This window comes from Cetorhinus maximus, chromosome 28 (genome assembly GCF_964194155.1).
Source record: "Cetorhinus maximus chromosome 28, sCetMax3.hap1.1, whole genome shotgun sequence".
Taxonomy (NCBI): Eukaryota; Metazoa; Chordata; class Chondrichthyes; order Lamniformes; family Cetorhinidae; genus Cetorhinus; species Cetorhinus maximus.
Genome location: NC_135906.1, coordinates 7,074,773 through 7,146,861, shown reverse-complemented (window position 1 = coordinate 7,146,861; position 72,089 = coordinate 7,074,773). Strand labels below are relative to the sequence as shown.

Sequence of the window (72,089 nt, the reverse complement as noted above, 5' to 3'; positions counted from 1 at the left end):
TTTTCTTTATTCTTTCATGGGATGTCAGCCCCACTGGCAAGGCCAGCATTTGTTACCCATCTCTAATTGCCCTTTGAATTGATTGGCTTGCCAGGCCATTTCAGAGGGCAGCTAAGAGTCATGGATCATGTAGGCCAGGCCAAAGATGGCAGGTTACCTTCCCTAAAGGGCATTAGTGAACCAGGTGGGTTGTACGATGATCAATGATAGTTTTATGGCCACCATTACTGAGACTAGCTTTATATTCTAGTTTTATTAATTACATTTGAGTTCCATCAGCTGCTACGTCAGGATTTGAACCCATGTTGCCAGAGCATTAGCCTGCACGTCTCTGGATTACTAGCCCAGTGACATTACCACTACACCACCAATTTGGTACACATACCCCTGAGACAGACAGCATTGATTTTCCATGGTTAATTGCCCTTGGGAAGGTGGAGATTGCCCTCCTCCTAGGCCCACACCAGTCTGTGTGGTGTCGATACTCCCAGTTGTTAGGGAGGGAGATTTGGACACAGCAACAGTGGAGGAATGGTGATAACTTTCCAGATCTGGATGGCATGTGAATTGGAGGGAAGCTCAAAGGGTGGTGGAAGGTAGGTCCTAGTGTTGACAAGGTGGTGTAAATGGCCAACTTTGGCCGCTTCTCCAAGCGTCCGAAGCATCTCTTACCGGAGAATAACCGTGAAATTTTAAACTCACTGGGGGAGTTTTCACACCCGAAAAACATGTAGGTTTAGACAGGGCGAGAGGATTAAAGAATCTGAAACTCAAAACCAACATAAACTGAACCTGCCCAATCCTGCTTTAATTGGAGGCAGGGTGAGAGGTGGGTGACCAATCTGCCCCCGGGGGGAAGGATGCTTATTTAAATATTATAATGAGGTTGCATGTACTCTGATTTAAACTCCATTTTAAATTTAACTCAACAACTAGGCCCATCGGGTAAGTGCCTTACAAATTTTCTTTAACTTGCTAGTGGGATCCAGCGTACATACTTTCCCACCACCCTCCCCCTCCCCACAACTGAGTTCTCCAATAGCCACTATCTCCCGCTGATCTGACATCTGATTGATTTGCCCTCACATCCTCCGACATCTTTCCCCCAGTGATACCTCTAATCTAATTCCCTACACACCTTATCCCTCTGATCTCTATCTCCCCCCTCTGGCCTCATACTTCCCGCCCCCTCACACCCACCCCTAATGCCTTTGATTTCCCCCCCCCACCACTTGGCCGCCCTGATGTGTCTCTGTCATCCATTGTGTCTGGATTTAACAAAGGCTTTTGACATAAAACACTACTACACAAGGTCCAAGCCCATGGCATGAATGGGAATATATTTAAATTGATTGCCTACCAACCATTTACTGATGATGAGTAGCAGTGGATGGACAGGTACCTGGTTGACAGCCAGTTACAGGTCGGGTGCCACCAGGCTCAGTGTTGGGGCCACTAGTGTTTATAATTTTTGTAGCTGATGGCGAGGAAGGAATTGGGTCCAAAGTATCCAAATTTGAAATAATTCCAAATGAAGAGAAGGAAAACGGTGACTATCAATGCACATGAGTTCAGAGACCTTCTGACATGGTTGATCGGTGGGCAGGGAAATGGCAAATGCAGTTTAATAGAGAGAAATATAATACTACAAGATGCAGCTGAGTGAGATAGATTGTGTGCTAAATGGGAATATTCTTGAAATATTGGTTCAGAACAGAGGTCCAGGCATAAACCCAACAAATTTGTCGCCATTGTCTTCAACAGTGACATGAGCAAACCTTTAAAGGCTAGGGTGAATCTGTCAATGGAGTAACACAAATCACCCTCAAGTTATGGAGAATTGCAGCCAATGGCATATTTCTGCTGCTCTGCTACTGACTGAACGCTCTACATTGAAATAATGAGTGTAACATTAATATTAGTATGCAAGTTCCCAGCAGTTTCAGCCCTTTACTTGGAGTAACGTCTCAACAAATGAGACTGACAATTGATAGCCCCATGAAGATAATGAACAGATAGTTCATACCTGCTCTTCAGCACTGTTAATGACAGCAAGATTGGCATCCATTAATTCACAGAACCTCTGGGCTTCTCCCCAAGTTGCTTGATGTGATGAAAAGTAGTAAAGTTTTTGCTTGAATGGGGTCCATTGCATGGGACACTGCAAATGAGGCAGATCTGTGAAGATATTTCAATAAGCGTTATGAACAGCTGGACTACAGCATCTCACACATCTCCTTATTCACCAAGCTTTTGCATGCTGGGACGTATTTATAGGTATTCTTTTACAGGTACAACCTGGAGCATTAAGAATCCTCCAAGTGTTGGAAGTCACATCTGTTGAAGGGCTCACATCTACTAAAAGGTGACAACCTCTCAAAAATACCACACCCATTAAAGGAGTCACACACCTTAATGGGGTCGCACTGCTCAGCTGTTAGCCCTGGCTCAGGGGGCAGTTCCTTCGACTGAGTCAGAAGATTTTCGGCTCAAGTCCCACTCCAGAGACTTGTGCGCAAAATCTAGGCTGGAATTTAAGTGCAAAACGGAGGGAGTTATAGGTGCTGATTTCAGGGTGAATTGTCAAACTGAGACCCTGGGCAGAATTTCACGGCCCTGTTTCAGCGGGAACGGGGCTGTAAAATGCGGCGGGGCCGTTATAAACCCCATTGACGACAGCGGGAACGTAAAATCCCACTGTGGTAAAATTCTGCCCCCTGTATGCACTGTGAGCAGAATATGGCACTATTTTGAAGAAGAGTACGGATGTTATCCTCTATGTCCTGGCCAAAATTTATCACTCAACTAACACCATAAAAAAGACAGGTGATCTATTCAACATCACATTGCTCTTTATGGAATCTTGCTGTGCGCAATTTGGCTGCTGAAATTTCTTACATTATAACAATGACTACACTTCAAAAGTACTTCACTGGCTGTAAAGCACCTTGAGGTGCCCTGAGGTTGTGAAAGGTGCTATGTAAATACAAATTGTTGCTTCTCTCAGAATGATTACATCTGTTAAGAGGTGCAACAGAACTTAAAGGGACTGCACTTGTTAAAGGGGTTTACACCTCTGAATGGAACCCCACTACTTATAGGAGCCACATCTGTTACTGTCGCCTCACCTCTTACATGGAGCACACTTATTAAAGGGGCCATTTCTCCTAAAGTACCAGTAAAAAAGTTCTTAAATGGTCATTTAATAAATGGTTCTGGCAGAGTAGATAAGGAGAAACTATGCACTGTAGGAAGGGGGTCACTAACCAGAGGATGCAGATTTAAGAGATTTGGCAAAAGAATCAGAAAAAGATGGGATTTTTTTTTAAAATTCAGTCAGTTGTTGTGATCTAGAATGCACTGCCTGAAAGGATGGTGGAAGCATATTCAATAAAAGCTTTCAAGTGAGAATTGGTTAAACACTTGAGAAGGAAACAATTACAGGGCTGTCAGGAAAGATCAGGGGAGTGGGCACAAGTATTCCTAAGCACTCAGAGGGTCAGCAGGAAAGCAGAGTGGTCAATCAGGGTACGAGAGTATTGAGTACTCCAGGAATGGGGTTAATGATCATTGGATTGACAAAAGTGTCAGCTGTGGTTCAGTAGGTAGCACACTTTCCTCTGACTCAGGAAGCTGAGAGTTTAAGTCCCACTCCAAGGTGTGGGGTAAAGTGAGGCTTCAGATCAACCATGGTCTCTCTGAATGGTGGTGACAGCATAGAGCGCATCGATCATTGACATGCTGTCACCCACAATCTGAAAATCTTCCTGTTCAAAGTAAGATTGTGCATGCACATAGCACGTCTCACAATCCAAAGTGATTCACAGCCTATGAAGTGCTTGTGAAGTGTATTTGATGGGATCCCTGTGGGAGCTGGCAAATTGCACCCTGGACCTTGGGGAAGACAGCAACCTTGCAAAATTGGGTGGCCCTATCTCGCTGCTGGCTTGCTGTGATACCAATGGTGGCGAATTCACCAACTGCCTGCTGCCTATCTATTCCATGGGATAATCTGTGGTGCTGCCTGACTCTCCTTTATTCCTGTGCTCATTCTCCCTCCATGACAATGGGAGATAAGGGAGATGTTATACCTGCTCCTGAGAAGCATCCCAGCGAGTGGGGCATGGGGAGAAACGGGAGCTAAGGGAAATCTGTTACTCCTCTGACCCTGTCATCCTTTGATATGCAGCGAGAATACCCGAGTGTGGGAGCTGACTTTTGTGGTTGTGTTCCGAAATCGGGTGGAATTGTCAATTATAACAGCTACTGGCCACAAAGCTGAGATATTGATATTGATCACAGTCCAGTCATCAGTAAATAAAGTAATGAAATGAAATTAAAGAAATTGAAGAAGCAGGAGCAAGCTACAGTTTTTTCAACAGCGGCTATGAGGGTTTAGAGAGATACATTGGTGATCCAAAATTAGATTGACCACAAGTGGAAGGGTCAAAGAACGTGCTAACTTAGCAGTCGAGCTTCAAATGGAGGCTGCCCAGCAGCAGAGGCAATGCAAAACTGTTGAGGGACGTTACTCTTAGACTTTCCACATCAAATAAACTGCATATGGTCAAAGACGAAGATTGATATTCATGTCAACAAACATTGCAGGGTCACTAGCTGCCTCAGGAGCTAGTGTTGAACCTGAAAGATTCCATAAAGACTTATTGTTTTACAGCCTTACAGAAATGTATCCACAGTAATTGTCAGCCCTGATGCCTATCCTAATTGATCAACTCCCTACTACAGTGCTCCTCCAAAGTGCTCCTCCAGTTGCTCTAGCATAGAATATGTATCTCAGGAGAAAACCTTTCAGACCCTCAAAATGATCATGGCTGACCATATCTCAACTCCTTTGACCCACTTTTGCTCCATATCCTTAGTGTACTTGCTTAGGAAAAATACATTGATTTCAGTCTTAAAAGGACCAATTTACATAGCACCCACTGCCTTTGGGGGACAGAGTTCCAGATCTTCACTACCCCTTGTGCAAAGAAGTACTTCCTGTTTCCACCTGGAATGGGCTAGCTAGAAGTTTAAGATTATATCTCCTTGTGCTGGGTGCACGCAACAGCATAAATAGATTATTTGCATTTACCCTATCAAATGCTTTTAACAACATAAACGGTCAGGTCACCTCTTAATTATGAGTACTCAATGGAATACATGCCAAGTTTATGCAACCAATGTAAATCAGGGACATTTGAGGTGCTCTCGGTTAGAGACCTCTAGGATCTCAGCCTGAAGAGAGCCTGGTTGCAGACTGTAGTGACTTGGTGCGACATGTTTACAAAGCCAGGCCTTGGCTCCCAGTATATTGTGAAAAACTGTTGCGAGGCATGAACTGAAACTGATACTATTGACAGCCAGCTCTCTCTCTTTTTAAAATGTCCAACCCAACCTTGAAGAAGCAGAAGCTACAGTTTTTTTTAACAATGGCTATGATGGTTTAGAGAGATACATTGGTGATCCAAAATTAGATTGACCACAAGTGGAAGGGTCAAGGAACGTGCTAACTTAGCAGTCGAGCTTCAAATGGAGGCTGCCCAGCAGCAGAGGCAATGCAAAACTGTTGAGGGACGTTACTCTTAGACTTTCCACAGTCAAATAAATGGCATATGGTCAAAGACCAAGATTGATATTCCCGTTGAGTTGAGTTGAGTCGCTGACCCCCGTGCCCTCTCCATTACAAAGACTACTTAGTGCAGAAATGTTACCTCCATCCCCAGCTCAGCCCATCTACTACTGAACCCCTCATCCAGGCCTTTGCCATCCCCACCAACAATTACTTTAATAGGCTCCTGGCTGGCCTCCCATCTTCACCCTCCCTATCCGTCAACTCACTTTAAACCTCTGCTGTTTATGTCCTATCCAATAGGCAGCTGCAGCTGATCGCTCCACTACTCCAGCTAAACAATGTCAAGGCCCACATGTGAATAAGCCACAAGAGTCACAGGAATAAGCTGGGGCAAGGTCATGTCACTTCTAGCTAGGGCTTGCACACAGCTAGACCATTGCCTGTACATTCTGTCAGTCAGAAACTGGTGCTGCAATGGATAGCTGTAGCCTTGCAATACTGAAAAGTACAGACAATCCGACAGACCCCACTTCCCCAGTGTCAAGCCCTCTAAAACCTTGTGAACATAAAGTGCAGCAACTGTACCTATATTTAAAAGTCTGAGGTTTACTAGAGGTTAGTAGCCACACTTCCCTTTTCACTGTCCAGCCTCATTTCCTGATTGCACCTGGTACAAATGCATTTAATAATCAGAGCCAGTGTTTAGTAGCCATAGTGTCACCATTCTGATAGTTTCCTGTAGGAGTATTCGGAGGTTAAAGGTCTCTCTGGTGGTTATTAAACTTACTCTTCTTCAGCTCTGGAATTGTAGTCCTAAGTTCAGGCAGTAATCTTCTTATCTGCTCAGGCATTCCTGCAACTGAAAAAGGAACAACACTTTAGATCATGTGACACTGTTTGGAGAACAAAGTCAATTTTGCTTTTGAATTATGAGAGATTTTCACAAGACGAATCAGGAAAATCTACTTCCACTCGTTGGCGAGTTGCTAACTAGAGGACATCGGTTAATGGAGATCACCGAATAAATGAATGGACAGGTTAGGAATTCTTTAATGCAAATGGATTTAAGACAGGGAATCTGCTACCAGAAATGCTGATGGAAGCGAAATCCAGAGCAGCTTTTAAAAGACACTTGGTGAGGTATTTAAAAAAAAATGTAGAAAGATGCCAACAAAGGACAAAGGAAAGGGGCAATGTGGACAGCACTTTGACAGAGCCAGCACATGTGAGGGGCTGAATGGCCTCATGTGCTGTAACATTCTTTTGATTTTAATTATACAGTAAAAGGGCACTTGTTTACCATAAGACCATAAGATGTAGCAGCAGAAGTAGGCCATTCAGCCCATCGAGTCTGCTCTGCCGTTCAATGAGATCACAGCTCATTCTCAACTCCACTTTCCTGCCATTTTCCCATTCCCCTACTGATTAAAAACCCATTTATCTCAGCCTTGAATATACCTAACGACCCAGCCTCTACAGCCCTCTGCGGTAAAGAATTCCACTGATTCACTACCCTCAGAAGAAATTCCTCCTCATCGCTATTTTTAAATGGGCGACCCCTTACTCTGATATTGTGCACTCTGGTTCTGGACTCTCCCACAAGGGGAAACAGCCTCTCAGTATCTACCCTGTCAAGCCCCCTAAGAATCTTACATGTTTCAATAAGGTCACCTCTCATTCTTCTAAACTCCAATGAGTACAGGCCCAACCTACTTAACCTCTCCTCAAAAGAAAATCCCTCCATACCAGGGATCAATCTAATAAACCATCTCTGGGCTGCCTCCGATGCCAGTATATTTTTCCTTAGATAAGGGGACAAAACAGTTCACAGCATTCTAGCTGTGGTCTAACTAGTGCATGTATAGTTTTTCCCTATTTTCATACTCCATTCCCTTTGAAACTAAGGGATCTATTATTAAATTGTTTTATTATCATCTATTTAACATTTTCTTGTCTGAAATTCCCCCAACGTATTCCTACATTTGAAGAGGAAAAGCTTGCAGGGTGAGGGGAAAAGGGCAGGGGAGTGGGACTTGCTGAGTTCCTCTCTCAGAGAGCTGACCTGGCACAATGGGCTGGAAGGCCTCCTTCTGTGATGTAACCATTCTACGATTCTATTATTCTTCGGCTTCTTTATATTAAATATCTCACACAAATTGTGCCCTGAGAACAAACATGTGGTTGGCTCTCGCTTCCAATGTGCACTTCAATGTCTCATAACGTCTCAGTCCCAGGACGGTGTTGCAGGAGTCCCTCACCAGCACATCCTGGGCCTATCCGCCCTCAGTGGTCTCATCAAACTAACCTGACTTGGATATACATCAGGGTCCAAGTGGGGAGGGGTAGTAACAGAGAGGGTAAGATGATGCAGGAGACATGCAATGTGTGGAATCTTTCCAGCCCCATGGAGGCGGGTTTGAGGGCGGGACAGGGAACAAATTCTGAGCCCTTCGTATTGGGTCAGCTCCCTGATGCATTCTGGCCTCGGAGCATTCAGGCCACAGGCAGTTGCACTGCGACAGTGGTCACCCACCCAGGGGTGGTGGGGAGTCAGTTAGGGCCACTTGAAGGACTAATTGGGGGACAGGATGCAGAGAGAAAATGACAATTGTTTGCTGAAGAGTCCACATAAGATATTTGGTATCTTGAGACAGTGATAAGTTGCTGTACAGTATTATCAATACACTCACAGTGTCACCATTCATATAGTTTCCAGAATGAAAAGTCAAAGTTATAGGTTTCTCAGATGTTTAGTAACTTACGCTCTTTCAGCAGTGAAATTTCGGTGCTAATTTTAGCGAGTGTTCTATTTGTCTCCTCAGATATTCCTGTAACTGAAAGAGGAACAAGCCTTTAGATCATGTGGCACTGTTTCTCCAAGAGATCGTTATCGCCTTCACTCCAGATTTATTTTGAAAATGAAATGATACACCTGAATACACAAAAGAAAGATTTGTATTTACTTAGCACTGCTTATGACACCAGGCATCTTTGAACACTTTATAACCAATTTAGTACGTTTTTTTAGAACTTTTGAAGTGTATTCATTATTATTTCATTGTAGGAAATGCAGCAACTAATATACACACATCAAACTCCCACAAACAGCAGTTTGATGAGGAGCTTTTAATTTGTTAATTTGAAATGTTGATTGATATTGACTAGGACACTGGGGATAACTCCCCTTCAAGGTCATGCTGTGGGATCTTTCACATCCACTCAAACAGACACTTATGACAGTGCAACACTCCCTCTGTACTGCACCACAGTGACAGGTTTTTGAGCTCAAACCCTGGAGTAGATTTTTTTCTTTGTTCCTCCATGGGGTGTGGGTGTCCCTGGCTAGGCCAGAGGGCATTTAAGAGTCAACCACATTGCTGCGGGTCTGGAGTCACATGCTGGCCAGACCAGGAAAGGACAGCAGATTTCCTTCCCTAAAGGACATATGAAATAGGAGCAGGAGTAGGCCATTCAGCCCCTCAAGCCTGCCCCGCCATTCAAAAAGGGCATTAGGTGAACCAGATGTGTTTTCACGACAATCGTTTCATGGATATCATCAGAATTTTAATTTGAGATTTTGTTATTGAATTCAAATGTCACCATCTGCCGTGGTCCCCAGAGTACTACCCTGGGTCTCTGGAATACTAGCCCTCCGAAATGAATTGAACCCGGAATCTTATGACTCAGAGACAACAGTGCTAACAACTGGACCACGGCTGACACATCACTAATCTTGAGATATAAAAGTGTAAAAACCCTACATTACACACATCCTTCAAAAAATCAGAACAGGAAAAGGAGAGAAAGACAGACACTTAATGCTGATCTTTTCTGAACTGGAAACAGGAATTTACAGGCATCTGCCGAACTACATGCTTTCCTCAAGAATTTCCTCTACGAATGGCCCTCAGCGCCTTCCACATGGTTCGATGAAGAGTGCAGGAGGACATGCCAGGAGCAGCACCAGGTATACCTAAACATGAGGTGTCAACCTGGTGAAGTTACAACACAGGACTACTCGCATGTCAGACAGCATAGGCAGCAAACGATAGACAGTGTTATGCAATTCCACAGCCAACAGATCAGATCTAAGCTCTGCAGTCCTGCCACATCCAGTCATGAATGGTGGTGGACAATTAAACAACTCACTGGAGGAGGAGGCTCCATAAATATCCCCATCCTCAATGGGGAGCACAGCACATCAGTGCAAAAAGTAAGGCTGAAGCATCTGCAACAATCTTAAGCCAGAAGTGCCAAGTGGGTGATCCATCTCGGCCTCCTCCGGAGGTCCCCAGCATCTCAGATGCCAGTCTCCAGCCAATTCGATTTACTCCACGTGATATCAATAAATAACTGAAGGCACTGGATACTGCAAAAGCTATGGGCCCTAACAATATTCCGATGCTACTTGTGCTCCAGACCCTGCCGCACCCCTAGCCAAGCTGTTCCAGTGCAGCGACAACATTGGCGTCTACCCGGCTATGTGGAAAATTGCCCAGGTATGTCCTGTACACAAAAAGCAGGACAAATCCAGCCAATTACCACCCCATTAGTCTACTCGCCATCATCAGTAAATTGATGGAAGGGGTCACCAACAGTGCCATCAAGCAGCACTTGCTTAGCAATAACCTGCTCATTGATGCCCAGTTTGGGTTCCTCCAGGGCCACTCAGCTCTGACCTCATTACAGCCTTGGTTCAAACATGGGCAAAAAAACTGAACACCCGAGGTGAGGTGAGAGTGACTGCCCTTGACATCAAGGCAGCATTTGACTGAGTGTAGCATCAAGGAGCCCGAGCAAAACTGGAGTCAATGGGAATCAGGGGGAAAGCTCTCCACTGGCTGGAGTCATACCGAGCACAAAGGAAGATGGTTGTGGTTGTTGGGGGTCAATCATCTTAGTTACGGGAAATGACTGCAGGAGTTTCTCAGGGTCATGTCCTCGGCCCAACCATCTTCAATTGCTTCTTCAATGGCCTTCCTTCCATCATAAGGTCAGAAGTGGATATACAAATACTTATGGATACCAAGAGCAGGTCAGGGGCTGGGAATCTTGCGTTGAGTAACTCAATTCCTGATTCCCCAATGACTGTCCACCATCTACAAGGCACAAGTCAGGATTGTGATAAATACTCTCCACTTGCCTGGATGAGTGCAGCTCCAACAACACTTAAGAAACTCAACACCATCCAGGACAAAGTAGACCACTTAACAGCCACTCGAGCCACCACCTTCAACACAATCTCCCTCCACCATTGTTGAGTAATGGCAGCAGTATGTACCATCTACAAGATGCACAGCAGCAACTCACCAAGGCTCCTTCAAAAGCACCTTCCAAACTGTGACCTCTACCACCTAGAAGGACAAGGGCAACAGATGCATGGGAACACCACCACCTGCAAGTTCCCCTCCAAGCCACTCACCATCCTGCCTCGGAAGTTGAGAAGGTGGTGGTGAGCTGCCTTCTTGAACTGCTGCAGTCCATGTGGTGAGTTCCTGTAGATGGTACACACTGCTGCCACAGTGCATTACTGGTGAAGGGATTGAATGTTTGTGCATGGGCTGCCAATCACGCGGGCTGCTTTGTCCTGGATGGCCACACAGCAGTAGGGGCGATGTCACACAGTGTGGATTGATGTCACATAGTGGGGAGTGATGTCACAGTGGGGGTATGATGTCAAACAACGATGGGAAGAGGTCACACAGCAGTGAGGGTGAAGTCACACAATGGGGGCGATGTCATACAGCAGGAGAGGTGAGGTCGCACAGCGGTGGGGGTGAGGTCGCACAGTGGGAGGGGTGAGGTCACACAGCGGTGGGTGTGAGGTCTCACAGCAGTTGGGGTGAGGTCTCACAGCGGTTGGGGTGAGGTCGCACAGCGGGAGGGGTGATGTCACACACTGAGAATGATGTCACACTGTGAATGATGTCACACTGGGAATGATGTCACACACTGGGAATGATGTCACACACTGGGAATGATGTCACACACTGGGAATGATGCCACACACTGGGAATGATGCCACACATTGGGAATGATGTCACACACTGGGAATGATGTCACACAGCTTTTCCAACAAGATTTTAGCTTCAAACGTAAAACAAATCCTCATCAAAAGGAGTTTTCTTTCAGCATCTTTCACACAAACAGGACCATCCTCCTTTATTGTATCTTCCTCAGGAAGAGTTCAAAAACTCTAGACTCAAAAGTCAGTATCAGGATGATTGGAAAATGCTCAGTCTCTGAAAAACTGAAGGACTCTGAATTGAAGAGATTGGGATTTCACACTCACCAGTACTCTTCAACTGGGAAAGCTTCATCTCAAAACTGGCATCTGACGTCTTCATTTCACTGGACAGCTGTGATACTGAAATGGAAACAAGGTATTGACTCTCACAAATCAGCATATACCAGACCTGCTCAACTGGTCTTCATGGAGACAAATCACACTGAGGCCAAGATTTGTGTTCCTCACCCAAAATCAATATTCCTTCTCCTCACTTGCAGTCAGCCACCCTCCCGGAAACCTGCCCCGTTTTCGAAACCTCCATGATAGCAGAACAAATAGAAAATCAGTTCTTGAGTTGGGTTTGGTTTAATGGGTGTTACTCAGGTTGGAGGAGTTATGGAAGTGGTGGCCCAGGGGCTAAAGCTGGGTTCACATTTATTCCTGGTTTCGATGATTTGTAATCGGCAGAGAGCACAATCGCAAAATGGCTGAAGAGTGCAAAGAGCGAATTAGAATGTAAAAGACCTCAGGAAGGCACAGTCAGGTTAGTGAAAGGGTGGGGGCGATACGATTTCATCTGGAGAATTGTGAGATGAGAGAAGCCAGGGAATTATAAAGCTGTTAGTTTAACATGTTGTGGGGAGGGTATTGGAAACAGTATGCAAGGACAGTATGGCTGATCAGTTGTAGAAATTGGATCTGATTGGGTGAGCAAGCATCACTTTGTAAAGGGTAGGTCATGTCTCACAAAACAAATAGAAATTTTTGAGAAAGTAACGAAAGAAGCAGACAGGGTAATGTACATGGATGTTGTTTATATGGACTTCCAGAGGCATTTGACAAAGTTCCACATAAAAGACTATTCACCAAAGTTAAAGCTCATGCAATTGAAGGCAAATTATTGACCTGGTTAAGAGATTGGTTAGGCAGTAAAAGACAGAGAATAGGGATAATAGATTTGGACTCAAATTGGATAGAGATGATTTGTGGTAACTCACAAGAACCTGTGCAGGGGCCTCAATTATTCAATTATTCACTACATTTCTTAAAGACTTAGATGTCAAAATGCAACAAGACATGCACAATATCCAGGATTGGGCTGATAAGTGGCAAGTAACATTCACAGCACATAAGTGCCAGGCAATGATCATTTCCAACAAGAGAGAATCTAACTATCACCCCTTCACATTCAATGGCATTACCATCACTGAATCCCCCACTTCAAACACCCTGGGGATTACCATTGACCAGAAATTGAACTGGACTAGCCATTTAAATACTGTGGCTACAAGAGCAGGTCAGAGGCTGGGAATCATGCGGCGAGTAACTCACCTCCTGACTCCCCAAAGTCTGTCCACCATCTACAAGGCACAAGTCAGGAGTGTGATAGAATACTCCCCACTTGCCTGGATTAATGCAGTTCCATCAACACTCAAGAAGCTCAATGCCATCCAGGGCAAAGCAGCCCATTTGATTGGCACTTCATCCACCACCTTAAGCATTCACTCCCTCCACCACCAACGCACAGTGGCAGCAGTGTGTACCATCTACAAGGTGCACTGCAGGAACACACCTTTACAGCACCTTCCAAACCCATGACAGCTACCATCTAGAAGGACAAGGGCAGATAATACATGGGAACACCACCGCCTGGAAGTTCCCTTCCAAGCCACACATCACCATGACTTGGAAATATATCGCCGTTCCTTCACTGTCACTGGGTCAAAATCCTGGGAACTCCCTCCCTAACAGCACTGTGGGTGTACCTACACCACATGGACTGCAGCGGTTCAAAAAGGCAGCTCACCACCACCTTCTCAAGGGCAGTTAGAGATGGACAATAAATGCTGGCCTGGCCAGTGACACCCACATCTCATAAATGAATAAAAAAGAGGACCGTTTGTCCAAGTTTACCAATGACATGAAAATCAGGACACACTACATAGTTTAGGTGGAAACATTACATCTCAAATAGACATTGATAGATCAAAGGATCGGCAAAAATTTGGCAGATGGATGTCAATGCGGGTAAATATATGGTCATCCATTTTGGATCAAAGGAGGATAGATCTCGGAATTTTTTTCAAATGATGAAGCATTAGAAACAATGGAGGTCAGAAAAAATTTAGGGACCCATATACAGATCATTAAAATTGGTCAGAATCAAATAGACTAATGGAACGTTAGTGTTTATAACAAAAGGCCGAGAATGTAAAAGAGGGGAAAATTGGTATTTCTTTGCAAAGCCCTGGTTAGACATCATCTTGAGTACTGCACAGGGCTGAGTGCCATTGAGGTGCACAAAGGAAGTTGGATAGTACTAGAGAAGGAAGTAGTATCATGTTAGATAGGAGCAGACAAAGACTACGAGGAATACAATGGTGGGTTTACAATGCATGTATGTAAATGCACAAAGTGTGATGAATAAGATTGATGAACTACAAATACAAATAGCTATTGGACAATATAATGTAGAGGCAATAATGGAAATGTAAAAATGGTGAGGAATAAACATTCAAGGATACAAAAAGTATTCAGAAAAGATATGGAAGGGGAAAAAAAGGAGGTGGGATTATATAATTAGCTATAATATATATGGAGAGGCTTGAGATACTGGGACTATTTCCACAAGAACTAAAGCAAAGAGTACATTTGATAGAGACCTTTAAAAATATGAAGGGTACTGATAAAGTGAATATGGAAAGAGTCAGTGATGAGATCATCAAGTTATCATTGATTTAAAATTTACACTAAAAGCATGATTAATGAGGAGAGAATGAGGAGAGAGTGAGGAGAGAGGATAAAAGGGAGGAGAGGATTCTTTATACGATGTTACAGGGAATGATTAGGCACAGGGAATAGTTTAGGTAGAGTCCATTGCATCTTTTAGGAGAAATGTAGATTATTTTTTAACCAAAGGGCTATGCAGAGCTATAGAGAGAGAGGAGGGAAGTGGGTTAGGTCCAGATTGATCTGGAAAAGAATAAGCAAGAGTCAGATGACTTCCTTCTGTAACCATGGGGAGAATTTTCTCTGTGTCGGGCGGGCTGATCAGGAGAGGGCGTGGGCGAGCATGGAGCCGATCGCCGCCGGCAATCGCTTGCGCGCCGCCTTTTAACACGGGCAGGCCAATTAAGGCCCGCCCAGTGTGACGCACACCTGGAATCGCTCAGCGCTACCTGTGCGGGCGGGGGGGAGGAGGGAGACCAAGGGCCTGCGTGCATAATAGCGCAGAAACGTGCCTCAGGGAGATTAACTTAAGTTCTAAACGTGGAAAAAATGAAAAAATAAAATTATTCAGACATGTCCCCTCATGTGTCAGTTTATGATTTTTCATTAAAGTTGATATTTAGTTAATGAAACCTTCATGAAACCTCATCCCGCCTGTGGATGGGGGATCATTGAAAAATGCAAAGGTCGCCTGGGTTTAAGTTTGGATGGGCAGCTTTCTCAATAGGCTTAATTAATTCATTAATGGCCTTAACAGGCCTTAGACTTTAAATTTTAAATCAATGGTAACTTCATGATCTAATCCCTGACTCTTTCCATATTCACTTTATCAGTACCCTTCATATTTTTAAACCAATTCTGTATTTCAAGGAAAGCTCTCATTGAAAAGACAAGCATTTCCAGATTAATCTTTTGGTATTAATTGTTCGCCTGGAAGAACAATCAGCATGTCCAGTGGATCAGAACACGACAGGTTGTTACAACACTCTGTGCTCTGCACGGCCTCACCAGCCCCATGGAGGGTGTGGCTATTGATTCTGGGGGGTTGCAGTGGGTGAAGGGTGGTCAAGATTACAGCAAAGCACAATACTGAGGAGTACTGCAAGAGAGACGGCACTGCACTGTTCTGGTCCCATTACTACCCCATCAAGAGAGACAGAAACCACCCTCTCTAAATGCCAGTCCAATTCCCTATTACATGAGTGAGTTTATGCTTGTGATATGAGATTGCTAAGTATCTAATAATGTTTCATAGGTTCACCTCATGTTTACTGTTCCTCTGTCTATTACTGAATTAATATTACCTATGTTAATAGATGCTAATTCACGCACATCTCAAATTAGCCATATTGACTATTATTGCAGAATTCACATCAATAAGTTCCGTAGTTTAAACTTACACAGTGTCATTGCAGTGCCTAGAATCGTTATGGACAGCAGGATGGAGATAACCAGGAGGCTGTAGGTGATGAGAGGTGACCACCTTCCTCGGATGGGCTCTGCTGATCGAACACCGTGTTCTGTAAAGTGTAAGAGAAAGTCAGGGGGACTCCAAACTTTTCTCATTTGAGAACAGGCACAAGAGCGGAGTGTTGTTGTCAACACTGGAATGTTTTAAACTGTGCACTGTCAGGCCCACTGGACACACATTTCTTCAGTTCAAGAACATTCATTTGCAGCAGCTTAAAGGGCTGAACTCAGCAAGAAATCGAAGCGACACAAGTTATGTGCAGTTACAGACAATAGACACAAAATCTTATTTACTCAGGTCATCTACATGACACCTGGAATAAAGGTCAATCAACCATCTCGCAACCCCTGTCTTCTTTCCTTCAGCATTTTGTGATCTCTCAACCAGCATCTAAACTTCAAAATCTTCCTCATGAATTTAATTGTGAATCAGTAGCACCATTAGTTAGAGGGGTGTTGGTGACAGGGGGATTTCTGACCTCCATCCCCACCCCCTTTCCGTTTCTTCCCCCTCCCTTTTGTTTTGTCCAATAATTTATATAGATTTTTCTTTTCCCACCTATTTCCATTATTTTTAAATCTATACCTTTAATGCCCTGTTAGTCTTCCCACCCCACCCCCACTAGAGCTGTACCTTGAGTGTCCTGCCATCCATTCTTAATTAGCACATTCTCTTAGATAATATCACCACCTTCAACACCACTTTGTTCCTTTGTCTGTGACATCTTTTGATTATCTGCTCCTATCACTGCTTGCTTGTCCCAACAACCACCCTCCCCCCAACTTCTCTCCCCCCACCTTAAACCAGCTTATATTTCACCCCTCTCCTAATATTACTCAGTTCTGTTGAAGGGTCATGAGGACTCGAAATGTCAACTCTTTTCTTCTCCGCCGATGCTGCCAGACCTGCTGAGTTTTTCCAGGTAATTCTGTTTTTGTTTTGGATTTCTGACCCCACTGCTTTATTTCATTGTTTAACTCTAAAATCCATCAGTTTTTCTAAACAAGAGAGGATTCCTGACAAAGTGGTTCTCTCAACCCAGAAGAAATGAACGTTTCATTGCTGTTAATTGATCTGAGGGTGATAATGAATTTTAGTTCATGAACTCAAACAGAATAAACTGTACAGTAATGGTCACTGCTAAGTACCTGGCTTCAACCTTTCATGTTTTCCTCTGTCTTCTTTCATTTCATCAAGGTGAAAGTCACTGAGGTTTTCATATTCATCATTTAGTTCCATGGTATCAGCTGGAAGGGCTTCTTGTTTCTGAATTGTGTGTGTGAAGCAATGAGAGAGATATGGGAGTTTATCCCTCACACAGTTCCTCTTGCGGCTTTACAAGTGCTTTGCTGAAAAAACACAATTATAAATTGTGTCAGATGAACACAAGATAGTTTAGTAGTTCTGCTTTTTTGCCCTGGTGTTATGACATGGCAGCTGATGTGTGTCAGGTGGATCAAATCCATGAGGGAAAGTTGGTGGTGCTTCACAACGGCTTTGCAATTTGTATTTATTACAAGATGTGCACACTGAATTCAGAATAAGTCCATCAAGACCTTGAGAGATGTTTAAAAAATTAAATTAAATTAAAACATTTATTTACAAAATAAAAGATTTCAAGCACATACATAAGACTATAATTACTACTATAACGCAGAACCAGTGTTGAAACTTCTGCCAGACTTCCCGTGGATGTTAAGTGTGCACACGCCATCCTGCTTATCAAGATGGAACCCAGTGTGCTTCTGTCATTGTTAAGGCACAGCCGATGGTAAATGCTGAGCTGTTCAAACACCAAAGGGAGACTTGAAACAGCTGCCACAACTTGTTTTGCAATTTGTATAGATTTCGAGATGCGTGCCCTGAATTCAGTCATCATAAGGCCACCAAGTCTTTGCAAAACTAGATTAAACATTAATAGCACTCTGTGCTAAACACAGAGCACTCTGTTAATTAGATTAACACAGCAAGCTGAAGGTTTATAAACTGAAAAATAAAAAATATGTTAGCAATGCTAAAAGCACATCCCTTCGCGAGCAGGGACATGTTATGGATGAAATTTTAAAATTGTTTAATTTTTAATTGCTGTCGGATACCCCATCCCACCCGTGGGTCAGGTTTCCTAAAAAATCCAAAGGGCGTTTGGCCTTTTCACCTGCCCGCCAGCCGTAAGATTGGACGGGCAGTGAAAGATTTCAGTCAATTATTACTTTAATGGCCTTAATAGGCCTGTTAATTATTGGTGGGTGAGCTGCCAACTCCTGCATGTGCCTGCCGACCAAAATATCACATGAGTGCACAATGACATCATGACGCTCGCCTGATGTCATCGTGCGTGATTTTATGCTCGAATGCGTAGGGCGCCTGCCCACTGAGCGCAAATTTCAGCCCACTGCTTCTAAACTTCACCTGGCTAGGTGACACATTTCACCCCTCCTTCGAAAACAATGTAGTGTGGTTTATTTAAAAATGTAAATGTCCTTTTATCTTACATTCTAAATTTCCACCATGTTTACATCAAAGCCTTCAGACTAGCTGCCTTTAATCCAATTAAGACACACACACACACTTTTATGATAAATTCCAATAACATTATGAGAATTATTATATCTTCCTGACATCCCCCTCCTTATTAAAAAAGATGAACCGCCATCATTTAAAAAGACAGCTTTATTTTTATTCATCCATCTTATACTCTGCAGAATTTTGCCCTCGGTGGGTGGGTGGGCAGCCGACCCCTGCTGCCGAAATGGGGCCCGCGCCATTTTGAGTGGGTGGGCCAATTAAGGCCCACCCAGTGGCCTGCCCGACAGGAAGCGATATGCCCAACTGTCAAAGTGCGCTGTTTCGCTCATGTGTGCGAAATAGCACACTGCTCCCTGAGGCAAAGTGCTGTCTCAGGGAGTTTACTGACAGGTAAGAAGAGTCAAAAAATAGAGAAATATTAAAATTATTAACAAGACCCCCTCATGTGACAATGTCACACGAGATGGGACATGTTAATAAGAAACACAAGTTCATTAAATTTTTAAAAAACGGACATGAAACTTCATCCCGCCAGTGGATGAAGTTTCATGAATAATCTGGAACCCGCTGGGGCTCCTGGCCTGCCCGCCAGCCTTAAGCTTGGACAAGCAGGGTCTTCAACAAGGTTAATGAGCCTGTCAATGGCCTTAATTGGCCATTGACAGGTCAGTGGGCGGACAGCTGATTTCGCTGTCCGACCGCCTTCCTGAAGATTTAAATGGACCGGGATGATGTCGGGGGTTCCTCCCAATGTCATCCCGTGTCATTTTCCCCTCGGAGAGCGGGCCCCGCCCCCAAATCACCGAGGGGAAAATCCTGGCCACTATCTCCTATACTTATCTATATAATTACATTATTAAATACCAGATGCATTAACATAACAATATATACAAATATATACAAAATATATACAAATCCTTCACATCAACAGAAGTCATTTCAGTTCAGTGTCCAGGTTTTAAATGTCTAATTTTCCCTTTAAACTTCAACTCTTGATAATGCATCTACAATCAGATTTTTTCATCCCGCTACATGTATAATCTGTAGATTAAATGGTTGCAGTAATAAACTCCATCTGAATAGCCTTGAATTTCTGTCTCAAAATTTGTCCAGAAGTGTTGAATGATTGTGATCTATATAAACAATTGTTTCTGACGAATTCTTTGCAACATAAAAAAGTGCTGCAATGCTTACACCAAACACAAAGTCTCCTTTTCAGTTGTTGAATATCTTCTCTGTTGTACATTCAACTTCCGTGAAAAATACCCTATCGGTTTTTCAATTCCATTTTCACCTTGTAACAGTAAAGCCCCAATGCCTATATCACTTGCATCAACGGCCAACTTGAGTTGCTTGGCGTAATTGGGCACTGCCAAAACTGGTGTAATAGTTAATACACAGTTTTCAAACTGTCAAATATCTTCTGACACTCCAGTGTCCATTGAAGCTTCTTGTTCATTTTTAATAGTTCAGTCAATGGAGCAACCACTTGGCTAAAATTTGGTGCAAATTTGCAATAAAACCCACTCATGTCCAGAAATCTCAAAACTTCTTATTTTGTTGTAAGTTTGAAATCCACAATACCCTTGAGTTTTACATCTCTCAGAGCCAACTTACCATGTCCGAAGGTATGGCCTAGATACGTAACTAGCACTTTTGCAAATTCACTTTTAGCAAAGTGCACCACCAAATTAGCTTCCTGTAATTGAGTAAATAATTCTTCCAGATGTAATAAATGCTCCTCCCATGTATGACTGAATACTATCAAGTCGTCAATATAAACAGCACAGTTTCTCAGACCTGCAAATACTTTGTTTGTCTGTCTTTGAAATGTTGCAGGTGCATTTTTCACACCAAACGGCATGACTTTAAACTGATATAATCCATCTGGTGTCACAAAAGCCAACAGCTCCCTTGCTCTCTCAGACAACGGTACTGGCCAATATCCTTTTAGCAAGTCAATTTTTGTGATAAATTTTGATTGTCCCACTTTCTCAATACAATCCTCCAACCATGGTATAGAATATGAATCTGCTTTGGTCAACATATTCATTTTCTGATAGTCCATACACAGTCTGTGTTCCATCTGGTCTCAGTACCAGTACAATAGGCGAACTCCAGTTACTACAACTAGACTAAATTATATCATTTTGAAGCATGAAGTCAATTTCTTTCTATACTTGTGATAGCTTTGCCAGATTTAATCTATAAGCATATTGCCTTATCGAAGGTGAATCTTCTACAGACATATCATGTGTAGGTAAATCTGTCCTCCCCAACTTAGTTCCACAAATTACTTTGTGTGACTGCAATAGCTTTTCCAAATCACTTTGACACTTGTCTGGAAAGTAACTCAATATTACATTTAAATTTTCAAGTACCCCCTCAGTATCCAATCTGATTAGAGGAAAATTAATTTCAGAATCCTGCATTTCTACCTCTTTCTCATTATCTACCACCACTAACATCTCCTTTTGTTCTTCTTCCCTTTTTAAGCATATTTACATAACACATCCTCTGCTTCTTTCTTCTATCTGGAGTATTTATTAAATAAATTTATTTCACTCAGTTTCTTTTAAATCTTGTAATGCCCAATAAACCTTGCCTTTAATGAGTCACCCAGTACTGGTAACAGAAACAGCACTTTCTCTCCAGCAACCAAATTCTGAGCTGTAGCCTTCCTGTCTGCTTTTACTTTCATCACCTGCTGTGATATCCTTAAATGTTCCCTCGCTCACTCACATGCTCTGTTCAATCGTTCCCTGAAATTTGATACGTAATCTAGGAGAGTAGTTTCTGAATTTTGTCCCACCAATTTCTCATGAATCAATTTCAGAGGTCCCCTTACCTCATGGCCATAAACTAGTTTGAAAGGACTAAAACCAGTCGATGCATTAGGAGAATCCCTGATAGCAAATAATAAGAATGGAAATCCTCCACCCCAATCCTGTGGATAATCCTGAAAGTACACTTTCATCATAGTTTTTAGAGTTTGATGCCATCTTTCCAAAGCTCCTTGTGACTCTGGATGGTAAGTTGTTGACTTAAACGGTTTTATCCCCAAACTGTTCATTACTTCCTTAAACAGCTGTGACAAAGTTTGAACCCTGATCTGATTGTACCCCCTTAGGTAAACCATATCTCGTAAAAAAAATTAGTTAACTCTTCCACAATCTTCTTAGTTGTAATATGTCATAAAGGTATCGCTTCAGGAAATCTGGTAGACACATCCATTATTGTCAGTAAGTACTGATTTCCACTATTAGTCCTAGGGAGGGGTCCTACACATGACCCTAGTAAAAGGTTCTTCAAATGCTGGAATTGTGATTAAAGGTGCTGGCTTAATCACTGCTTGTTCATGTTTTATCTGTACACAAACCATAGGTTTTGCCTGTGCCTGAACCTCAGAACCCACAGTACACTTGCTTTCATTAAAAAATAGTCTGCACCCCTGTAAAGGTACTGAAGGCACAGAGCTGCCTCAGGGAGCTGAAGGATTTTAAAATGAAAAAATAAATTTTTAAAATATTATATAAACATGTCCCCACATCTGACTCAGTACATGGAGAGGGACATGTAAAAAAGGATGTTAAAAATTTTTTATTGACTTTTTAGTAACCGTTGGAAACCTATCCCACCTGTGGATGAGGTTTCATTAAAAATGCACCTGGATTGTAACAACAATGTCCAGTTTTCCTGCAGCCATTTCACCTGTTTAGCTATCTTCTCAATTGAAATAAAGAAGGCTTCAACATCTCTTTCCTCAAACTGTAGAATAGCTTGTACAAATTTAAGCTTCTCCTTTCCTTAGTTCTCTCTCCATTGCTAACTTTTCCCTCTGGAGATCAAGTTTATGCATTTCAATTTCTTTTTGAAATATTCTCCCTTTTTCCCCTTTCTTTTTCTGTTGCCTTTCGTTCCAGTTTTTTCATTTCCAATTCTTTTTCCTTTTCATTTGCCTCCAATTTAAGTTTTCTCAGTTCCTTTGCTTGTTCAAATTCAAGCCTCTTCATTTCTAACTGAAGTCTCACTACCTACCTCCAGCTGTGACACACTGGTGTCAGGTATCACTTCCAACTTTAAATGCTGTGCTACACATTCAATTATATCTGCTTTCCTCACCCCTGCAGGTAACCCCAAATGTAATTTATCCACAAATTCCATTAAATTATCTTTATTTGCCTTTTGTAAACCAGCCAAAATTATAACTTCAGCTCCCAGACAAGTCTGAGCAACTGCCAAAGCCACGTTTGCAGTCTCACCACTACAAAAATACCAATTCCTGAATTCGAAGTGGTTCTCGTACTCATTACCTCAAGATTCACCAACTCCAAACCAATCAAGGAATTTCAAACATATCCCACAAAGAGCCCCCAACTATGTTATGGCACAGCCGCTGGTAAATGCTGAGTTGTTCAAATCCCAAAGGGAAACGAAACAACTGCCACAACTTGTTTTGCAGTTTGTATAAATTTCGAGATGCGTGCCTTGAATTCAGTCGTAATAAGACCATCGAGCCTTTGCAAAACGAGATTAAACATTAATAAGAGAAATGATACATAAATACATATATTGATCTACAAATAATTACTATCATAACTTCTAAATCCCCTAGTCAATCTAACTCCCAGTTACACTTTTGTTAAGGCAACAGTAAGACACAAAGATTTTAAAAGACCCAGGCAAAGAAACATGATACCCTGAGCAGTCAAATTGAAAGTGAATTTTCTTAACTTCAGTCCTTTGTAGACAACAGCTTGAGGCATAGATGCTGAAGGCTTTTCACCCTTGTTAGATCTTAAAATGCCTTCCATTACACACAGCCTTCGCTCCTTTATACATAGTTTCTCCTTTGAATGCAAATTCCCATTTTTCACTATGTCTTTGGACTTTATCTTCCTGATAATAAAAACCACGCATAGCACAAAACTTTACCAGTGATCTTTGGGGAAAATAAACACACAGTTTCTAAACTTCACCTGGTTAGGTGACACATTTTACCCCCTCCTTTGAAAACAATCTAGCCTGGTTTATTTAAAAGCACCAATGTCCTTTTACCTTACATTCTAAACTTTCCCTGTGTCTACCAAGTTTACAACATCAAAGCCTTCAGACCAGCTGCCTTTAATCCAATTAAGTTGCACACACATGTGTGCACATACACACATTCGTGCCTTCGTGCACACACATGCGCGCACACACACACAAGCATGTGCACCCCACTATTACTCTATTTTACAATAAATCCCAATAACATTGAGAATTATTATATCTTCCTGACATTCATGGCTCATCTCAATTGTTATTTTGGAGGGCTAAGAGCACTCTCACAAAAAAGCAGAATATTATTTAGTTGGAGCGAGACCACAGGATGCCGTGGTACAGATGGATTGGGTGTCCTTGTACATGAATCTCAAAATGTTATGCAGGTATAGCAAGGAATTAGCAAGGCAGATGGAGTGTTGAGCTTTATTGGAAGGAGGATGGTGAATAAAAGTAGGGAAGTCTACTGCAATGGTATAGGTTGTTGGTGTGAACACACCTAGAGTAGTGTGTACAGTTTGGGTTCCCTTCTTTAAAGGAGTGATGTACCTGCACTGGAGGCAGTTCAGAGAAGGTTCTCTAGTTTGATTCCTGAAGTGGTGTCTCATGAGGAAAAATTGAGCAGGTTAGGCCTTTACTCATTGGTGTTTAGAAGAATGAGCGGTGATCTTATTGAAACAAGATTATGAGCAGTTTGACAGGGTAGATGCTGAGAGGGTGTTTCCCCTCATGGAGGAATATAGAACTACGGTGGGGGAGGGGGCACGGTTTTCGAACCAGGGGTCTCCCATTTGATATCGAAACGAAGAGAAATTTCTTCTCTCAGGGGGTCACTAATCTTTGGAATTCTCTACTCAGAGTAGTGGGGGCTGGATCATTGAATATATTCAAGGTTGAGCAGATTTTTGATCTTTGAGGGAGTTAAGGATTATAGGGGGCAGGCAGCAAAGTAGAGTTGAGGCCATGATCAGTTCAGCCCTGATCTGACTGAATGCAGAGCAGGCTCAAAGGGCTGAATGCCTACTCCTGCTCTTTTTTCTTATGACCTATTGTTCACTAATGGTGCCGCTACTGAGACCTACTTAACCCCTCACCACTGCCCCCACACCCTTCACAACCAACTCACCAGCAGCAGAGAGGGAATGGGGAGGAAAAGAGTTTGAAGGTTCAGGAAAATGAGATGGAATGGTTATAGTCCTGAGTTTCCCGTCTTCAGACATGCTAATTATTTGAAAGGTCTTCTATCATTGATCATTCACAGCTTCGATTCACCAATTGGCAGTCCCACAGTTCCCAATGCAGCATCTGATTCACCCAATCCATCTCAATTATTCAAACGCCAGCCTAGGTATATACAATAGGGTGAAGGTTAATAGTAACATAGGTCAGGGGATCTCGGTGTTTTGTTTCTGAGACACCTGATCTGTTTTATAAAAATTCCAGAAAGACCCTGTAATACAGAAGTATTATTTATGCATAAAAATATTTACACAATTAATCATATTTATTATTGTTTTTGTTTTACTTAATGTGGAACTTGGTACTGTTGCCGAGGGACGATTCTGTCAAGACATGGAGATCTGAGCTCCGAGGTATGCAGTAGAAGGATTCCCTCTGGCTCAACTTACCTGAACCACAACAAAATTATGAGCTAAATTTCAGGCAATAAAGGGGGCTTGTCTCACAGAGGGAAGACTCTGGGTAAATGCAAACTGTGATCTAGTAACCAGGAGGAAGAACCAATCCCAAGGTGAGGATAACTCTGCTAAACTCCCTCACATGGGACAATGCATTTCCCATGTTGTACTTGGTGGCGAGTGAGTTTGCTGGATGGCACTGGACTTAAACATTGAGATATCAAGTTAGCTGTCACCCTATGCAACCTCCCAGCCACAGAATTGAAGGCAGTTGCTGCATCTCATGGCTAAAGAGGGAAACTCTGAGACTTGGGTGGGCAACAAATGGAGGCATTACCTGGAGATTCAACCAGCGAGAACTATTCGGTCTCTACCGGGAAACAGTCCCAGATAGCTGAGCAAACTTCAATGGGACACTTGGATGCATTTGAGGGTCTGCGCCCCTTAGTTCTGTCAACATGCACCAGAACTCTCTGCAGTCACGTCAACAGAATCTGTTTATCAGGATAGAGTTTGGAATCCATATCTGGATCATGCATTTGTTTGGCTGATTTAATATAACCTTTGACCTCTAAGTTTTAGCGTAGAGGGATCAATTCCTCTTTTCTGCTCCAACACTGCTCAAAATAAGCCTGTTGATAATTTTAATTGTTACAGTTCTTAGAAGGAATGAGGAACTTGAATTCTCGCTTCAATCTCCCTCAACATGTTCCCTTTATTTGCGTGGAGCATTCCTGAGTATCACGTTACGTTCAAAAATTGATCCTATGGAGTTACTGGGGTTGGAGGCTTTTGTTCCACTTTTCCTGCACCTGTAAAGAACATATCTTTTTATTTCTGTTGGACTGGATTAAAATTATAATGACTGTAGTTTGAAAGACATGTCCACTAGAACAGTGTGAGGGCTTTATACAATGTTGCTGTGCTGGAACAGAGTGTGCCATGAAAGACAGGATGGTGCCAGGGAGGAGTCTGGTCTAACAGGGAACTGCCTGGCAACAACATTTTAATTGGCTCCTGACCAGGTGACCAGTGTTTGTGTGAGAGCTGTGCAGTGTAAAAAGCTCTTAGCCTGAAAAGAGAAAATACCTTAAACCACTTTTTCCTTTGTGTGTAAGATCCCAATAATTCTACAATAATATCTAGCTGGCTTTTTCCCCACATATCTCTATAACCTGCTCTCTCTGAAAAACCTCTGTCAAGAGAAAAAGGGGAAAATCATTGTTAGAGACATTGAAAAACAAGTGCTCAACCAGTGAACTGAAGGGTGCTGGAAGACCACCTTGTGTCATCATCAAAGAACTGAAAAGGAATTTGGAAGACATCGATCAAAATTAACTCATCGAGTCCTGTACTCTGGAATTGGTGCTATTGAACTGTTTGCCTACTGCTTCTAATTTCCTCTTTTCAGTCATCCTCCACGACCTGCAGCTCACCATCAGCAATGACGAGGAGTTCAACAAGCTGCCAGGACAAGCCACCATAGCCCAGGGTGGGGTCCTGTCCAACATCCAGGCCATGCTACTGTGCAAAAAAACCAGACATCCCAGCAACGTTTACACCCGAAGGGGAAAGATCAGAAAAAGGGGATAACATAATGGCCAGAATTTTACAGCCCCGCAGTGGTCTCTCTCCCCCCAGCGGATGTGGCGAGACATTTAAATGTCCATTCAGTTCGGCAGGAATGTAATATCATGCTGGGGGAGAGGGGCCATAAAATCCTGGCCAATGTGAATGTAAAAAATGTTTAATAAGAAAATACTGCCCAATGCATGGCTAAAAACCACAATCTTGTGGTACTCACCCCCCATTCAGATCTTCCTGGGTCTGATCTCCCCTATCATAAGTTGGCAATGCCCTGCGCCCAAGTCTCATGGCCCCGGCTCTTCCCCTCCCCAACAGGCTGCCGGCAATGTACCAGCACCCACTTCGGTCTTGGGGCCTATCCCTGACACTCCCTCAAGCCTTGGCTGCCTTGCCCCCCACTCCTCAAGCCCCTTCACCCACCAGCCCCCGACTACTCCCCTCCAGTCTTGCTCTCCCCACTTCCCCAAGCCTTGCTCTCCTGCCCTGCCCGCTCGTTCTCCACCCCTCTCCCCTTGCCCCTCTCCTGGACTAACAGCTTTTCAGGAGAATTTGCAAGTGCCGTTGGGGAGGGTTTAAAATAGATTGGCTCAGGGATTGAAACCTAAGAGGGAGCTCAGGTTTGAGGGAAGCAAAACTGGAAAAAGGAAGTAGCAAAGTTGAAAGCAAAACTAGAAGATGGACAAAGCATAAACAAGCATCAAATAGGATTAAAATAGAGGTTAAAGCTTAAAAAGCGGAATTAAAGGCACTCTATCCGGATACAAGTAGCATTCGCAAAAAAGGTGATGATTTGAGTCATAGAGGTCTGAGGGACAGAATTAGTCTACACTTGGAGAAGCAGAGATTAATCAAGGACAGTCAGCACATGGTTTTGTTAAGGGGAGGTCATGTCTGACCAATTTGATTGAATTTTTCGAAGAGGTGACCAGGTGTGTAGATGAGGACAATGCATTTGACGTAGTCTACTTGGACCTCAGCAAGGCTTTTGATAAGGTCCCACATGGGAGACTGATAACGAAGGTAAGAGCCCATAGGATCCAAGGCAATTTGGCAAATTGGATCCAGAATTGGCTGAGTGGCAGGAAGCAGAGGGTGATGGTCGAGGGGTGTTTTTGTGACTGGATGCCTGTGTCCAGTGGGGTTCCACAGGGATCGGTGTTGGGTCCCTTGCTGTTTCTGGTACATATAAACGATTAGGGCTTGAATGTAGGAGGGTAGATCAGTAAGTTCACGGATGACATGAAAATTGGTGGGGTGGTAAATAGTGAGGAGGATAGCCTTAGATTACAGGAGAAATGGCCTGATGGGCTGATCAGTGGCAAACTATCAGGAACATAAAGGCGGACTGTAAGATCTTCTTTAGGTATATGAAAAGGGAAAGATTAGCTAGGGCAAACGTGGGCCCATTTCAGGTAGGGACAAGAGAATTTATAGTGGAGAACAGGGAAATGGCAGAGAAACTAAACAGCTACTTTGTGTCTGCCTTCAGAAAGACACAGAAAAACTCCCAGGAATACTAGGCAACCAAGGGACTTGTGAAACTGAGGAACTAAAATAAATTAGTATTAGTAAAGAGGTAGTATTTGAAAAGTTAACTCGATTGAAGGTTGACCAATCCCCTGGACCATATGAGTTTCATCCCAGAGTGTTGAAGGAGGTGGCTAGAGAGATAGTGGGTGCATTGGTGGTTATCTTTCAAAATTCTTTAGATTCTGGAAAAGTTCCTGCAAACTGGAAAGCAGCAAATGTAACCCCACTATTTAAGGAGAGAGAAAGAGGGAGAATGAAGCCAGTAGTAGGGAAAATGTTATAATCTATTATTAAGGATGTGATAACTGATAATTAAAAATTGGTAAAATTGGGCATAGTCAACAGGGATTTATGAAAGGGAAATCATGTTTGAAAATCTTGTTGGGAGTTTTTTTGAGGATGCTACTTGCAGCATAGATAAAGGAGAATCAGTGGATGTGGTGTACTTGGATTTTCAGAAGGCTTTTGATAAACAGGAGGTTAATAAATGAAAGAGTGCATGGGATTGGGGGAAAACATGCTAGTATGGATTGAGAATTGCTTAACAGACAGAAAGCAGAGTGTAGGAATAAATGGATCATTCTCAAGATGGCAGGCTGTTACTAGTGGGGTACCACAAAGATCTGACAAGGTGCACAGCTGTTCACAATCTATATAAATGATTTGAATGTGGGGACCAATTGTATTATTTCCAAATTTGCTGATGACACCAAACTGGGTGGGCATGTAAGTTGTGAGGAGGAAGCAAGGAGGCTTCAATAGGATTTGGAAAGGCTAAGTTAGTGAGCTAGAACATGGCAGATGAAATATAATGCAGATAAGCGTGAAGTTATTCACTTTGGTAGAAAAATCAAGAAGGCAGAGAATTTCTTAAATGGTGAGAGGTTGGGGAGTGTGGGTGTCCAAAGGGACCTGGATGTCCTTATTCATGAGTCACTAAAAGCTAGCATGCAGGTGCAGCAAGCAATGAGGAAGCCAAATGCTATGTTGGCCTTCATTGCGAGGGGGTTTGAGTTCAGGAGTAAGGATGTCTTGCTGCAGTTAGATAGAGCCTTGGTGAGACCTCACCTGGAGTATTGTACACAGATTTGCCCCCCCCCATCTAAAGAAGGATATACTTGCCATTGAAGGGGTGCATTGGAGGTTCACCAGATTAATCCCTGCAATGGCAGGATTGTTTTGTGAGGAGAGATTGGGTCTGTACTCCCTACAGCTTCAAGGAATAAGGGGTGACCTCATTGAAACTTACAAAATTCTTACATGAGTTATATTGGGCTAGCAGGGCTCAGAGTGAACAAGTCCCTAGTGTCATTGAGAACTGGGACTAGCAAGAAATCCCACTGTATCCTATTGATCTCTCCAATTGTATCCTCTGTGACTACGAACAAACAGCACAAAAATAGGCATGAGACTCAGGAATACAAATCATTTTTATTAAGATTAGTAACAGCAAGACGAAAATAAACAGCAGATTTAACCAGATTAGTACTCCATGTTACTTATTTTGATCTGTTTCAAAAAATAAAAACCAAAAGCGTTCATCAGTTTTCTCTGGTACTTTAAGTAGCTTGTACCATATGATGTTAATAGAAAGCTTTAAGATGAGGAACTAAACCCCCGAGGGTCCTTCATCCCACAATGAAAAATAAGCACATTCCTGCAGCTTAGCTCTTTCTCGTTCCTTATGATATTCAGCTAATGCAAATAAAAAAAGCAGCGGACACATTGTTCCCAATTAACTAAGGCTGATCCACTGACAAATAATTCACACAGTTCCTGACCAATCAAGCAAATTAAATTTCACAGTTAACAAGAGCAGTCAGCCTGAAACCAGGGAATAAATTCACACACCTTCAGGACACAGCTTGAGGGGCCTTGCTCACAGGTCTCCCTGCCCAGGCCTTAACCAGAGGTTTGAGTGACCGGCTGCAGCTTGGTATTGGTTAATTCCATAACCAGGCTGGGGGGGATCTTGTCGCGACGGTGGAGGTCTCGCCTGCTGCTGGAGAGCCAGCGAGAGGCCCATGTTGCCTCCTTTGGCGGGAAGGCCCGCCAACCCACACGTCAATCAGGCAGTGGCGAAGCCAGAGGCAGGCCTTTCCCTAGAAACAAGTCCCCGGGGGGTAGAAGACTCGCCTATGGAGAGCTGCCGGCTGTGCACTGCAGGGGAGGCAATAGTTGCTGCAGTAAAATTATCTACTGGCACCCAGGGTGGGGGTCGTTTTGAGGGGTGGGCGTGACAGGGAGAGGGGTGTAGGGTGGTAAGCAGCAAGGGCAGGGTCTCAGCTTTTGATCAAAGGGGTGGCAATCCAAGAAGAGGGGCAGATGATACAGGCAGTAGGAGAGACAATCTGGAGAAGGCAGAGAAGTGGCAATTAGGGCTGTGGGGTGGGAGCAGGGTTGGGGGAGGGGGTGCAGGAGGACATAGGTGATCTGGGGTGGGGAGGTGGGTGCTATTGGCAGGCGATCTGGGGATCGGGGTGTTATTGTGTTTGGTAGAGCCATGCAATCTGGGGATGGGGGTATTGTGGGGTTGGGTGGAGAGAGATGATCTGGGGATGGGGGTATTGTGGGGTTGGGTGGAGAGAGATGATCTGGGGATGGGGGTATTGTGGGGTTGGGTGGAGAGAGATGATCTGGGGATGGGGGTATTGTGGGGTTGGGTGGAGAGAGGCAATCTGGGGATGGGGGTATTGTGGGGTTGGGTGGAGAGAGATGATCTGGGGATGGGGGTATTGTGGGGTTGGGTGGAGAGAGATGATCTGGGGATGAGGGTATTATGGGGTTGGGTGGAGAGAGGCAATCTGGGGAGTGAGGGGAGACAATCTGGGAAGCGGGTAGTGATCTGGGAAAGGAGAAGAGGGGAATCAAGGAGGTTACAGGCAGAAGCAAGAGTGGTGGGGAGGTGATCAGGGGAGTGGGGGAAAGAGGGGGTGGGGTGGAATTGGTGTTGTGGGGCAGCTATGTGATCCAGGGCAGGGTGGCAGCAGGCTGGGGGTTTTCTGTTGTGAACGTGGGGGAGCACTCCCACTCTTTCAGTTTCTAAAAAAGCAGTGTTTTCAAGCGACTGGCACAGGGGACACACTGCGTGCTTAGTAACTGCTTTCGTTGAATCAATTCAAACCTCAAAAATATAACCAGGTTCCTTCCATGTACGTTACAGGATTTCTGGACCAAGTGCCCCTCTGCCTGAAACAGGAGGTCACTCCAACCTTACCTAAGACGGCAGCTGCTGGAACGCCTGTGTGAACAGCGCAGGAATTCACCCGACACCAATTTCTGGTGTTACTGTCCCATTTACAATAGATGGAGCAAATTGAATTTGGCCTTATCTTTCCCAATCGCAGCTCACCTCTCTGTGATAAGATTTGAGCTAAGCCAATTGGCCCTAGGCTTTTCATGTTACTCACAATAAAAGGTTGTGGTGGAAGAATGAATCCAGGCTGGTCTTTTGGTTCAAACTGATTTATTTTCGAGACAGCTCCTGAGTGCCACTGACTTCCAAGTGACTGCCACACAAAGTGTTCCAGCTGTATCTTTTTATTCTATTTAGATGGGATAATCAATGGCCATCACCTGTTTCACTAGCAATTGGTTTTAACAAGGTGTTTGCCATGCAGTGTGATTATTTACACACTGGCATTTCAGTCTACAGTTTGACTGCTGAAGTGAGCAGAAACTGTTGGAAGCCCATTATATCCTTTGAGGAGGCTACCTATCCCAGTTTCCTAACAGCACTTCCACGTTTTCCAGAAGAGCTTTGTTCCAGTGAGCCTGGGCTGGAAGGATGAGAGGATACAGGGCATACAAACACTGCATCGAGGTTTCAGCATTCCAGAAATGGGGTTCTGGCTCAACAGAGTACAGGGTAATAGGGAGGCTCTATCCTGCAGGTCTTCAAATTACAGGATTAAGATAAAGAGGCAAAACTGTGTCCCATGGGCTTTAGCTCCAGACAGGAAAGGAGGGGAGAGCGGGAGAGCCCTGGGCACACACCCGCTATAGCAATACCAGCTCAGGATTGCTTGCCCAATGGTATCTGTATGAACAATCTGCCTGTTCTATTTGTTTTTTAAGTGCATGCTCAGCCAATGACGCTAAAGATTAGATTCAATTTTGTGCCAACAAAAATTGTTAGATTTTTAAAGCTGCTGAGATGGTGCAAGATGGGCTGTGATTCACCTGTTAGTTGGGTATAACAGAGAGGAGCTGCAGAGACTGGAATATTTCAGTGGAGTCATTCAAGTGGATGGGGTCAGACTATAGCTCCAACTTGTTCCACCTGTTCCAGCTCAGTGGGTTTGCAGGTGACAGATATAGCTGTGCACCTGCAGAGCAGTTTGAGCATTCTCTATGAATTTAGAAATGATGTTTTAAAATAGAGTCACTTCCCACTTTGCACTTACAGTAACATTAAGGCAAAGGTTTTGCTGACTTTTCACAGATCCAGTATTGCTGAGAATAACATGGTACATCATTCCACTCTCCAGTAACTTCCACCACCACACAGTCTTCATCACTTTGATTATTGGGCTCTCCTGTGCTCCAAAACCTAAGTAACAAAACATGAAGGGAACAAAATTCATTATTCAAATTCCCACTTCAAGCTGAACATTTTTTTTTAAATGGTGAAAATTCATTTTGGCGCTCAAAGAGTTTTGGGTGTCCCTGTACAAAATGCACAAAGCTAACATGCAGGCAAGGCAAGAAATTAGGAAGGTAAATGGCATGATATTTTGCAAGGGCATTGGAGTACAAGAATAAAGAGGTTTTGCTGCAATTGTACCAGCTTCAGTGAACCCACTCCTGGAGTATTGTGTGAAGTTATAGTCTCCATATCTAGCCTTAGAGAGATTGTAAAGAAACTGCGTTAGATTGGTTCCGGGGATGAGAGGGCTGTTTTACGAGGAGAGTTTGAGTATAATGGGCCTATACTCCCCAGAGTTTAAAAGAATAAGAGGTAGTATTATTGATAAAGATAAAATTTTGACAGGTACACACTGAGAAGCCTTGGCTGGACACTTTGGGCATCCTGGGGGGCACATTTTGGACTGAGATGAGCAATTTCTTCACTTGGAGGATTGTGAACCTTTGGGATTCTCTACCACAGAGGGCTGTGAATGCTCAGTCATGGAGTACATTCCAGAATAGGTCAATAGGTTTTTGGATTCTAGGGGATTTGGGGGGGGTATGGTGCCAGGCGGCAAAGCTGCATTGAAGATTAGCGATAATCGTTTTGGGCGGGATCATCCCAGATTTGCACAAAGTGCAGTAGTGGGCGGGAAAAAGGGCGTTTCACCCGTTGGCCGCAATGGCAGCTTTTCACGCTGTATTGTCGCATTCCCGCCTTATTAATTATGCGTTCACAGGGAACACGTTGGATCGCTGGCAGGCGGGCTCAGATTTTCCCGCCACACTGTAACCTCAGAGCTTCCTCGCTCTGGGTGCCATATTTAAAGCGCGCCATAGCGCATGCCTACTTCATATCTACAGGCCAGGAACGCTCCAGGTGACAGATGCACGAATTATCTCTACTTTAGTTCACGGGGAGCTCTGTCAAGTGACCGACACCCTCAGCCAGTCAGTCCCTCAGCTCCATCCACATCCTCACCTCCAGCCAAGAGGACACCTCCTCCATTGAAGAGCTGGAAATAAGCAGCCTGGCAGACCCATCACACCGCTTACCCACACCCTCCACCAACACAAAGACACACACCTCGGTGGGACTTAGATCCAGAGCAGGCTCGGGTTCACGATCTGGTGGTCACCACACGGACATGTGTCCGCAGCAGGAGGAGGCAGGTTCAGCCAAGCTTCCCAGCACTCGGAGGGCTGCTGGGGAAGAGGCATCTGTGAGGTCCGAGTCAAATGGCAAGCCTCTGGATTAGGCCTTCCAACTCATGGTGGAGAGCCAGCAGAAGGCGGGGGAACATCATGGAGAGCTGTTGGAAGACCTCAACATAGTGGCAAGCAAGTCAGAGGAATGCGTTCGCTTGCTTTCTGATGAAGTGGTGCCCACATGTGCGCACATGGAGGTCTCCATGGGGAAGATGGCAGACGCTATGGAGACCTCGGTCCTGCAGAATTGCGGAGATGTGTGCAGACCCCCACTCCATTGCATTGCCATGGGTGAGTTCCTGCAGTGCTCCTCAGGCACCTGAAGAAAGGAGGAGCAACAGCTGGACACCCCTGGGTCACCCACTCAGGACCCTCAGAGGTTGTCCTCTGCTCCAAGTCCCCTTTGCCTGTGACCCCCTCAACCTCGTCCTTTGTCACCGCAGAGGAAGCAGCTGGCCCACAGGAGGACATCCCAAAACAAGCCAGGGCCCTCAAGGCCTCAGGTCTCCAGAGGACACACCGGGCCAACACAGCACAGGAGCACAGGCTGTCTCCACCCCTACTGCAGATGTCAGGGCAGCACCTAGAAGAAGTGGTAGGCCTTGAAAAGTTAAGAGTGGTTGTACGGGTGAACACATTGTCAACTTTACATCTTGAAAATATATTCACTTTCATTGAATGTGTAATTGTGCTTTCAGCTTCATGTACAGGCTTCATGAGTCCGCCCCCTGAATTAACCCACTAGCAATTCAGCTGCACGCAGCTGGCCCACGAGTGATTCTGGAGGGATAAGCGTGTGTGTGGCAGGGCCTTTCAGAGCCTCCCGCGCACGCGGATTTGCTTTCAGTTGTCCATTTGAGCCTGACCTGCACCTCCGTCCACCCACTGACCGCACTCCCATGCTGCACCTGTGCTCCGCTCACTTTCGATTTGAGAAGAATGGTAGTCGACACGTTTCTGCTCAGCTCCCCCATCCTTTCCCTTCCCTTTTGCCTGGTGGCTCACCACATTCTGATCCCGATTCTGTTGTACCTTCTAAATTAGTGTGAGTCCTGATTGTTAGAGATTGCTGGTAGCTAAGTGATGGGTGGGTGGTGAATTGAGCAATGGCTGAGGCTGGTGAAGCAGTTGGTGGGATATGGCATTTGAAGATACATCACTGACCTTGAACACTTGTGTGAGATCATTAAGCTTCTAGCGGCTCAACTCCTAGCATTGACCTCAGTGGCAATCTCTTCCCATGGCAGCCTCATCACTGCAGGTTCACTGATCGACAAAAATCATCCTCCATCTTGTATTCTTTCAGAGTTGTTTTAACCAATAAATGGTCATTGCTACCAGTGGAGCCACGGGGATACACAACTCAATGTGGTCAGCAAGAGCACAAAGGAAGACCACAGGGATTGTAACTATCTAGAGATAAACTCTTAAAAGGGCCTTAGTTGTAAATCAAGAGGGCCATCCAGCAAGGTGACCCACAACCTCCATTACTGTTTAACACAACAATGGATCCCCCTTGCAGGAAAGGGCAAATATGGGAGTGAAGATGTAGCTGAACAATTAAGTCCATTCATGGCTCATCATTATCTTTTGTGGATGATGCAGCAATCTTCAACCTGTGCGGCCTCTGCTCATTCTCCCAGTCATGCTCAATACTAGGAGGAAACCCAATAGGCCACCCATGTGAACTATTGGAATTCTTAATAAGTGCAGTAAAACACCCTCTTGGAACTGGAGCGACATCCAGAATAAATAATCCAGCAATTAGCCTGTAAATATTGTTAAACCCTTAAATGGCACTGGTGAGAGGGCCCTCCATGAGGTTGAACACGCGTTCAGCTGTGGGAGGTCAACAGAGGACATAGCTGGAGTGTCCAAAATGGAAGCTCTAGCGTCAAATCAGCATTGTCACAGAGTGACATCATGATCTGACTGCTCTACATACTTCCGGTATACGTTGATGTGCTAGTAATCAAACCCCTTTACCAATATGGCATTCAGGGCTCTTCACATTCATAGCATGCAAGCACACACCAGGACCTGAAGAGACCTCATGCCACCCAATAAACTGCTGTCGCCACACCAAATTTCACTCCCTTTGTCTCTAATTTGCTTCTCCTTTTCAGCTAAATATCTGAAATTTAAGCATAAAACACAAATCCAGCTCTATGTTAACATTCAATATCACAGTTATAGCCCAGAATGTCCAACTGAAAAGGGGACTCACTTTACATTGGAAGAATAATCTGTCCCATCAGCCCAGCACCAGTCACCTTCAGAGGTTGTGTCATTGAGTCCAATCCAGTACCTTCTATTTTGAGCCGAGTTTCGTATAAACATCTGTCATAAAAATAAAAGTGCCATTACAGCGTATGGAGCAACGTAGATTGTCAGCAATATTAATGACAAACTCCCTACTTGGCAATCTTCAGTCCGAGCTCTTAGCCCATTTATTTAAGCCAACTTTCGACCCTACTGCAAAAGAAGGCAATGGAGAGTTAAATGCATGGCTGAAAGATTAGTGTGGGAGAAATGGGCTTCAATTCCTGGGGCACTGGTGCACCAGTACCGGGCAAAGAGGGAGTTGCTCCATTGGGACGGTCTTCACTTGAATGGTGCTGGGACCAGTGTTCTGGAGAATCGAATAATTAGGTCTCTAGAAAGGTCATTAAACTAAATAGTTGATGTGAGCATTCAGGCGAGGGAAATTTAGGATGTTAAAGAAAAAGGACAAATCAATAGTGCAGGGTAACAATAGGGGTGCTGATGACCAAAGTCTGACAGGAAGGGACAGGATGGAGAAACATAACAATGTACAAGCGAATAGGGTCCGACAGCATTAAACGCTCTGTTTCTGAATGCACACACCTTTTGTAACAAGATAGAAGAACTGATGGCACAAATAGAGATAAATGGACCTGAAAGGACAGCCATTTCAGAGATGTGCCTTCAAGGTGCTCATGCTAGGAATTGAATATTCAAGGTTTTCAATATTTCGAAAGGACAGGAAGGAAGGAGAAGGAGGAGGTAGCTCTTTTAATGAAAGGTGAGATCAGCATAGTAGTGAGAAATGATCTTGGATCAGAAAATCATGATGTAAAATCAGTTTAGATGGAGATAAGGAATAGCAAAGGGAAGATGTCACTGGTGGGAGTAGTTTATAGGCTCCTGAATACATGTACACTGCAGGACACAGTATAAACTGAGAAATAATAAGGGCTTGTAAGAAAGGCACTTCAATAATCACAGGTGATTTTAATCTTCATATAGATTGGACAAGTCAAATTCATAAAGGTAGCCTTGAGGATGAGTTTGTAGAGTGTATTCAGGACAGTTTCTTACAACAATACATTATGGAACTAACTAGAAAACAGGCTATTTTACACATGGTAATATGCAAGAAGACAGAATAATTAATGAACTCATAGGGCAGAATTTTGCCCTCGGAGAGTGTGCGGGCCCCACCAGCTCGGCAGCAGGTGGACAGCTGACCCCTGCTACTGAAACTGGGCCCGCCACCATTTTGAGTGGGCAGGCCAATTAAGGCCCGCCCAGCAGCCTGCCCGACGGGAAGCGCTATGCGCCTCCTGTTCCGGGTGGGGAGGGATTCCCCATCTGTCAAAGTGCACACTGCTCCCTGAGGCAAAGTGCTGTTTCAGGGAGATTCGTGAGAGGTGAGTAAAGTCTAAAAATAGATAAATATTAAAATTATTAACATGTCCCCCTCATGTGACAATGTCACATGAGATGGGGCATGTTAATAATAAACACATAAAATTTATTACATTTTTTAAAAATGGACATGAGATCTCTGAAGGCAGAGGGGCATGTTAGTGGGATGGTGAAAAAGGCATCTGGGACTCTTGCCTTTATCAATCGAGGCAAAGATAACAAAAGCAGGGAGGTCATGTTGGAGTTGTATTGAACTTTGGTGAGGCCACAGCTGGAGTACTGTGTGCAGTTCTGGTCGCCACATTATAGGAAGGATGTGATTGCACTGGAGGGGGTGCAGAGGAGATTCACCAGGAGGTTGCCTGGGATGAAACATTTAAGTTATGAAGAGAGGTTGGATAGACTTGGGTTGTTTTCATTGGAGCAGAGAAGACTGAGGGGCGACCTGATCGAGGTGTACAAGATTATGAGGGGCATGAACAGGGTGGATAGGGAGCAGCTGTTCCCCTTAGTTGAAGGGTCAGTCACAAGGGGACATAAGTTCAAGATGAGGGGCAGGAGGTTTATGGGGGATGTGAGGAAAAACCTTTTTACCCAGAGGGTGGTGACAGTCTGGAATGTGCTGCCTGGGAGGGTGGTGGAGGCGGGTTACCTCACATCCTTTAACAAGTACCTGGATGAGCACTTGGCACGTCATAACATTCAAGGCTATGGGCCAAGTGCTGGTAAATGGGATTAGGTAGGTAGGTCAGGTGTTTCTCAAGTGTTGGTGCAGACTCGATGGGCTGAAGAGCCTCTTCTGCGCTGTGATTCTGTGAAAACTATGGCTTTTTTGGGTTTGGAGATGCTTGCTTGTAATCTGTAGCTGTTGTAAATTACTCTTAAAATTGTGTTAAAGATTGGCCCCAGGTGTATCCACCAATTGGCACAACAGACACAACACTGCTGAAAATTAAGTAACACATGCTATATTAGTGGGACAGTGAGTCACATGCTGCACGATTGGGAGATAATGTAATATATAATATTTACAAATTTTTTATAAAAGTTGTATTCTTATGTAGCAGTGTAAGAATTTCTTGACTGAATGAGACTGCTGGGAACTTGATTATCGGGAGCACTCCCACCAATTTCTATTAAATGCATAGAAACAGAGGCTTTATCAAACTTACAGTAACTCCAAATGCTTCAGTTGCAACTGTTCTAAGGAAATCCATTTTGAGAAAGTTGCCTTATTTATATTTTAAAAATTACAAGTTTGAGGCTGAACTACTTATACCCTGACAAATATTCCAAGAGGGCAGGATTAGTTTTGGAAAGTACTCAGTGGGCACTCATGTTACTGCAGGTTCTGCATTATTCTGGCCGCTGGCTTAGTGCTTCTGATGGGACTTTTGCTATAATGTGGTCTCACCTATGGTAAGGGCTGGGATTTTCCGATCCCAAAGTTCCTCCAAAAGCCAATGGGCTTGCTGCTTATTTGCCAAATATTCCATCCCGCCCGCAGCAGGTCCCATCCAAAATTCCAGCCATGAACTCCCTGGATCACATTATAGCCGGATCCCAATGTGGATAGGTATTTAAACGGGAATATATAAGGATATAGGAGAAGGACAGGAATATATGTTACCAGTTGATAGGTTCAGCTGAAGAGCTAGCGTCAGCACAGGAGTGAGGGCTGAATGGCCTTTGTCTCTGTCCTGCTGGTTCTATATCATAAATGAACAATCAGCTGTTGGTGAGTTTGAAAATGTAATAATCTCCTACCTGTTCCACAGCACTGTTAATGACGACAAGATAGGCATCATTTGTTGCACAGGATCTCCCGGCTTCTGAACCACTTTTCATAGCTGATGAAAAATAATAGCAGCTTTGCCAGTGCCTCTTCCATTGGGCAGGACACTGGCACTTAATTGGACCTGTGAAGACATTTAAATAAATGTTAGAGTCAGCAGGGTCACTCCAATACCTCACAAATCTCCTTAGTTACCAACGTTTTACCCAGCATCCCAAAACTGCTGGTTACAGACCATCAAGTGCCCCAAGCCAGGTCCAAACTACAGTCTCACACTTCAGAGTCTAGTAATGGGACCTTGCCTGAATTGGGCACAATTCCAGTCTAAGCCACACTGCATTGTGGCTGGAGAGGCCCACAGCAGCAGCATGGGAAGTCGGTCTGCTAGTCCCAATGGTTTTCTGCTAGTGGTGCGTAGGCCCCAGTCACAGTTCCAGGGGCAGCTTACTGGGTCCAGGTTCAAGGTTCCAGAGGCTACTTGATGGCCCGAGGCCCCAGAGATAGCTCAGCAGACACATGTCCTAGAGACAGATCACCAGTCCCAAATGCCAGGCCAGTCAGTCATGGTGGTTCCCTCACCTTTTGCAGGTTCTATGTCACTCAGAATGTAATGAGCTCAAAATCTTGGCCTTACTGTTGAGCCACGCTGGGTAGAGGGAATTGAAATCCCTATCTGGGTATATTCCATGCACTTTGTTCTCTCTGTCCTTCCTCCAGTACTGTCCATCACTGATTTATCAGTGGTAGGGGAAATGGTCGGTGTATCAGTGGGAGATATTCTTGCCTTCCATGAGACTCTGAGGGGTCTGGAGCCAATGTTGAGGGCTTCCAGGGCTATTCTTACCTAACTTTATATCCCTGATCATACCTCAGCTTAGTCAGCACTGTCAGTGAGCAGGACACATTGGGTGAAGGTGGTCAGGAATCTGGATCCCACATATAGGTGAAGAGGGCTCTGCAGGTTCAATTTGGCTGAAACCTTGCCCTGATACCAAAGTTCCATTCAGTATTTTTCTCGTTGCTTCTGAAGCGTAACTTTCCAACTGAATGTCTTGCTAATGCACTTCAGAAACCACTAAGAAAGTTTGGGGAATGAAGCCAGACTGTGTTCAGGATGGCAATTTCCTGTTACAAGAGGTATTGAGTTGGATGATCAGCCATGATCATATTGAATGGCGGAGCAGGCTCGAAGGGCCGAATGGCCTACTCCTGCTCCTAGTTTCTATGTTTCTATGAAGCAATTTGTTTTTTTTTATGCCAGTCTGTACTCACAATTTAACCCTTTAAACTCAGTTAACCCTCTTCTTAGTTGGATCTGACCTCAAATAAATACAGGGAGGTCAATTTTAACTGGGGCTGGATGGAGGCATTCGTGGGGGGGATGGGGTAAGTGGGAATCTCCAGAAGGGAGTTCAGTCTGTGGACTGGGCAGCTCAGTTAAATAATTGAGGACAGACTCTCATCCAAAACGATTGGAGAGTTCTGACCTCTACATTACAAAAAAGATTCACAGGCATCAGAAATTGTGTGAGAAAGATTCACACAGATGATACCCAATTAAAAAAGTTATTCCATTGGGAAGTTCTGAATAGGCTGGGGCCATTTCAGGAATATAGGGACAGAAAAAGACCATTTAGCCGCTTGAGCCTGTCCCCCATTTAATGGATTATGGCTGATCCATAACCTAATTTGCTCCATATCCCTTAATTAACAATTCATCGAGCATCTATGGCCATTTTATGGAAGAGTGTTCCAAACTTCTACCACACTTTGTATGTAGAAGTGTTTCCTAATTTCACTTCTGAAAGGTCTGGAATTAATTTTTAGACCATGCCAGCAGTCCTAAACTTCTCAACCAGTGGAAATAGGGTAGATAGACAACAACTATCTGTTCCCATTAATATCCTGAAAATTCAATCAAATCGCCCCTTAACCTTCTAAATTCTAGAAAATCCAAACCTCGTTTGTATAATTTCTCCTCGATTCCATGCTGACAGGCCGATGAAGACCCACCCAGCCTGAAACGTGAGCGGCAGTGCTGAACGCTGCCTGCGCAGGGGTGGGAGGGGAGGGTGAGCGCGAACTTCACATATGTGCACGAACGAGCGCTCCATAATCTCCCCGAGGCAGCTCCATGCCTCAGGGAGATGAAGAGAATATGAAAAAGAATAATGAAAAAAATAAAAATGTAATGAAACATTCCCCCCTCATCCGACTGTCACATGAGCAGGGACATGTAAATAATGAGAAATTAAAGTTTTTATTTTATTTCTGTTTGCTTTTGGAAACCTCATCCACCGTCCACGGGCGGGATGAGGTTTCATGTAGGTTTTAAAAAATTTTATTAAAGTTTTTGTAAAAATTATGGACATGTTCCAACTCGCGTGACAATGTCACATGAGGGGACACGTCAGGAATTTTAAATTTTTTTTATTTTTAATGTTTGTCACAGAACAGCTGATCTGCCTGAGGCAGCACTTAGCCTCAGGGAGATGAGTGCGCTCTTTCCTGCGCATGCGCGAAAGAGCGCACTCTTGATTCAGGGGCTGCACCCGCCCACCCCCCCCTGCACAGGGACCACATAGCGCTTCCGTGCGAATGTTGCGCTGGGCGGGACTTAATTGGCCCGCCCATGTAAAATGGCGCCGCGCCCCCGATTGGGGGCGCCAATCAGAGGCGTGCCTGTACACGCCCGCACTTCAACTTTGCCCCCAACGGGGTGAAAATCCTGCTCCATGGATACTTCCTTTTAAAAAGGGCCAATTGAGGCCATTGACAAAGTTATTAAAGTCATTAGTGGACCTGCCTGCCCAACCTTAAGGTTGGCGAGTAGGCCGGGAGCCCTGGCGGGCATTGGAAAAAGAATGAAACCTCATCCATGAGCGGGATGAGGCTTCATGTAGGTTTTTCAAAATTTAATAAAAGTGTAACTAAAAGTGATGGACATGTTCCAACTCACATGACAGTGTCACATGAGGGGGCATGTCAGGAATTTTAAATTTTTTTTATTTTTAATGTTTGTCACAGAACAGTCGATCTGCCTGAGGCAGCACTTAGCCTCAGGGAGATGAGTGCGCTCTTTCGTGTGCATGTGTGAAAGAGTGCACTCCCGGCTGAGGGAATCTCCCTCCGCCCGCACAGGGAGTACATAGCACTTACAGGCGAGCGTCAGGTTGGGCGGGCCTTTGGCCCACCCACGTAAAATGGCGGCGCGCCCCCAATCAGGGGCGCCGATTGGAGGCGCGCCCTCTCCTGAACTTCCTGCCCGACAGAGGGGATAATTCTGCCCATGGGCCAGAAATTTCCCTCCATTGGGGGGGGGGGTTTGTGCAGGGGTGGGAGGGGGCAAGTGCGAACCTGATTGGCGCCCCTGATCGGGGACACGCCGCCATTTTACATGGGCGGGTCAGTTAAGGCCCACCCAGCCTGTCGCTCGCCTGTAAGCACTGAGCGCTCCCAGTGCGCGGAGTGGGGGGATTCCCTGTGAGGTTCCGGAGGTGCCTCAAGGAGATTTCTGCGCTCTTTCGTACATATGCAGGGGCTCCAATCAGCTGCGTGCCCACCCGCGCCCACCCCTGCACAACCCCCTCGACGGGGGGAGAATTCTCCCACATTTTAAAAAGAGTGCGGAGAGCAGAGTGACTTCATTTTAAAAAATGCGAGGAGAGCGGGGAGCATTCATTTTAAAAAGAGCGTGGAGAGTAAACATGAGACCAGCGGCGGAGTGATGTCACGAACCACACCGTGACGTGATTAAAGGGCATGCAGCTGATTGGTCAGTATTTCTAGTCTTTAAAGTAAAAGTAGGGTCTTTAGTTTGTGTTTAGGTCTCTAGTCTTTTTTTCTTTTTCTTAAAAATAGCTTGTGAATTATTAGATCGATACTGGTATAAAAATTAATTACAATAAAGTGTAAAGAGCAGTGGATTCTTCAACTGTAAAGAGCAGGGATACTAGAGCAATTAATCAATAAATTAAATAAAATACAATGCCAATGGCAGCATGGGTGATGTGTTGCTGCTGCAGCACATGGGGGACCTGCTGGACTCCAAGGTGATGCAGAGTGAACACATCTATACTAAGTGTATGCATCTTGGGGAACTTCGGATCTGAGTTGAGGAGCTGGAGGCTGAGCTGCAGACACTGCGCCACATCAGGGAGGGGGAAAGTTACCTGGACACATTGCCCCCAAAGGCGGTCACGCCCCTCAGATTAGGCAATTCAAATTTGGTCTGTGATTAGGGACAGGAGAGTGTGACTGCAGGTGATTCAGCTATAGGGACCCAGGGAGTAGCATTCGAGGAGCCTCGAGGAGCCTCGGTAGCTGCAGTTGTCCAGCAGTTACGAGCATCTTGCAGTCTGTGTGGACAAGAGCGAGGACTGCAGGGAGGATGAGCGAACTGACTATGGCACCATAGTACAGGGAGTCATTGAAGTGGGAGGAGGAAATAGGAAGGTAGTAGTGGTAGGGGACAGTGTAATTAGGCGGATAAATACTGTTCTCTGCAGCTGTGAGTGTGAGTCCCAAAGGCTGTGTTGCCTGCCTGGTGTCAGGGTTAAGGACATCTCCTCAGGGCTGGAGAGGAACTTGGAGTGAACTTGCAGTTGTTGTTGTCCATGTTGGTACCAACGACACTGATAGGACTAGAAAGGAGGTTCTGCTGAAAGAATCTGAGCAGTTAGGAACCAGATCAAAAAGCAGAACATCCAAGGTAATAATCTCGGGATTACTGCTTGAGCCACGGGCAAACTGACATAGGGTAAATAAAGTCAAGGAGTTAAATGCGTGGCACAGAGATTGGTGTGAGAGGAATGGGTTTCAGTTCATGGGGCACTGGCACCAGCACTGGGGTAGAAGGGAGATGTTCCGATGGGACGGGCTTCACTTGAACTGTGCTGGGACCAGTGTCCTGGTGAATCGAATAACTAGGGCTGTAGGGAGGGCTTTAAAGTAAATAGATGGGAGGTAGGGGGGTGGGGGGGGCGGTTGGGGGGGGGCAGTTAGCTTAACATCTGCCATTGGGAAAATGTTAGAGTCTATTATAAAGGATGTAATAGCAGAGCATTTAGAAATACATAATATAATCAAGCAGAGTCAGCATGACTTCATGAAAGGGAAATCATGCCTGACAAATTTATTAGAATTCTTTGAGGAGGTAACAAATAGGATAGATAAAGGGGAACTAGTAGATGTAATATTTTTGGATTTCCAAAAGGCATTCGATAAGGTATCGCACATAAGGCTTCTTAATACGATAAGAGCCCATGATGTTGAGGGTGGTATATTAGCATGGATAGAGGATTGGCTAACTAATAGAAGACAGGGAGTTGGGGTAAGGGGGGTATTTACAGGATGGCAGCCTGTAACTACTGGAGTGCCACAGGGATCAGTGCTAGGGCCTATATTATTTACAATATATATTAATGACTTGGATGAGGGAAATGAATGTACTATCACCAAGTTTGCAGATGACTCAAAAAATAGGTGGGAAGGCAAGTGGTGAGGATGACACAAAGTCTACAAAGCGATATAGACAGGCTAAATGAGTGGGCAAAAACTTGGCAGATGGAATATAATGTGGGAAAATGTGAGGTTATGCACTTTGGCAGGAAGAATAGAGGAGCTGAATATTATTTAAATGGAGAAAGACTGCAGAAAGCTGCAGCACAGAGGGATTAGGGAGTCCTTGTGCATGAATCCCAAAAAGCTAACATACAAGTTCAACATGTAATAGGGAAGGCAAGTGGAATGCTGGCCTTTATTTCAAATGGAATGGAGTATAAAAATAGGGAAGTCTTGCAAAAACTATACAAAGCACTAGTTAGACCACACCTAGAAAACTGTGAACAATTTTGGTCCCCTCATCTGAGGAAAGATATACTGGCATTGGAGGCAGTCCAGAGAATGTTCACTAGGTTGATCCCAGGTATGGAAGGATTTTCTTATGAGAAGAGGTTGAGTAGGTTGGGCCTGTACTCATTGGAGTTTAGAAGAATGAGAGGGGACCTTATTGAAACAAATAAGATTCTTAGGGGCTTGACAGGGTAGATGCTGAGAGATTGTTTCCCTTTCTGGGAGAGTCTAGGACCAGAGGGCATAATCTCAGAGTAAGGGGGCTCCCATTTAAGACAGAGATGAGGAGGAATTTCTTTCCTCAGAGGGTAGTGAATTTGTGGAACTCTTTACTGCAGGGGGCTGTAGAGGTTGGGTCTTTAAGCATATTCAAGGCTGAGATAGTTAGATTTTTAATCGGTAAGGGAATGAAGGGTTATGGGGAAAAGGCAAGGAAGTGGAGTGGAGGATTGTCAGATCAGGCTTGATCTCATTGAATGGTGGAGCATGTTCAATGGGCCGAATGGCTTACTTCTGCTCCTACGTCTTATGATCTTATCAGTGGTTAATACCCATGCCCACGCTGTGTTATTACACCTTCCTAACCTTCCTAACCCTGCCGCTACGACTTGGCGCTTCCTGACATCTGCAATGGAGGAGGGGCAAGTCTGCTAACTGCTACGCCCTGTCTGTGTTGAATTTGGCATGCATTCTCTGGAGGGCCGAGGCCTGGAGGGCCCCAGCCTGCTTTGGGTGTCCTGCTGTGGGCCAGCTGCACCCTCCTCGGCTTGTGGAGCTGGGGATGATGGAGTCACAGGAAGAGGGAATTTGAATCGGCTGGACATTCCAGGAGTCGCTTGGGAGCAGTCCTCCGAGCGCCGGCGATCAAGGACGTCCCTGCCTCTGCCTGCTGTGGAACAGATTGTGTGCTGTGCTCACTAGGTTGTGCCCCGAGGCTGCTCTACATCTGGGTCACACTGAAATGTGTGTTGCTGCGCTGGTGGAGGGAGTGGATGAGTGTCATTATGGGTCTTCAACAGTGCTGCCCTCAGGATCCTCATCCGAGGCGCTCTTGGCGCTGGAGTTGGGGTGGAGGTTGCCTGAGCGCGGCATGTCAGATAGGCCTCACACAGAGAGTGCAGATGGTTAGTGCTTGGCAGCCATGTTACACACTGAACAGTAGACTCAGAATGGCATTGAGAGAGGGATGATGTGGTGCAGGATCTTCACGTGGGTGATCGCCATTGACTCACCATCGCCGCTGGAACAGTTCTCATCCACTTCAGGCACCTGCAATATCTGAATGTCATAAGGAAATTGAGATACATCATCCAACTCCTGGCCAGGGGCCGCTCCAGGTGGTGCTGTGTAATTTTCTCCTGCATAAAGACAGATGGAGAGAGTGTGAGCAAAGCGTGTGCCAGGCCAAATGAGAAGGATGCCAGGTGTGCGTGTGTGCTGAGTGGAGCCATGGACGGGATGAGGAGGCTATCTCCAGAGGAGATGAGGCCTGATGGAGATGTGAGGGTGTGTGTGTGAGAGTGGGTGGTGATGTCCCTTGAGCTGGCACTGAGAGAGATGCCAGTGAATGTGTGATGGGCTTGTGAGAGGGCGAATTGAGATGTTTTCCTTACCCTGGCAGCACGGATGAGATCATTCATCCTGTTTCTGCACTGGATGGCTGGCCTCTTGTGTGCAGCATTGGCACTGCCACCACTGCCCAAGCCAGAGTGGTGAGACTGATGGGTCTCTTGCTGCCAGTGCAGGGGGTAGACGACATTGTAGTGGGCCTCCACGGCGTTCAGAAGGCATCCCAGGGATGCATCATTGAATCAGGGGCCTATACTCTCCTTGGCTTTTGGAGCAGTCCTCGGGCTGCAAGCACTGAGAACTGTGCACGGTTTAAATATGGTGTCCGGTCTGAGGAAGCGGCGAGGTAAAGGCATGGTGGGCAAATCAGAGGCAGCCCACCAGTGATCCAGCGTGTTTCCCGTGACTGCATTGTTTATGAGGTGGGAAGGGGAAGATATGGCATGGAAACCCTCCATTATGGCTGGCGGGCGAAAGGCCTTTTTTCATGCCCGCTGCTACGCTTAGCGCAAATCTGGGTCGATTATCGGATGGGTTCCTGTTGGACCAGAAGGCCAATGAACACAGGACCCTGCATCCTGTTTACTGAGGGCTCCAGGCATTGTCCCAGAAAGTTGAAGTTGAGTGACCCCGGTAGCAGAGAGAGAAGGGAAATTGTCTGCTGATGTGATGACCAGATACCAATGCATTTAGTGTATAAAGCCAATGATAAGTAGCCGTACAGTGTTATCAGTCCACGTAATCCCAGTGTCATCATTCTGATAGTTTATCTCTGATGGTAATTGAACTTACCTTTCTTCAGCTTTAAAATGTCTTTTGCCAAATCAGCGAGTGTGTATCTTATCCCTCTTAATGTTACGTCAACTGGAAGAGAAACAACACTTTAGATCATGTAGCATTGTTTCTCCAAGAGAAACAGGTTCTCATTATCACCTTCCTTTGAAAATGTTGTAATACTTCCAATCGAATTATCAATCTTTATATAAAGGTATAAAAACCTGTGTTCAACACACGTGAGTCACACTTCAAAGAATCAGAATAGAGAAAGGGAGAATGATGGTCGCTTTTTGCAGCTCTTCTGACCTGGAGGCAAAATTTACAACCATCTGCCAATCTACATATTTTCCCTGCCAAGAGCAATGAGGTTGAATGGACCTCAGGATGTTGCTATTGACAGTAATTATAATGTGGCCTCAAAGGGGGAAGGTCATTGAAGCACAGTCACTATTGCAGCAGAATACTGTGTTATACAATCTTTGTTACAGTGTTCCTGTGGATATACACAAAGTATGGTCTGACCTACTGTGGGCAATGTTATAGGAGGTCAGCTAGTGATATATTATATGTCTCGCATGAAGCACATCACACGAAATGTGGCCCTCGCACAACAATCTGCTTGGATTGTGGGAAATTTGAGCCAATCAGAAGTGCTTTCCTAGTATCCACTTCCTTCACTGTTTCATGATATCTCATAACTGCAGGGTGTTGCTGCATCATGGGAGCCTCTTGGGCCCATCCAGTCGTTTTATTAAACCAATCCTGACTTGGACATGTATCACTGCTCGTTTGTCAAGGTCAATACTCTGGCATATCCTACTGAACCCCATATTAGGAAAAACATTGTCACAGGAATTGCACAGTTTAAGCAGAAAGCCCACTGTCACTATCTCAGGACAACTCAGGATGGGCAATAACAGTGCTTGTTCAGCTACTGCAGAGCCAGCCCTGTTGCCGTGGGATTGGAATCACATATAGGCCAGTTAGGGTAAGGACAGCAGGTCATCATCCCTAAAGGATATTTGTGAACCATTTGTGATTTTATAACAATCCACAAGTTTCACGACCACTTTAACTGATACCAGATTTTTACTAAACTGAACTCAAATTCTCAAACTGCCACAGTGGGATTTTATCACATACTTTCTGGATTGTTAGTCAAGACCCTACGAAGCCAGTAACAGAACCACTACCCTCCCATGTCCCGGTTGGTCTTTTTTCCTCCACCCCTGTTGCAGATGCAGGTTTGCATGATAGCTTTGGTCGGAATGACAGGGGTTCGTCACAGAACATTCCCATTTTCAGTGATGGTGGGAGTCCAGCGTGTGAGCACAAAACGCGCAGCAGAAATATTCACAGCCATCTTCAGGCAGAAGTGCCGAGTGGGTGACCCTCCTATGTCTTTGTCTGAGATCCCCAGCATCACAGGTGCTAGTCTTCAGCCAATTCTGTCCATGTCACGTGATATCAAGAAACAGCTGAGCACACTGGATACAGCAAAGGCTATGGCTCTGACAATCTATTGGCTGTAGTGCTGAAGACTTAAGGCCCAAAAGTAGCCATGTCTCCAGCCAAGCTATTCCAGCATAGCTACAGCACTGGCAACTACCTGACAAAGTGTAACATTTCCCAGATACACTGTATCCTGAAATTCCAGGGTACATCCACCCTCATCAATTACCATCCCATCAGCCTGTCCTCAAAACTGAGTAAAATGAGGCAGGAGTGACCAACAGGATGATCAAGTGGTAATTACGAATAACCCGCTCTCCAATTCTCATTTGGGTTCCATCAGGATTATTCTGCTCCAGAACTCATTACAACCTTAGACTGTAAATTGAAAACTGAATTCTAGAACATAATATAAAGGAAAGACCTTTCTTTTCTAATATTACTATGGGATGCTGAAGCAGGCTGATGGGGATTGTGTGTATGTATGTTTGCGCATGTGCGTATTAATTTAATTAACTAGTTTAATTAAACTGCAGTCAGACTGCAAGGTCTGATACAAAAGGGATTAGGTGTAAAACAGGCATTTGAAATGGAGATGGGGAAGCTAGGATGATGTCTCAGCAGATACAGTGTGAATGGAATTTGCATTTTTAGATACGTTGAGAGGTTGTTTAATTTTCAAAGGGACATGATAAGATGTTTACAACCGGCAAGATAAATAAGGTAAACTTATTAAGTTTATTTTCCCCAAAAGTGTTGGCCATAATGACAACATGGAAGATTTTTATATTCTGGGAAAAGTAACTTCCAAAGTAAGGGTGAAACAATGGGATTTACAGATCAAAAAGGAGAAATATATTTAAAGAAAGATGGAAAGCTGTATGATAGTGGCCATGTGAGATCTTGGGAGGTGCATTGTTTGAAACAGACCTGTGGAAAAGACTCCAGCCACCCTGGGGAAGTTTACTGTTCCAGTAATCAAAGTTTTGTTAAAAACCTTTGGAATTCCATTGTTGAGTGAGACAGAGAGAGCTGTGAAATACCTCCCTTAGCACAACAGGGTGGGTGCTTGTGGTAATATTACTGGATGTTTTATAGATAGGAATCTGTTTGGATTGTTGCCTCCCTAGTTGGGAGTCCAGCCAAGTAAAAATCTTGTGAGAACTGTTATAAAATTAAATGTAACTGTGTAGCTGTAATCTTGTGTGTTTCAGTTTCTTTTCTTTTGTTAATAAATGTTTTGAATTAATCTTTAAAATTTCGAAATGTGGTAGAGGACTCATTACTTCTGACTTCATTGCACACACCTTCACGTAATAGATACAAATTCCAAAATCGTTGTGATAATGTGGCCAAGTTTCCTTTTGGGATTTGGTCAGCCTGGCACATACCATCTACCATATCATAACAATAAGCACATAAAAAATGGGAGCAAGATTAGACCATTTGGCCCCTTGAGCCTTCTCCAGCATTCAATAAGATCATGATTATTCTTCTACACCAACTCTACCTTCTTGCACTATTACTATTCCCATGTCCTTTAATTTCCTTAGTATCCAAAAATCTATTGTTCTCAGTCCTGAATACACTCAACGACTGTGCATCCACAGCTCTCTGGGGTATAGGTGAACTGAAAATGACACCAAACAACCAGAATAGAATTGAAAGAAATGGCGATTGAAGGAAAACTCTTCAGTAGCTGCAGTCAAGCATCTCAGCCACAGGACATTACTGCAGGAGTTCCTCAACATGGTATCTTAGGCCCAATTATCTTCTGCTGCTTCATCATGACCTTCCCTCCATTATAAGGTCAGAAGTCAGGTTCTCAATTTCACAGTGTTTATTTCCATTCGTAGTTTCTCAGATAACGAAGCAATCTGTTTCTACTTTTGCAGCATGGGAGTATGATGATACGGTGATAATGGAGATGTGGCTCAAAATGGCAGGACTGGGTGCTGAATATTCCTGAATACAAGGTGTTTAGAAAAGATAGGGAAGGAAAGAAAGGAGGGGTGTAAGCAATATTGATTAAGGAGAATATTACTTGCTGGGAGAGAGTATGCCCTAAAGAGGTCAAGGACAGAGTCTAGTTGGTTCAAGTTAAGAAACAGCAGGGATGTTATTTCATTACTGGGTGTATTCTATGGGCTACAAGCTAATGGAAAAGATATACAGGAGCACATCTGCACAGAAATTATAAAGTGAAAAAACCCTTAGAGTGGTGATAATGGGAGACTTCAATCATCCTAATATAAACTTCCATAGTAGCAGTGTGAAGATCAGAGAGGGGGAAGAATTTCTGAAACAAAAACAAAAATACCTGGAAAAACTCAGCAGGTCTGACAGCATCTGCGGAGAGGAACACAGTTAACGTTTCGAGTCCGTATGACTCTTCATCAGAACTAGTTAACTGTGTTCCTCTCCGCAGATGCTGTCAGACCTGCTGAGTTTTTCCAGGTATTTTTGTTTTTGATTTCCAGCATCCGCAGTTTTTTGCTTTTATCTTGAAGAATTTCTGAAGTGTGTTCAGGAGAATTTTCTTAATTAGTCTGCTTCTGACACAATGCAGAAAGAGACACTGCTGAACCTGATTCTGGTGAATGGGTTGGGTCAAGTGGATCAAGTCTCAGTTGGGGAGTTTTAAGGAAACAGTGATCATAGTATCATAAGGTTCAGGTTAGCCATGGGAAAGGGCAAGGAGCAATCTGAAGCAAAAATACTTAATTGGAGGAAGACCAATTTCTGTGGGTTGAGAACAGATCTATACCAGGTAAACTTAAATCAAAAATTGGCAGGGAAATATGTAATACAGTTACATTTGTTATAATATTCAAAAAGAGTTAGGAACTACATTGTTAAGTGCATGTATACATAAGCCAGGGTGCCATGTCATTCGCTACTTTTTAAAAATTCATTCCTGGGATGTGGGTGTCACTGGCTAGGCCAGCATTTGCTGCCCATCCCTAATTGCCTTTAAGAAGGTGGTGGTGAGCTGTCATCCTGAACTGCATCAGTCCATGTGGTGTAGGTACACCCACAGTGCTGTTAGGAATGGAGTTCCAGGATTTTGACCCAGTGACAGTGAAGGAACGGCGATATATACCGCACTACAGTCTGTGTACAAACTAACAATGCATCATTCTGCAGAGCATGGTGAGGTCTGAGAAATACATACACTGCTCCAGTATTGGCGCAAACCAATGTGATCAGTTAGAACTTCTGGGAATCTCAATGTATAACACAGAGCAACAGGCGGCCTTTACAGAGGAGATGGTTCGGGTACAGTTGAGATGGAAAAGTCGGAGTAGCCGACATAAGCCAGAGTTCCTTTGATGAGGAGAGTGATAGAGAGTAGGATGAAGCAGAAAAAGATGAGAGAGCTAGAGGTTTGGGGGAACATTGGCATACTGGTATGTCATTGGACTAGTAATCCAGAGCTCATGCTGTAGGGACATGGGTTCAAATCCCACCACGGCAGCTGGTGAGATTTAAATTCAATTAATATAAAATCTGGAATTGAAAGCTAGTCTCAGTAATGGTGACCATGATACTATCATCGACCGTTGTAAAAACCTATCAGGTTCACTAATGCCCTTCAGGGAAGGAAATTGGCCTTCATCACCTGTTCTGGCCTACATGTGACTCCAGGTCCATGTGGTTGCCTCTTAATTGCCCTCTGAAATGGCTTAGCAAACTATTCAGTTCAAGGGCAATTAGGGATGGGCAACAAATGCTGGTCTTGCCTGTGACACCCACATCCCATGAAAGAGTTTTTAAAAAGTAGGATGAAGCAGAAAAAGGATGTCTATGGCAGTTGTAAGGTTGATCATACAAGTGGGAACCAGGCTGAAGAAAGGAAGCTCAAGTGGGAAGTGAAAAAAGAAACAATAGAAGCACAGAGAGAGTATGAGGTAAAACCGGCAGCTACGTGGAAGGGAACCCTAAAGTCTTCTATGGGCAGAATATTGCCACCGGTGTGCGGGGGTGAGCCCCGAAGCGTAAAGTGACGCGCGATGATGTCGGGCGTGCGTCCTAATTGCCTTAATTGTCCCGCCCACATAAAATGGCGGCGCACAGCCGATCACGGGCGGCAATCGGCTCCACACCCGTCCCCATCCCGCTCCCACCCAGCCCGCCAGCCATGGGTAAGATTCTACCCTATAAGCATATAAATAGTGAAAGGGTCATAAGAGGAGGGCTGGAGCCCATTTGGAATCAAAAACGTGATCTACGCTTGGAAACAGAGGGCCTGACTGCCGTAGTAAATGAATATTTTGCATCTGCCTTTACCAAGGAAGACGATGTTGCCAAAGTATTAGTGAAAGAGGAGCCAGTTGAGACACTGGATGGGCAAAGGTTAAGAACAAAGAAGCCACCAGGACCAGATGAGATGGGATGCACAACCCTCCAAGATATCTTCACTCCTCTAATTCGAGCCTCTTCTACACCCCTGATTTTAATCACTCCATTATTGGTGACCACAGCTTCTGTTGTTCAGGCATGAAGCTCTGGCATACCCTCTCTGCACCTCTTCACTTCTCTACCTTACTCTCCTCCTTTAAGACACGACTTAAAGCCTAACTCCTTGACAAAGCTGACAAAATATCTCCTTATGTGACTCGGTGCCATGGTTTGTTTTACAATGTTCCTTTGTGAAGCCTTGGGATGTTTTATTATGTTAAAGGTGCTATTTAAATATGTAAATATAAGCTGCTGTTGTTGGTTCATCCCAAGCCCTGACTCTCCCCGACACCAGCCGATCCCATTTCTACAACACCTTCAGGGTGATTCGTCTCCGTGTGAGAGTAAGGATGTGACATCGTGCAGCTGGGTGTGCATCATACTCTGGGTTGTGATGTCACACAGGAAAGCAATTGGTATGAAGCAAGGTCCAGGAGGTTTATAATCGATTCCAAGGTGACTCAGTAAACTCTGGGCTCAGAACACCGTGGGCTGGATGAAATTGTCCCACCTGCCATTAATTTGACTCCTCTGAACAACGAACCACGTGTCATCATACCAGCGGCAGGCTGGGTATTAGATTTTAGCTCCAGCCACAAGCCAAATCCCGACTAAAATACAGGAATTTTATTCTAGTGGCTTTCACCCAGACAGGGCCATTCTCCTTTGTTGCATCTTCCACAGGAGGGGTTCAAACCCTTCAGACTCAAAAAGTGCTCCAGATGTTCTCAAGGTGAGTTTCCAGAGAACATCCAGACCATGTGAAAGGCTGGAATTCTCCGAATTGGAGACATAAAGATCTGTCAGATTGGGATTTCGCACTCACACATATTCTTCAAATCAGCAAGTTCCTTCTTGAGATCAGCGTCTAACTTCCTCACTTCAATGAAAAGCTGTGAAACTGAAACAGAAACAAGGTTTTAGACTCTCACACATTAGCCTAAAATGGGTTTGCCTCCTCTGTCCCTCATGCCCCACCCCAAACTCAATTTATCTCCTTCTCCCACCCCTGTTGCAAACCACCCCTCCCACACCCAGCCCAGAATAGCATGGTGGCAGGATAGGGCAAGCTGCCCCATTTTGCAAACTTTTACCGTAGCTGTATGAATAGGGGATCAGTTGCCACCTTTGAAACAATGTTGGTTGGTTGGCATTGTTCCATCTGTGAGAAATGATTGGAATGCAGCCTCAGGACTTTGGTGAAGTCAGGTAAAGATCATCAGCTGCACCCCTTTTGATACAAAATCAAAAGTACCTGGAAAAACTCAGCAGGTCTGGCAGCATCTGCGGATAGGAGCACAGTTAACGTTTCCAGTCTGAATGAGCCTTCAACAGAACTAAGTTAAAAAGAAGCCAGTTCTGAGAAAGCAGCAGTCAGCCACAAGTGCCGCATGTAATGTTGTCCTTTGCTGTTGGTGCATGATGATCTCTGCTGATGCCTTGTTGGCAGGTCTGGCATCTCCTTTGGAGTTTCTGAAATTACATGTTGTGGTAGTGGTGAACTCCTTCCGACAATTGCATCAATTGTCAGCAAGAGATTCTCACTCGTCAAGATTGACGTTGAGGTTCTTTCATCTCTCCATTGACAACACCCTTGAATTGGAGATTTGGGTGTGTGCTGGTCTCTTCTGCAAGGGCCACCTCCCCAAATAGCATATCCTTGGGGATGCAGCCATCCTATATCCTATGCAAAAGCCCAAGCCAATGAAGCCTTCTTGGCTTGGTTAGTGCCAGCATGCTTGTTCTGGAAAAGACTGCATCATTGGTGATTTGGGAAGCTTGAAACAAAGGCCAGGATTTTCTGGTCATTGGGCAGACTCGGCAGGAGTGGCCGCAAATCGGATTGCCGCCCACGATCGGGCCGCGACCATCATTTCAAGCTGGCAGGCCAGTTAATGGCTATCCAGTGTGAAGCACGCGCTGCAGTGCTGCCTGTGTGGGGGAGGGGAAGGTGCGGGGAGGGCGAGTGTTGGTGCATGCGGACACGCACAGTAAAATCTCCCTGAGGCACAAAGCTGCCTCAGAGAGCTGGAGCTCTTTGAACATGAGAAAAAAAAATTTTAAATGTTAACAACACGTCCCCCTCATGTGAGTCTGTCACATGATCAGGGACATGTTACAAATTAGCCTGAAAAAATGTTTTATTCTTTTTTAAATCATTGATCAAAACCTCATCCCGCCCATAGATGAGGTTTCGCAAAAAAAGCCAAAGGCCGCTTGGCCTTTTCGCCCGCCTGCCAACCGTAAGGTTGGACGGGCAGCGATACATTTCATTTAATTACAACTTTAATGGCCTTAACAGGCCTGTGAGTTGTCAGCGGGCGCGCTGCCAACTCCTGTGTGCACCCGCCAACCGAAATATCACGTGAATGCGCAATGACGTCAGGACGCTCGCCTGACCTCATGGAGCGTCATTTTACACTCGCTGAGGTCAGGAACGTGCCTGCCCAACGAGCCCAATATTCTGCCCCAAGGGTTTGGTTTAATGGGTGTTATTCAGATTGAAGAAGGGTTTGAAGTATTGACCAGGGATCCAGAACTGGGTCGACTTCTGTTCTTGATTTCAATAATGTGGAATTCAGCAGCACAAGCTGACAACACAAAAGCGAGGGGTTTGCAAAGAGTGAAGTAGAATGTAAGAGACGTCAGAAAGGCACGGGCAGGGTAGTGTAATGGACAGGCAGGTGCCAGATACAATTTCATGTGGAGAAGTGTGAGATGAGAGGTAAGAGAGAGAAACCCAATGGGAAATGGGAAGTAACTAAAATAATAGACTGGAGAATGTCTATGGATATAGTTTATAGGAACATCCAAAAGGCATGTGATATGGTTCCACCTAAGAGGCTGTTGGCTAAGTTAAAGCTCATGGAATTGAAGGCATATTATTGACCTGGCGGCAGAAGACAGCGATTAGGGAAAATGGGAGGATTGAATTGGAAGGAAGTGCTGTACCTAAAGGATCTGTGTTAGGGCTTCAACTATTCACTATACTAATTAATGAAATAGAGAGCCGTATGTCTAAATGTGTCGATAACACTAAGATTGGTGGCAAAAGTATTGTAAGTGGGAGAGCATTTAAACACAGGTAAGTGTGAGGACATTCATTTTGGACGAACAAACAATAGATCTGAGTATGTTTTAAATGCCACTACTCAGCCCAGAACAGCATGGTGTCAGGATAGGGCAAATTACGCCATTTTGCAAACTTTTACCATAGCTGTATGTAGTGTCATAGCTGATACTAGAGGTCCAATGAAATTTAAGGTCCATACACAGATCACTAAAATGTAACACTCAGGTCTTAAATATAATCAAAAGGGCTCATGAAATGTTTGCATTTTATAGCCAGAGAGCTAGGAATATATGGAGAAGGTTTGCTCGAGCTATACAGGTCCTTGGTTATTCCACATTTGTACCGTTCTGAGCCCCACACCTCAGAAAGGCTATAAAGGCCTTAGAGGGAGTGCAATGCAGACTCATCAGAATGTTACCAGGGCTCCAAGGTTACATAAACTAGGCTTGCATCCCCTGGAATGTGGAAGGTTAAGGAATTATGTTAGTGACGTACTTAGAATTTTGAAAGCAATTTGATAGGGTAGATTGTGAGAAACTGCCTCTTTTGTGGGGGGCAATTTAGGAAAAGGAGGCGTAGCCTTAAAAGCATTCAGGAAAGACATTTTTTAAAAAGTGGCTGTAGAAGTGTGGAACTCTCTCCCATATAATATAGTAGACATTAGCTCAACGCATACTTTTTACATCTGAGATTAATAGTATTTTTGCTAGCCAGGTGTATTAAGGGATATGGCACAAAGGCAGGTGGGTGGAATTGGGTACAACGATCTCACTGAATGACAGAACAAGCTCCAGGGGATAAGTGACCTACTGCTGTTCCTACGGTGCAGTTCAGGATGGAAATGATGTGGCACAGGACGACACATGCAATGGAAAGACAGTGAAGAGCTGTGAATGAAGAGAGAGATCTAGCAATTCAAACACATTGCCTTGATGGACAATAGCATCTTGAGGCATACAGGAGAAAAAGAAGAAATAACAAATCAATGAAAGGCCATAAAGTTTGACCGTAGGTGGAGGTCTGCTTGGGGGATCCCATTATTGAAAAGGCATAAAAGGCTTAGAGGGCGTTCAATGTAGCTTTGCCGGGATGATGCCAGAGCTGGGAAGCTAGAACTATGAGGGGAGTTTTGAGATACTATTCATTAGAGCAGAGAGAGCAAATGGGAAATTTGATAATGATTTTTAAAATGTTGAAGGGTACTGATAAAGTGAATAGGGAAAGAACAGTTCCTTTGGCTGGGGAATTAATGACAAGGTATAAACTAAAAATTGCCATTGAGAGAGTGAGGATAAGGCAAAGGAGGAGGGTTGGAGGGAATGTAGGAGAGGTTTCTTTATACAGTGTGTTCCACCAGGAGATGATTTGATATAGGGAGTAACTCAGGCAGAGACCACTGAGTTTAATAAGAGAGAAGATGATACTCACAGCGTCCCAATGTCATAGCGCACTCGTGTGATATTTCTCTCGGCAGGCACGTGTGAGAGGAGGCAGCGCGCCCATCGACAACTAAGACCTATTAAGGCCCTTAATCAACTGATTAAATCAAATTTTTTGCTGCCCATCCAACCATTCGGTTGGCGAATGGGCGAATGGGCCAAGTGGCCTTTGCATTTTTTGCGAAACTGCATCCACGGGCGGGATGAGGTTTCGACCAGTGATTTTAAAAAAAAACTTTTTAAAATAATTTCAAACGTCCCTGTTCATGTGACAGGGTCACATAAAGGGACAGGTTGTCTTTAATTTTCAACTCTTCATTTGTAATGTTAAAAATCTTCAGCTCCCTGAGGCAGCTCTGTGCCTTCAGGGAGCTTTCACTCAGCGCACTCGGCGCACTCAGCGCACTCAGCGCACTCGGCGCACTCAGCGCACTCAGCGCACTCGGAGCACTCGGAGCACTCGGAGCACTCAGCGCACTCGGAGCACTCGGAGCACTCGGAGCACTCGGAGCACTCGGAGCACTCAGAGCACTCAGCGCACTCGGAGCACTCGGAGCACTCAGCGCACTCAGCGCACTCGGAGCACTCGGAGCACTCAGAGCACTCAGCGCACTCGGAGCACTCGGAGCACTCGGAGCACTCAGAGCAATCAGCGCACTCGGAGCACTCGGAGCACTCAGAGCAATCAGCGCACTCGGAGCACTCGGAGCACTCAGAGCACTCAGCGCACTCAGAGCACTCATTGCACTCGGAGCACTCGGAGCACTCGGAGCACTCGGAGCACTCAGCGCACTCGGAGCACTCGGCGCACTCGGAGCACTCGGAGCACTCGGAGCACTCGGAGCACTCGGAGCACTCAGCGCACTCGGAGCACTCGGAGCACTCGGAGCACTCAGCGCACTCGGAGCACTCGGAGCACTCGGAGCACTCGGAGCACTCAGCGCACTCGGAGCACTCAGAGCACTCAGAGCACTCAGCGCACTCAGAGCACTCATTGCACTCGGAGCACTCGGAGCACTCGGAGCACTCAGCGCACTCGGAGCACTCGGAGCACTCGGAGCACTCGGCGCACTCGGAGCACTCGGAGCACTCGGAGCACTCGGCGCACTCGGAGCACTTGCGCTCCTCCCACCTCCACCCCGGCAGCGCTGAAGCTCTGAGCGCACCATTCACGTTGGCTGGCCGTTAATTGGCCACATCTGTGAAACTCAAACAGAAACAAGGGCAGAATCATCCCAGATTTGCACAAAGTGTGGGAGCGGGCGGGTAAGACGATGTTAATCCGCCTTATTAATCATGCGTTCCCGGGAAACACACCGTTTCCATGGTGGGTGGGCTCTCATTCGCCCGTCACGTCATCCCCTCGCCGCTTCATCACGCCAAGCACTATATTTAAAGTCCAGCCGCATGAACACCTCTCAGAGCTTCCAGCCCAGGACAGCTGCATGGAAGACATACCCCCGAATGGCAAAAAGACTGCAGCCCCCAGGTTTAGTGACATGTCCCTCGAGTGCCTTTTGGACGCTGTGGAGGATCGCCGTAACATCCTCTAACCCCCGCTCTGGCCCCAGGAGGGGCAGCGGCATCACCAATCCAACATGGGGGAGGCGGTGGCAGCGGTGGTCAGCGCCAATACCCTGCAAAAGAGGACAGCCGCCCAGTGCCACTACAGGGTGAATGGTCTCATCCATTCCGCCAGGGTAACTCACTCTTACCCTCATCCTCAACTCCCGCAAACCCGTCACACATCCACAGGGATCTCACACCTCAAGGGACAACACCACTAACTCTCTCACACACACCCTCACATCTCCATCAGGCTCATACCCTCTGGAGCTCGCAGCCTCATCCCGTCCATGGCTCCGCTCACCACACAAACATTCCACATGGTGCCATGCGTCCTGCTCACACTCTCTCTCCATCTGTTTTCATGCAGGAGAAGCTGCCTCACATCAGCAGGGAGAGGTCCCAGACCGGGGGGGTGGAATAGCCCACATTATGCCCCTCATTCACGTTGAGGAGTGTGCCATCGCGCTGACTGGTGAGGATGTGGACCATGCCTGCGGTGATGGTGAGGTCGGCGGCGAACATCCTCGTAAGGATCCTGCACCAACTCTCTCAACGCCACTGTGAGTGCTCTCTCTCTCCTGATTTTGGCTCTGATGCCATGTACTAATTATCTCTACTTCAATTCACGGGGAGCTCTGCCAAGCGACCGACACCTTCAGCCAACCAGTCCCTCAGCTCCATTCATATCTTCACCTCCAGCCAAGGGAACACCTCCCCCATTGAAGTGCGCTTACCCACACCCTCCACCAGCGCAGAGACACACACCTCGATGGGATTTAGATCCAGAGCAGGCTCGGGTTCACAATCTGGTGATCACCACACGGACACGTGTCCTCAGCAGGAGGAGGCAGGTTCAGCCGAGCTCCCCGGCACTCAGAGGGCTGCTGGGAAAGAGGCCTCTGTGAGGTCCGGGTCAGATGATGAGCCTCTGGATTCAGCCTTCCAACTCATGGTGGAGAGTCAGCTGAAGGCGGGGGGACATCACGCAGAGCTGTTGGAAGCCCTCAACAGAGGGGCAAGCGAGTCGGAGGAGTGTGTCTGCCTGTTCTCTGATGAGGTGGTGCCCACATGTGTGCATAAGGAGATCTCCATGGGGAGGATGGCGGACGCCATGGAGACCCTGGTCCAGCAGAACGTGGAGATGTGCACAGACCTGCACTCCATCACGGGAGCCGTGGACGAGTTTCTGCAGTTGCAACGCGAGAGGGAAACAGGGAACCTCGACATCCCTCCAGGTGCTCCTTCCGCTCAATGGGGCCCTCGGGCACCCAAAGAGAGGAGCAGCAACAGCTGGATACCCCTGGGTCATCTAGTCAGGAATCACAGAGTCTGTCCTCTCTCTCCGAGTCCCCTTTGCCTGTGACCCCCTCAACCTCATCCTCTGTCACCGCAGAGGGAACAGCCGGCACACAAGTGATTTGGGAGGGAGAATTGTGTGTGTGGCAGGGCCTTTTGGAGCCTCTCACACACACGGATCCTTCATGTTTCACACTCATCTCAATGTCCCGAGCATTTTGAATGCTGTCCGCTGGGGTTCACTTTCAGTTGTCCATCTGAGCCTGACCCGCATCTCCGTCCACCCACTGACCACACTCCCACGCTGCACCTGATCTCGCCAACCACAACTCTCGTTTTACTTTTGTTTTGGAAAGTATGGTGCTAATTCAGTTTACTTTCGCTCCCCCATCCTTTCACCTCCCCCAGCCACCCATTTCCTGTCCCCTATCACAATTGACCCCCCCCACCCCCAGCATCACCTTCCACCTCCCCTCCGTGATCTACCAGCCACAGCCCTTTTTCTTCGGGGATGTCCAGGTGAACCTGCGCGTTCCCTTCCTTCCCGAAAATCCTATCCTCATCCACATTAACCTCCCCAGCCTCCTCCTTCCCACCCCCAGGGTCCGTGTCTGCCTCCAAGTCCTCACCAACCACCCTCCCTTCTACCATCGAAAACCCCACCCTCCCACCCTAACGCCTCACTCTGCCCTCGGTCATTCTCGCCATTCCCTCATACCAATCCCACCCTCAGTTCACTGCCCAGGAGGCAGTCATGGACCCATCAGACCCCTCTCTTCCACATTCACCTGGAATCCCCCCGCAGACCACCCCCCAAGGAACCCCATCCCCCCAGAACCCATTCCCTGCTCCAGACCCCTTCCCCACTCCAGACCTCTTCCCCCCTGAACCCCTTCCCCCCTTTAATCCTCCCATCCCCAGGACTCTGCCCCCATTTATTTCCTCCCCTTTCCTGACTCCTTCAGGCACCCTTCCTTCTTCCGCCATCCTTAGTTCTTCCCCCTCCCTACTCCTTCCTCCAGCTTTACCTCTTCCTCCAGCCTCACTTCCGCCTCCAGCCTTACTCCTTCCCCCTTCCTGACTCACTCAGACACCCTTACTTCCACCTCCAGTTTTACTTTTTCCCCCTTCACAACACCTTCCTCCCCTCAGGCTCCCTCCCCTCTTCACACTCCTCCCTCCTCCTGGACTCTTGCCCCTCTCCGTAACCCTTTCTTCCCTCACACCTTCCACCCCCGTTACACCTACCTCCCCAGTTGCCATATTCTCCCCTGTTACCCCTTCATTCCCCGTACTCCCTCCCCCTCCCAACCTCCCCACGACACCTTCATTCCCCCCGGCCGAACTCAACCCCCGACACCTTCAGTCTCCCCTCCCAAACTCACCCCCCAACACCTTCATTCCCCCGGCCAAACTCACCCCCCCTGACACCTCTTCCTCTCCCAGTCGACCCTAGACCTTCTTCTGCCACCCCCTAGACCATCATCAGTTATGAGCATCAATGGTGACTTTCCAACTCCTGTGCGCTGCTTCGCAACAGAGCCATGTCCATAAGGACCCACCCAGCATGCCATAGACATTCCTCCAGTGTGCAGGCCTCAGTATCTTCTGCTCCTCGCACAATGTGAGCAAGGCCCTGGTGGCAAGTCCCGCATGTCACACTTGTCAAGGTGTGTTCTACACCAGCGTGTTTCCCTGCCAACGTGGGCAGATGGTCCAGTTTGGTGTGGGGGGTGGGGGGTGGGAGGTGAGTCCGGCGGGCTGGCTTTCTGATGATACGCTGATGGATTACAATGAGGCTCCCAATGTCTGATATCGGGGAACGTAGCCCTCCATCGACAGGCAGAGCGGACGATCGCAACCTGGTTTCACAATGTCGTGAAATCGATTTTTGGTATTCTCACCATATTGTCCGCTCGTGCCACCGAGCATGCCCGACACCAGCGGGCACGGAAAATTCCACTGAAGGTTTGACTCCCGGACATTAGCCTCTTTCCCTCATGGAGAAGAATCACATGGTAAGGCCCACATTTATGTACCCCACTCCAAATTCAATTTCCCTTCACTACAATCCACTGTGATTGGTGCAAGTCACCATATTCCAGATTACCCACATTGGAAATGACAGCAAGGTGGCAGGCTGGGTAAAGCACCCAATTTCCCAAACTTCCACCCTAGCAGTAAAGATAGAAAATCAGTCGCTGGGCTGGATGCAAAGGGTTTGGTTTAATGGATGTTACATAGATTGAAGAAGGGTTGAAATGGTGGCCTGGGATCTAGAACTGGATCCACTTTTGCTCCTGGTTTTGATCATTTGGAATCCGCGGTAGGAGTTTTGCCCATCTGCAAAAGTAAAGCAAACTCTGAATTGGAGACACCAAGATATGCCAGAATGGAAATTCACACTCACCATTTTCCTTCAACTGGGAAAGTTCCAACTTGAAATTAGCAAGCGACATATTTATTTCACTGGACATCTGTGAAACTAAAACAGAAACAAGATAGTGACTCTCGCACATCAGCACAGGCTGGATTTGCCTCCACTGTCCCTCATGGAGAAAAATCACATTATGAGTCCCAGCCCAAAACTCAATTTCTACCCCCCTCCCCTCACCCACTGGGATTATTGCAAGTTCCCACCTTCCATTTCGACCCATGGAAATGACAAAGGCAAAGCATCCAATTTCCCAAATTTCCACCCTGGCAAGATTGATAGAAGATCAGTCATTGGGCTGGTTAGGCTTAATAGGTGTTCGTCGGATTTGAGAAGGGTTAGATGTGGTGTTCCAGGGGTCAGAGCTTTTCTCCTCGGTTTAGTTGATTTGGAATTTGGCAGCGAGCACAATTCCACAATGGCTGACGACACAGAGGTAGGAGTTTTGCCAAGAGTGAAGAAGAGTGTTAAAGGCACCAGGAAGACGTGGACAGGTTAGTGAAATGGGCAGACAGGTGGCAGCTGTAACATCAAGCGGGGCAGTGCGAAATGAGAGAATAGGGTTTCCAACTCTCCGGGATTGGACTGGAGCCTCCAGGAATTGAAGATCAACCTCCGGGACATTGCTGTGTGCAACCCTGGAGAAAAATCACTGGGACGTTCAAAAAGATTGTTTCTTTTTCTTCAATTTCTTTCAACTTTTCTCTTTACCAGATATAAAAATATTCAAAATGGGAAAAAATAAAAGGCTGTTTGGCTGACAGTCAAGTATCATCCAACGAGTTTTTCTGCTTTCCAATTGGCATAGAAAGGCAGTGCATCACGAGGATGGATCTGTTGGCTGACTAATGGATGGACTATGGGGGACAAGACATGCAATGAAACCTCCAAAAATACATTTAGTCACAGTTGGCAACTCTATGGTTGGCTAAATTAGAACACATGGTATTGAGGACAAATTGTTGATCTGGGGGCAGAAGACAGAAAGTAAGAATAAAGTGTATGCACTCGAACTAGAAGGAAGTGACTAGTGTTGTTCCAGAAGGATTTGTGTTGGGACCTCAACTATTCACTGTATTGATTAATGAAATAAAGAGCCACATATCTAAGTTTGCCAATGACATAAAGGCTGGTGGCATAATAAGTAGTGTAGGTTGGAGGATAACATTTGAAATAAACATTGATAGAGTAAACGATTGGACAAAGCTGTGGCAGATGGATTTCAATACACATGAAATCATCCACTTTGGACTAAAAAAGAGATCTGAGTATGTTTTAAATGCTGACAGTAGAGGTCCAAAGAAATTTAGAGATCCTTTCACACAGATAATTAAAATGTACTTGTCAGGTGTGAAGTATAGTCAAAAAGGCTAATGAAATGTTAAGTTTTTTAACTAGAAAGCTAGAATGTAATGATGAGGAAGATTTGCTCAAGCTATACAAAGCCTTGGCAGACCACATCTGCAGTATTGTGTACAGTTCTGAACAACATCCCTCACAAAGGATAAAAATGTCTTGGAAGGCGTGCAGTGCAGGTGCTGATGAAGTGAATTGGGAAAGAACATTTCCTCTGGTTGAGAAATCAGTGACGAGGTGTCATCAATTTAAAATTACCAGCAAGAGAGTAGAGAGAGAAGGCAGGAAAGAATGAGGAGTAAGGGTAGGAGAGAGTGAGGAGCAAGTGAAGAGAAAGACACGAGAAGGTGGGAGAAGCATCTTCCAACAGAGTGTTCCGTCAGGGAATGATTTGGTAGAGGGAGTAGTTCAGCAGATTTCAGCGCTCTATTGGGTTACTTTTAATATTACAAAAGAGTTTGTTAAGGTACACGTAGGGAGTCAAATCTCAGGGCCATGGATATAAGTCCAAAATCCAGTAGTAAATTCATGTGAAACCTGTTTAACTTCAGAGTAGTTAGAATGTGGAACTTGCTACCACAAGGAGTATTTGCGTTAACTGCATATGTGCATTTAAGGGGAAGCTAGATAAAAACATGAGGGAGAAGTGTATGGAAGGATGTGCAGATAGGGTTGGGTGAAATAGGGAAGGAGGAGGTTTGTGTGAAGCACAAGTATCAGTGTGGACCAGTTTGGCCAAATGACCTGTTTATATGCTGTGAGTATTATGTAATCCAATGCCTGTTATGGCACAGCTGATGGTAAATGCTGAACTGTTCAAATCCCATATTGCATATTTTAAGAGAAAAATGGATACCATTGAAGTTGCAGGGAATTGCGTGGTTGAACTCTGGGTCTCCATTCATCACACCTATTTTGTCTTTCCATTGAGTGTACACTCTCGCTCCTTTTTAGGAAAAGGAACATCAAAAATGTATAGTACACAAGTACACAAATGTGTGTGACACATTTTGCACTGTTAAACCTCATTCGTTAATCTGATGCACATAAATATCATTATTTTGCACCACTTTAACATTGGCAGTTCGATGGTGCTGGGGTGGGGGCTAGAAGTGACTTTTGCATGTGGCTGTGATTGGGTCCTCCATGCAATAATCATGGCATTTCGCACACCCCGGGCTTCCTGGGCGCCAATCTGCGCATTGCCCTCATCACCTGTTGCCTCATCTTCTTTCATTGATCAGGAAAGACTGAATAAGCTGGGGTTCTTTTCCCTAGAAAAGAGAAGACTTAAAACGCTCTATTGGGTTACTTTTAATATTACACAAGAGTTTGTTAAGGTACACGTGGTGAGTCAAATCTCAGGGCCATGGATATAATTGCAAAATCCAATAGTAAATTCATGTAAAACCTGTTTAACTTCAGATTAGTTAGAATGTGGAACTTGCTACCACAAGGAGTATTTGCGTTAACTGCATATGTGCATTTAAGGGGAAGCTAGATAAAAACATGAGGGAGAAATGTATGGAAGGATGTGCAGATAGGGTTGGGTGAAATAGGGAAGGAGGAGGTTTGTGTAGAGCACAAGTATCAGTGTGGACCAGTTTGGCCAAATGACCTGTTTATATGCTGTGAGTATTATGTAATCCAATGCCTGTTATGGCACAGCTGATGGTAAATGCTGAACTGTTCAAATCCCAAAGTGAAACTTGAAACAACTGCCACAACTTGTTTTTCAATTTGTATAAATTTTGAGATGTGTGCCCTGAATTCAGTAGTAGTAAGACCACCAAGTCTTATACGTTTTTACAAAACTAGGTTAAACATTTATTAATAGAAGAAATTACTTTAATTACATATATCGATCTACAAATTACTATATGATAATTTTTAAATCTCCTAATCAGCCTAACTCCCAGTTACACTATTATTAAGGCAACAGTAAGACACATAGATTTTAAAAGACCCAGGCAAAAAATATGACACCCTGAACAAGCCGAATTCCAAGTGAGTTTTCTTAACCTCAATCCTTTGAAGACAGCAGCTTGAGGCATAGATGCTGAAGGCTTTTCACACTCGGAAGATCTTAAAAATGCCTTCCCTTACACACAGCCCTTGCTCCTTCATTATACATATCTTCCTCTTTGAATGCAAATACCCATTGTTTCACTATGGGCAGGATTTTCCCTGCATCGGGGACAAAGTTAAAGTGTGGGTACGCAGAGGCGCACCGCCATTTACGTGGGCAGGCTAATTAAGGCCTACCCAGCGTGATGTCTGCACTGAAGCTCTATGCACTCCCTGTGTGGGCGGGGGGAATCCCTAAACCTGAGAGTGCGGTCTTTCGCGCATGCGCACAAAAGAGCGGACTCATCTCCCTGAGGCTAAGTGCTGCCTCAGGGAGATCGCCTCTACTGTCAAAAATACTAAAAATAGAAAAAAAAATTCCCTGACATGTCCCCTCATGTGACACTGTCACTATATATTTTTTAAAAAACTTTAATTAAATTTTTAAAAACCTACTTGAAACCTCATCTGCCCGTGGATAAGGTTTCGTGCTTTTCATAATTCCCACCAGGGCTCCTGACCTGCCTGACAATCTTAAGGTTGGACGGGCAGGTCCGTTAATTAGTTTAATGACTCTGTCAATGGCCTCAATTGGCCATTGACAGGTCAGCGGACGCACAGATGATTTTGCTGAGCCCCTGCCTACCTGAAAATTTAAATGGGGCGCGGTGAAGTCGGGAGTTCCGGCTGACGTCATCACGCATCATTTTATGTGTCAGCGAGCGGGCCCTGCTCCCTGCTCGCCGACGGGAAAAACCTGCCCTATGTCTTTGGACTTTATCTCCCTGATAATAAAACCCTCTCACAGCACTAAGTTTTACCAGTAACCTTTGGGAAAAATAAACGCACTGTTTCTAAACTTCCCCATGTTTACCTAATTAACATTTCAAACCTAATCTTTTTTCTTAGATGAAAGCACCCAGACATAGCTCCCTCTAATTCAATTATTATATCTCCTTGACAATGACTGATGTCAGTGTTGGTGGGGGCTGAGAACTTGGCACCCATTGCCTCCCCAACCCCCGTAACTCCCAGTTTACCTCGCGTTGCCCATTCTGTTTGTGGTTGCCACAGTGTAACTGTGCGTCCGATTTGAAGTTAGCCTCATGCTGCACAGGTTTCCCAGGAGTCAGGAAACCGGTCAGTCACAGGGAGGCCCACTCCACAATTTAAATTGCTATAAGCCAGAAGGAGCAATCGACAATCTCTCACTAAAATAAAAGCAAAATACTGCGGATGCTGGAGATAAGCAAAGAAAACAGAAAGTGCAGGAATAACTCAGCGGGTCTGGAAAGAGAAACAGAATTAACGTTTGGAGTGCAACATGGCTTCTTCAGAACTGGTTACCATTGACAAGAAGCTGAACAGGACCTGCCATATAAATACTGAGGCTGCCACATCAGGCTAGAGGCAGAGCATTGCTCAATTTGGCTCTGGTAAATTAGTAGGTTGTTCAAGGGGATCAAGCATCGGTGGGGGAACATTTAGGGGACAGTGATCATAATATGATTAGGCTCTCGATGAAAAAGGACAAGGAGCAATTCAGAGTAAAAACAATTCTTTGGAAGAGCACTAAATTCAATGTGGTGAGAACTGATTTGATCCAGGCAAATTGGAATCAAAGATTGGCAAGTCAAACTGTAGCTGAATTTAAAGAGAGGATGATTTGGATACAGTTGAGGTATATTCCCTAGAAGGGGCAAGCTAGGATGAACAAAGTTAGAGCCCCCTGTATGGTGAAAGAGATAGAGGGTGTGAGAAAGCATTTGACAGGCTGCATATGACAAATGTCAGGTTGATAATACAAGCAAGCCAAGTTGAATATAGAAAGGTAGAAAGTTCTAGAGTTATAGCAAATCATTTCTTCCCCAAGTCAAAGTCAAGTCACAGCTCATTTTTTTTAAAGTGATGGTGAGTAACACACCTTCTTACTCTGAGCAAGCATGTCAGGTCTCAGTCACTTTGCTGTTTGAATGTATTTGAAAATATTCATCCTATGGATTCAGCCATTCTTCACCATCATACTGTTGAAAGTACAAATTGTAATCAAAATGGATGTCATTCAATTTCGCAACTTGTTTTCAAAAATGTTGCATTTCAAAATAAATTAATTATTCCGAGTTTATTGAAAGAAGCCTCTTTTATTCGGAGTCTAGCGAAGGTAAACAATTGGCCATTTTGGTGAGTGAATTAAACGTTTACACTATTGCTGCGGCTTGTGGAGTGGTGGGGTTACAAAATCTGCACACTCCTCCCATTGCCTGGTCATTGTCAGCGAGTGGTTAGGCTTGGAAAGCACTGCCTGAGACTGTGGTGGAGACAGATTCAATAATGGCATTCGAAAGGAGCTGAAGAGAATGAAGAGCTGCAAGGACCCAGGGAAAAGGCAAGGGGGTGGGAATAGCTGAGTTGTTCTTGGAGAAAGCCGGCACAGCATGGCCTCCTTTTGTGCCACAAACAGTCACTGGTTTGATGATTCAAAAACCAGCAAGCACCTCAAAAAGGCAGACTCCATTTGTGTAGTGAAACACCAGCTTCAATACATGAGGTAAGGGACAGCATTGGGCTAAGTGAAATTGCTTGTACAAATGGAAGGAAAAGTGCAAATACAGCAGACCAGAAGAGCTAAAAAGAGCAACAAATTGTTTTAAAGTATTAAGAAGTGTCAAAAGAGAATAGGAAAAACAATTTGCAAATTCTAATACAGCAAATAATGGAAGGCTTTGTTTCTTTGCTCCTTGTTAACAATGACAGAATCTTTCAGCATCATCTTACCCCTAATTTACATAGGTCCATAACTTCCGAGTTCCCCAGTGTCGGATTTGGGGAATCTCTCTGGGAAGTTCCCAGGTAAGGGTTTGCACGGTAATTGCCCAGAAGTGCCCACTTCCTCTGGACAATTGCGCTGCGCTGGGAACCATCCGAAAATGCGATTTAAATCATAAACTTCAGATGGTTCTGCCGGGGTTACACCAATAGTTACACAGGAAAAGTTAGAAGAATCAAAACCTCTTCTAACTTCAGAGTAACTATTGGAAAGACCAGACCGACCTCACAGAACTGCCCCCGACCTCTGTCACTCCCCACCTCCACCCCATCCCACCTCGGACCCCACCAACCATCCCACCACACCCGGCCTCAGACCTCCACCCAGTAACCTCAAGCCCCTACATGACCTCGGACACCCCTCTACGACCTTGTACTACATCCCCCCCTAACTTTGGACACCTCCAACTCCCCCCAACCTTGGACCCTACCCCCCGCCCCCCCCATGACCTCGGGCCCCAGGCCCCCCCCATTCTCAGATGTCCCCTGACCTCGGACCTCCTCTGGACCTCAGACCCTCCAACCTTGGAGAACCCCAACCCCTCCCCACAACCTTGGCCCAACCAACCTCCAGACTTCCCACCCCTCTGTGCCCTGAACTTCCGAGACCCCCTCCCATAATTCTGACACCTCCCCCATGACCCCTGGATCACCTGCAGGCCACCACTCCATCCCATGGATCACTGTCTCCAACCCCCAAACCACATTCTACCCCCTCCCCTCAACTACCCCCAGACCACCCCCCCAACCGCTGGACCACCCCCCAATCCCGGGACCAACACTATCCGCCGATTGCTGGACCAACACCCCCCCAGTCACCTGACCAACCCTCCTCAACCCCTGGACCACCCCACCCCCCAACACCCGCCACCAACACCAGACACCCCTAATCCCCAAATCCTATCTCCTTACCTTAGACACTTGCCTTCTCCCTGGCCTATCAATTCCCCCGGCCCTTTAAACTTAGCTGCTTTACGGCAGCAAGTGCCATAAAAAAGGGGGCGTGGCCTCCTTGAATCCACTGGATCTAGGCTTCACTGGGGCCTGCGAGGGTTCTTTCAATGAAGCCCCAAGCAGCTCCGGTGAACAGAAGTGTCAATGTAATTTTCAAAAGCAGGTAAGTATTTCTTTTAATTTCTGCAGGCCAGCACTTTCTGATGCCAGTCGGAGGTTATGGCTCATATTTAATATATACATCCCTTAACCCACCGTACAGATTGTACCGACTTACAACCTCCCTGAGCCTTATTCTCCTGATCTCCCCCAGAGTTCCAAACTCACCCCATGGACCCAATCTTACCTTCCCGAGTCTCAATATCACCCCAAGTCACATTCTCGCTCCCCTGTGTCTTAATTTTAGCCACCTAAGTCCTGGTGCTAAGTAAGCCTGAGAAAGTGGCCTCCGGTTGAGTATCTAGATACACCAGACCATCTGAAATGTGAGAGAGCTCTCTGATTTGACACACATTGATCTGCCAGACTGGGATTGCACACTCACCATTCATGTTCAACTTGGAAATTTTCATCTCGAAGTAAACGTCTGACATCTTCATGTCCCTCTGCAACTGTGAACCTGAAATGGGAATCAGATACTGAATCTCTGCTGTCCCTCGCGGAGAAAATAACATGGCAAGGCCAATTTTTGTGATCCTACCCCAAAATTCTAATTCCCTCCCACTCCTGCCCCACCCACTGGGATTGATGCCAGTCACCCAACTGCTAGGTCCACCATCTGAGAATTGACAGCATGGTGTGGCAAACCATTCCATTTCCCAAGCTTCCACGATAGCAGTATGGATAGAAAATCAGTCCTCGGGTTGGAAACAAATGGTTTGCTTTAATGGGTGTTATTCAGATTGGATAAGAGTCGGAAGTGGTGACCCAGGGGCCAGAGCTGGGTCCGCGTTTGTTCCTGGCTTCCACGATTTGGAATTCGGCAAAGAGCACAATTCCACAACAGAAGACACAAGAGTCGGGCTTTTGCAAAGTGTGAAGTAAAATGTAAAAGGCCTCAGGAAGACACAGACAGATTATTGAGTAGGCCGGCAGCTGGCAGAGGCAATTTCATGTGGGGAAGTGTGGAATAAGAGGGGTTTTTTTATTCGTTCATGGGATGTGGGCATCGCTGGCTAGGCCAGCATTTATTCCTCATCCTTAATTGCCCTTGAGAAGGTGGTGGTGAGCTGCCTTCTTGAACCGCTGCAGTCCATGTGCTGTGGGTACACCCACAGTGCTGTTAGGGAGGGAGTTCCAGGATTTTGACCTAGCGACAGTGAAGGACCAA

At 45.3% G+C, this 72,089-nt stretch overlaps 2 protein-coding genes across 3 annotated transcripts in view; both read right to left on the bottom strand.

Moving 5' to 3' along the window:
• Positions 1 to 17,309, bottom strand: part of LOC144668993 (CD209 antigen-like protein C) — a 32,574-nt gene extending 15,265 nt beyond the window's left edge. Inside the window, exons 1-6 of one of the 2 annotated variants that reach the window (XM_078531533.1) lie at positions 17,154 to 17,309; positions 15,935 to 16,054; positions 11,868 to 11,942; positions 8,338 to 8,409; positions 6,363 to 6,434; positions 2,027 to 2,178 (exon numbers count right to left, since the gene is read on the bottom strand). In XM_078531533.1, the coding sequence (XP_078387659.1) occupies positions 2,027 to 2,178; positions 6,363 to 6,434; positions 8,338 to 8,409; positions 11,868 to 11,942; positions 15,935 to 16,054; positions 17,154 to 17,244 (582 nt within the window). In that variant the 5' untranslated portion in view covers positions 17,245 to 17,309. The remainder of the gene's footprint in view (positions 1 to 2,026; positions 2,179 to 6,362; positions 6,435 to 8,337; positions 8,410 to 11,867; positions 11,943 to 15,934; positions 16,055 to 17,153) is intronic. The other variant, XM_078531532.1, reaches the window with a different exon arrangement.
• Positions 17,310 to 31,913: 14,604 nt separating this feature from the next.
• LOC144668752 (CD209 antigen-like protein C) lies at positions 31,914 to 58,262 on the bottom strand. The gene is made up of 7 exons (XM_078531083.1): positions 58,247 to 58,262; positions 54,572 to 54,646; positions 47,848 to 47,919; positions 46,719 to 46,844; positions 39,606 to 39,757; positions 36,394 to 36,506; positions 31,914 to 32,880 (listed from the first exon to the last, which is right to left on the bottom strand). Exons 1-7 carry the CDS (start codon positions 58,260 to 58,262, stop codon positions 32,742 to 32,744), a joined length of 693 nt encoding a protein of 230 aa, XP_078387209.1. The 3' UTR covers positions 31,914 to 32,741.
• Positions 58,263 to 72,089: the final 13,827 nt, after the last annotated feature.

Coding starts and splice junctions, on each gene's coding strand:
- LOC144668752 (XM_078531083.1), bottom strand. Junction 47,920..54,571: donor TGCTGATTTGAAGAATATGT/GTGAGTGCGAAA, acceptor TTTCTCTTCCAG/TTGACGTAACATTAAGAGGG. Junction 32,881..36,393: donor GATTATTCTTCCAATGTAAA/GTGAGTCCCCTT, acceptor TTTGTTACTTAG/GTTTTGGAGCACAGGAGAGC.